Below are 72,089 nucleotides of genomic sequence, written 5' to 3'. Positions count from 1 at the left end.
GGAGGCAACCCACCGTTGGTTTGGTTTTTATTTTTATTTTTCTTGTTCTTTGTTTTACGTTTTTGTTTTGTATTTTCCTAAGTTTCGGTTGCTTTGCGGATACTATGATTCTGGAGGTTTTCATGTTTTCAGCGCTGCCGTCTCTACTATGCACAGACAGCGAATTCCCCTCTTCACCACCTCGCACGATGCTTCAGTTTCTCAAAGCCGATAATCAGGGACGTTTTCTCAACTCTTCTTATTTCTTTTGTGCCCTGAGGACATGGCATGCTTTAAGTGTGGGGGGGGTGTTTTGTTGTGCTTATATTTTCAATTGGGCGAGATTAGTCTTTCTATGCTTAGTTTTTTGTCTCGAATCTTGCTAATTTGTATGAATTTGTGGAAGAGAATAAGGTTTTCGATGAGAATTTCGGATTTGTGAATGAATGGTGGTTATTCTTGTTTTACTTTTAATATTTGTTTCTTGATTGTGCAAAGAATTAAGAGTTTTCTTGCAATAGTTTTGTAAGTAAGTAAAACGTGATTTGTCCGGTAGATGCTAGAAGGAGTGTTGTCATTGTGATTGCCTACGATCGTATCTTATCTGTGAAAATGTTGGACGAATTGCCAACTTCAAAATTGCCAGCTCTGAAACATCTGGCCTATCCTGAAATGTGATAGCTCTGAGTCTCTGCTCCTCTAGTCTAACTATGAGCATGGGAAACCACGTGAAAAGACTTTGGATTACATTCAAATGGTTTTTATTTCACGAATTATGGCTCAACTGTCGAAAATCTCAAGCACACAAAGTGTGAAAAATTGGTGATATTGATTATAAAGGCGATCACATTAGGGAATTCACTTCTAGCGGAGAATTGGGTCTGATCGAATTACTTGCATTACTCTTTTGTTGCTTCTTAAACTTTGAGTTACTTGCATGATCGAGAGATGTGTGTTGATTGTAAAATTTTGAATTGACTTTGAGAATGTTTGGATGGAAATTAGCATTGTTGAAATCAATCTCTTCCTAGGATTCATATGGATTTTGCTTGAGGACAAGCAAAAGGCTAAGTGTGGGGGGGTTGATTTATGCTTAATTGTTCTAATTTTAGGGGTTTGTATGAGCTTTATTTTAAGATAATCTTCTAGAAATTGGTGCGTTTTATGGTCTATTTTATGCTTTGCAGGAGATTTAGGATTTCGAGATGAAGAGCGCAAATTTTGGAGAGTTTGGGCTAAGAAGTACACTTTTGTGCATACTCTGGCATGTCAGAGAAGCGAAGCCCCACATGCCAGAGCAGCGAAATGGGAAGCCAGAGAAATGCTCCAGAGCCAGAGCAGCGGAACCAAGCCAGGCCAGAGAAGTCAATCTCCAGTACAGCGAAGTCAATTTCCAGTGCAGCGAAGTCAATCTCCAGACCAGAGAAACCAATCGCCAGAGGAATCATAAGCGCCAGAGGAATCCTATTCGCCAGAGAAACCAATAGTCAGAGGAACCGAATGTCAGAGCAGAGAAATCAAATCCCAGAGCAGAGAAATCAAAGGTCAGACCAGAGAAATGAAAGTCTCGCCAGAGAAATCAACATATCAGAGCAGAGGAATCACTAGTCAGAGCGGAAGGCCATTTCTCTGGCGGAAGGCCATTTCTCTGACGGAATCCGTTCCGCTGGCGAGAGTTGCGAATTCGGCCAGAATGGAGATTACTTGCTGAGCGCGTCACAGCTGGAGAGTTGCCTTATCTTGCACGATTCTATTGCCTTTAGAGTTCTACTTTGCAAGGCAACTTCCATAGTGATCAAGAGGGATTTGAAGTCTATAAATAGGGCCATACTTTTTATTGTAAAACACATTCCCCTTGCCCTAATCTTTAGTTTCCGCTAGGCAGCCAAAGTTTAGGTTTATTGCTTTCATAGTTCTAGTTTCGATTTCTGTTCTAGTTAGTTTAGTTTATAGTTCTTTAAATTCATGTTTTAGATTAGTTCCCGTTTAGAGTTGTAATTACGTGACAGATTACTTCTCGAGACGATTTACGGTATTTCTTTAATTAAGTTTATTTATTTGTTTTTAGTTGCTTTCTTTAAATTCTGCAATTTAAATTATGCACTTTAAATTATGCAATTTAGTTTTATGCTCATTAGATTAGAAGCTTTTAAATTACAAGTATTTAAATTCCTAGTTAGTATTTAATTTCCAAGTTCTTTTACTTTTATGCGTTTAATTCTTGCCTAGGGTTTAATAGTTTCATGCCTAGATAATTTTAAGATTAAGTTTTTAGTTAAGTTTAAATTACAAGCATTAGTTAATAATTCCTTTTTGCCTAGTTAAGTTTAATTCGCGTTAATTTACTTTCCATGTTTTAGTTTAATCATCCTTAGTTTACTGTTTTCGCGTGACATAATTAATTGCCCTTTAAGATCTTCCTTGAGAGATGACACTGGGTCAACTTATCACTGCTAGGATGTCCTTGTTCTATTGCAAGTCAACTTAGAGGTGTTTCTAGTTGAGTCAAATTTTGGCGCCGTTGCCGGGGAAGGTTTTAGGCTTTTTAGTTGTGTCATTTTTCTTTCCGTTTTTACTTGCTTTATTTTTCTTTTTCTTGTTCTTGGTTACTGTCTCCCTCCGGTGCGTTTAATCCGTGTATTAAGTGTTGTGTATGCAGGGACACCGTAGTCTGAAAAGAAAACTAACTTCCCCGCTGGATAACACTCGCACACATACCAGAGCAGACGTATTATACTCTCACTCTGACTCTGAAGCGCACTTTGAAGCCAGCTCTGACCGAGTAGAGCAGGACACAAACAAAGAAGAGATGGCTCAGAACATGGAGTACATGGGAGATTTCACCCGGCCCGTCATCGGAGACACCAGCACTTCGGCTATTGTGCTTCCCACCGCCGTCAGAAATTACAATCTAAAGCCGAATGATTCGAGTCTTTTACCTCTGTTCCACGGGATGCCAAGCGAGGATGCTCTACAATTCATCCGAGATTTTTGCACACAAGTGCAAACGATTCCTCTGCTTACTCTCACGGAGGACCAACTTAAGCTCAAGTGCTTCCCTTATGCACTTAAAGACCGGGCAAGGACGTGGATGCTTTCTCTGCCGCCCAACTCTATCACTACATGGGGAGATGCTTGTGAAAAATTCATACTGAAATACTACCCAAGTCACAAGACACAGGAGCTCAGAGCGCAGATCGTAGATTTCATCCAAGGACCAGACGAGCCTTTACACGAAGCTTGGGAAAGATTTCAAAAACTACTCCGTCAATGCCCGCAACATCAACTGACGAACGTGATGTTAATGCAATACTTTTATGATAGGTTAGTGCAAACTGCCCAATTCATGGTGGACAGCACTGCAGGAGGTAACATAGCTCGGAAGACTGCAGCAGAGCTGAAAGAGATTTTTAAAACATTAGCAGAGAGCTCTCAGCAAAAGTCGCTCCGTGGAAAGAGAGTTGAGGCCAGCGCTGTGACGAACCAGTTTGAGATGCAGAAACAATTGGCCTCAATCATGCGCGAAGTACAGCAGCTCAAGATGAGCCATACGGAAGCTGCACCTGTCCCTGCGCAGAGCATAAATTATAATCAAAGCAATGGTGGATGGAGAGGTCAGCACCACGGGAATTTTCAGCGCAATCAATTCCAGAGTGCACAGCAAATGCCAACGCAAAAACAATCTCTGGAGGATACGTTGCAAGCATTTATGGAGGTTAGCAAGCAGAGCATGGAGTCTCAGGCTGCCACTATTAAACGCCTTGAGACCACCGTAGGGCAACTGTCGGGCGCGCTGGACCAGCTACAGCAGCAGCAGAGCCAAACTCATCAAGCGCTAGCTCTGGCGAGGGTGCCAGAGCAGACTAGGCTGCCAGCTCTGACTCGGCAGCTAGAGCAGAGGAAAAGGACGCCAGAGCAGAGGAGAATACCAGAGTTGATCAGGCCAGAGCAGAAACTTCATAAATCCAATACGCCTTATCAACCACCGAAGCCCAGCCCACCTCTGCCACCATCAAATTTTGATCCAACCCAACCTTTACCGAAGCAAGAAGATCCAGGGAATTTCATTATTGGTATTGGTTTGGGTCGAGCTGGAGAATTCACGGGCATGTTAGACTTGGGTGCGGCAGTCAATTTGATGCCGTATGATATTTTTCAGAAATTGGACAGGAAGGAAGAAGAGCTTAAAAGCATGAGAACAAGACTTCAACTAGCTGATGGGGCAAATTGTAGCACTCGTGGTATTTTAAAAGATGTTGAAGTCATGGTGAGAGGAATCACGGTGCTAGCCGATTTCGTGGTGCTCGAGGCAGGGCATGGCATTATAGGAAAGAATGGGCAACTTGTTCTACTTGGTCGGCCTTTTATGGCTACTACCCAGACACGCATTGATGTGGGTTCTGGAACTTTGAGCATGGCCGGGTCTGGTAGATCGGTAACATTCTCCGTTTTTAATAAAAAGCCTGTTATTTCTAGTTCTTCAATGCATATCTGTTCTCTTGTGGAAATTGCTGACCATGAGGAAGAAGTAGAAATTTTCAGAGCTAACTCTCTTTCACCAGCTCTGCCAAGCGCTCCAGCCCTGACTCTTCCGCCAGCTCTGAAGTTTGACGCCAAAATTCTCCCGCCAGCTCTGAAGTTGGACGCTAGAGTAGAAATTCCTCCGCCAGTGCTGACTACTCAGCTATGCCCATTCCGCCAGCGCTGACTACTCCAGCTCTGTGGCTGGAGGACAGAGCAGAAATTTTACCGCCAGCGCTGACGTGCTCAACTCTGAATAACACATACCAGAATTATGCTAAGGAGAAGCTGATGTGCACCAGCCCGGAAGAGGACAAAATTATACAAAATTTTCTTGATAATTTGCAGGATGAGGAGGCCATTGAAGATCAATTTTTGGCCAAGCTTCCACTCGACGTTAATGCCGCTCATGAGGTACCAACTACCGTGAAAGAGGATGCAACCGTTGAGGAAGAACATGCTGATGTGCTGCCGTGCAAGGATGATACCGTGCTAAGAGTGCAGAGTGCACCACTTTTGGACGAGAAGAAAGAGGAGAGATCTCGACATAGCTCTTGGTTCGAGAGAATGATGAATGCGATGAGCTCTGCTTGCTCATTAATAGGACCCGCAGCTGAACTGGAGGATGATATGCTTTCACGAGGACTAATTCAGCTGACGTTTCATAGAGATTTTGGTTAAGGGATCCTCTACGTCGGGCTGACGACTCTAACTCTAGCGCTTGGTGGGAGGCAACCCACCGTTGGTTTGGTTTTTATTTTTGTTTTTCTTGTTCTTTGTTTTACGTTTTTGTTTTGTATTTTCCTAAGTTTCGGTTGCTTTGCGGATACTATGATTCTGGAGGTTTTCATGTTTTCAGCGCTGCCGTCTCTACTCTGCACAGACAGCGAATTCCCCTCTTCACCACCTCGCACGATGCTTCAGTTTCTCAAAGCCGATAATCAGGGACGTTTTCTCAACTCTTCTTATTTCTTTTGTGCCCTGAGGACATGGCATGCTTTAAGTGTGGGGGGGTGTTTTGTTGTGCTTATATTTTCAATTGGGCGAGATTAGTCTTTCTATGCTTAGTTTTTTGTCTCGAATCTTGCTAATTTGTATGAATTTGTGGAAGAGAATAAGGTTTTCGATGAGAATTTCGGATTTGTGAATGAATGGTGGTTATTCTTGTTTTACTTTTAATATTTGTTTCTTGATTGTGCAAAGAATTAAGAGTTTTGTTGCAACAGTTTTGTAAGTAAGTAAAACGTGATTTGTCCGGTAGATGCTAGAAGGAGTGTTGTCATTGTGATTGCCTACGATCGTATCTTATCTGTGAAAATGTTGGACGAATTGCCAACTTCAAAATTGCCAGCTCTGAAACATCTGGCCTGTCCTGAAATGTGATAGCTCTGAGTCTCTGCTCCTCTAGTCTAACTATGAGCATGGGAAACCACGTGAAAAGACTTTGGATTACATTCAAATGGTTTTTATTTCACGAATTATGGCCCAACTGTCGAAATTCTCAAGCACACAAAGTGTGAAAAATTGGTGATATTGATTATAAAGGCGATCACATTAGGGAATTCACTTCTAGCGGAGAATTGGGTCTGATCGAATTACTTGCATTACTCTTTTGTTGCTTCTTAAACTTTGAGTTACTTGCATGATCGAGAGATGTGTGTTGATTGTAAAATTTTGAATTGACTTTGAGAATGTTTGGATGGAAATTAGCATTGTTGAAATCAATCTCTTCCTAGGATTCATATGGATTTTGCTTGAGGACAAGCAAAAGGCTAAGTGTGGGGGGGTTGATTTATGCTTAATTGTTCTAATTTTAGGGGTTTGTATGAGCTTTATTTTAAGATAATCTTCTAGAAATTGGTGCGTTTTATGGTGTATTTTATGCTTTGCAGGAGATTTAGGATTTCGAGATGAAGAGCGCAAATTTTAGAGAGTATGGGCTAAGAAGTACGCTTTTGTGCATACTCTGGCATGTCAGAGAAGCGAAGCCCCGCATGCCAGAGCAGCGAAATGGGAAGCCAGAGAAATGCTCCAGAGCCAGAGCAGCGGAACCAAGCCAGGCCAGAGAAGTCAATCTCCAGTACAGCGAAGTCAATTTCCAGTGCAGCGAAGTCAATCTCCAGACCAGAGAAACCAATCGCCAGAGGAATCATAAGCGCCAGAGGAATCCTATTCGCCAGAGAAACCAATAGTCAGAGGAACCGAATGTCAGAGCAGAGAAATCAAATCCCAGAGCAGAGAAATGAAAGTCTCGCCAGAGAAATCAACATATCAGAGCAGAGGAATCACTAGTCAGAGCGGAAGGCCATTTCTCTGACGGAACCCGTTCCGCTGGCGAGAGTTGCGAATTCGGCCAGAATGGAGATTACTTGCTGAGCGCGTCACAGCTGGAGAGTTGCCTTATCTTGCACGATTCTATTGCCTTTAGAGTTCTACTTTGCAAGGCAACTTCCATAGTGATCAAGAGGGATTTGAAGTCTATAAATAGGGCCATACTTTTTTATTGTAAAACACATTCCCCTTGCCCTAATCTTTAGTTTCTGCTAGGCAGCGAAAGTTTAGGTTTATTGCTTTCATAGTTCTAGTTTCGATTTCTGTTCTAGTTAGTTTAGTTTATAGTTCTTTAAATTCATGTTTTAGATTAGTTCCCGTTTAGAGTTGTAATTACGTGACAGATTACTTCTCGAGACGATTTACGGTATTTCTTTAATTAAGTTTATTTATTTGTTTTTAGTTGCTTTCTTTAAATTCTGCAATTTAAATTATGCACTTTAAATTATGCAATTTAGTTTTATGCTCATTAGATTAGAAGCTTTTAAATTACAAGTATTTAAATTCCTAGTTAGTATTTAATTTCCAAGTTCTTTTACTTTTATGCGTTTAATTCTTGCCTAGGGTTTAATAGTTTCATGCCTAGATAATTTTAAGATTAAGTTTTTAGTTAAGTTTAAATTACAAGCATTAGTTAATAATTCCTTTTTGCCTAGTTAAGTTTAATTCGCGTTAATTTACTTTCCATGTTTTAGTTTAATCATCCTTAGTTTACTGTTTTCGCGTGACATAATTAATTGCCCTTTAAGATCTTCCTTGAGAGATGACACTGGGTCAACTTATCACTGCTAGGATGTCCTTGTTCTATTGCAAGTCAACTTAGAGGTGTTTCTAGTTGAGTCCCGCCACATTTACACAACGAGTGGTTCAGATTTGGTACTACATAGTACCTAAAATCACGGTACTTGATGAACTTAGAATCGAGTATATTATATATAGGGTGGAGAATTTTCCATTATCTACCTGTGTTCCCATGGTTAAGCAAGAATATCAGAAAACTAAAGAAAATTCGGTAGTGGAAAATAGAGAGAGTGTGTTTTATTTCAAGGATGCCCTTATTTATAGAGGTTACAAGAAGGGTAAAATAGTAATTCTATGCTAACACACGCGCTATGCGCACTAACTAACTAGATATAGGCAAAATATCCGGGAAAAAAGGGGTGTCAGCCTCCTTTTCAGGATATTCTCTTTAATCATCATCTCTGGCGTTGCCTCTCTACTCTGCCATAGAGTTACCTCTGGTAATTATTCCTCTAGTCTGTCGCCGGGCTCCTTCTCTGACTCCGTCTTACTCTGGTCTGGTGCACTCTGATTTGACTCAACTTATTCTTAACCCGATTCAGGCCTGATCTGGAGCTGAGCGTTCTTCAACACCACGGCTCTCTTCTAACATATGTTCAGTTAAGGTAAGCCACATGGCATGATCTTAAAGGGATACGTATTTCACCCCTCATAAGCTACTCACCCCCTGGTATGGTCAAACGATCCTTTCCAGAGTTTGACCATATGTCAGAACTGCTTTAAAAGCTAATAGCTACTCTCCGCCTGGTATGGTCAAACGATCATTTTCAGAGTTTGACCATATGTCAGAACTGCTTTAAAAGCTAATAGCTACTCTTCCACTGGTATGGTCAAACGATCCTTTCCAGAGTTTGACCATATGTCAAAACTGCTTTAAAAGCTAATAGCTACTCTCCCCCTGGTATAGTCAAACAATCATTTCCAGGGTTTGACCATATATCAAAACTGTTATTCATTTTGACCGCCTTTTCGTAGTCGGACACGCCGATTTTACTGACAAAGTGGCAGCTTTTTCCAGGTAATCATTTTACCCTCGTTTTAATAAAACCTCTTTGGTTCCGATAAAAAGGGGAATTCGAAACGTCTAACCTTCCCTCCATTTATCAGGTAATTTAAACCACTTGTTCTTCATTTATTCTCTTTCTTCGAATTTCTGGAAATGTTCGGCTTGTTCTAACGATTTCTTTTTTCTCTTATTCGGCTTGTCATTAAAGCTATTACCGCTATTTCGTCGTTGTCCATCTGCAATCCCTACTAGGTGCTCATCCTTGTTCGTGTTTATTCCCTGAATCTTTGATTTTAGGTACTGCCCTAAACCTTTGATTTTTTCCCTTTGTGTTTTCCGATCTTGGTGTGATTACTTTAGACTTTTAGAACTTGTACGATCATGTCATCCGAAACAATCCCCAACTCTGTCATGACTCGTGACCAACTGGACAAATTGAAAAGGAGGCTGAGGAATCCCTTCAATCTTCATTTTGAAATTCTTGGTACCCCGATAGAGTTCTTCAATGACCTATCAAAAACTAAAATTATCCTCTGGCAGGGGCAAGTAGACGCGGGGCTTCGTTTTCCTCCCCAAGTTTTATAAAAGACGTTTGTAATTATTTTGGTATTCCTCTTCATCAAATCGCTCCCTCCGCCTTGCGTAGGGCTTTTGCCTTCCATATATTGCTTAGTCACCATAGTGTTCGAGACACTGCCAATCTCTTTTTTCAAACTCAAATTCCAAAGAAAACTAATACTCACTACAGCTTTTCGAGCCACAAGAATTATCCCATTCGATTTTTGTCTAGTCTGAATTCCAATGATAAAGGGTTTTTACCCAAATACTGTTGGGTGTCCACTGTGGAGGGTGATTGGAGCACCTACTATCAATTGGGTGATATTATATAGCACCCCGTTAGGCGTTCTAACGTTCCTCAGCCTCCAGAGAAACCCTCCTCTTATGATCTTGGTATTATAGATAAGTTGAATTTTAGTAAAGAGAATAGGGTCTTTCCTTGCAAGAAACTTACAGACAATGATTCGGCCCTGGCCGCCACAGGGCTGTTCAAATTGTTCCCAGTTGGGAATATAGGTAATCTCTTTTATTATTGTAGTGTTCATGGGTGTACTCTGGTTGTATGCTGTTTTAATGCTTCTATTTCTGGGGTATCCTTTGCAGATATGTCGTGGCGAACTGACTGCAGGTTGGTTCTGAAAACCCTGCAGAAAGCCCGGGATGGGACAGAGGCCTCTGCTTCCTCTGATCAAGATACGTCCCGAACTGTCTCTGATCACGTAGAGACAGGGATTCCCACCTCTGGTGTTGACTCGGGTGTTCTTAAAATTCCCTCATCTTTCAGTCTTGGTCCTCGAAGACCGCCTCTGAACCCATCTACTTCAACATCAACTGTGCCTCCTTCTGACACGACCTCTCAATTTGCTCGTGATCCCATATCCTTCCTTCTCTCATCTCAGCAACCGAGCTCGAAAATTGAGATAGTGGAGCTACATGCTCCATCCTCCTTGACTGCCGGGCCTGCTCGCCCTTCTAGCGAGGAAACTGACATTAATCGCAAGAGGCGTAGGGAGAGCAAAGAGAAATTGGCTGAGCTGGTCGAGAAGCGAGGTCGGGAGGCTCTGAAAAAAACTGTCATCCGAGACTTTTTCCTGCGGGATGAGGATGAGGAGGTTGTTCCAGAGCCCACGCCGGAAACTCTGGCTCTTTCTGCCACTGATGCTTCTAAACCCGCTCTTCGCATGAAATGGTGGGAATCTCTTGAGGCTCTCAGAGCTCGTATCCATCCAGATGATCGTGCGGCTGCACGAAAATTGAGAGGGAAGAGCCTAGCGGAAGGTTTGGGCCGAATTGGGATAATGGTACAATCTCTCTTTCTCCCTGGTTAGCAATTATCATTTTAGTGATCGTTGGCCTATTCTGACTCATTTCTTTCTTTTCTTATATATATATATATATATATTTTAGGGTGAGGCACGTCTGGATAAGGCACTTCAGAGGGTGGAAGATTATGATGGTTTGGAGCATGATTTGAAAGAAGCTCGGGAGACTCTGGAGCATGTTGGATTTGTATACTGAAAGCAAGAACGTTTTATGCTTGTATACAATGTTTCCTAAGTTCACTATCTAATCTCCTATCTGATTGTGTTCATGATTGCATATGTATGTTCTTTATCTCTATATAAGTAGATTATATGGTGTGTTGTAGATCACAGAAGACCATATAATTGGATTAACCTTAAGAGATATAATATTATCACAGCCGAAATAACTCTAGGACAAGTTATTGGTTTAGGCTGCGGTATAGATGGAAGTAGTTTGTCTTGACTACTTATCTATACTGGTACGTCATACGTATTGATAGGACCACAGTGAGATATATTCTTCTATCTGACTTAAGTGAAGAATTAAAGATCTCGCTGACTTATAAGATCTTAATACTAATAAGATGTCAGATATATATGTTGATTCGTTTATCACTTTGACTTACTATGAGCGAGAGTTATATAGTAACTTGAGTACTCTGTATCTTGGGTGATAGCGGTTAATATATGATATCTGATTATCTGTATTGGTACTCGTATCCGTATAGGATAATGACATCCCCTTAAGGAGCTCAATAATGTTTATTGCGCTAAACCCTGCAGGTTGATTAAGTTCAGGCGCAATAATAAGGTTTGAGTGGTACTGCTTAAGGATTATAAAGAGATTAATTAATTAAGGCTGTCAGAGCTATAATTAATTAATGGATGTCGGATATTTTAAATACGATGATTTAATAAGTCTAAATACAAGCCCCGACTCATCACCGGCAATAAAGGGGTAAGTCAATATTGGTTCTCTAGTGGAATGAACTGATATTTATAAATTAATTATGGTCTGGGCTGACCATAGATAAATTAATTTATTTGAGGCCCATCTTTATTCCTTGTATCTGGTCCCTGGACTGGCCCAAAGTCTCCTAGCCCTAGAAGGAGAGAAAGACGCTTCCTACACTAATTCTGTGCCTACACGTATTTATTTTATTATAAATACAACTGTCATCTCTCAGGAAAAGATACTGATAAAATATTAGGGTTTTGGAGAGCTGTGTGGGGCGCAGGAAATCGTGTGGAGCATTCTCTCTTGGGACTTTCATAGAACGTTGTCCATCCAACGGTGAAAGCTGAGCGGGATACAGTTCAGAAGATCTGAGCTGGAGTCAGATTTTCGCAGGAAATCAAGTTCTGGCAGTCTCCGAAGAACAGCCATAACTTCCTCTACAGAAGTCCGATTGAGGTGAAACAGGCGGCCACGGAAAGCACTTTCGAAGACGAAGAAGTCGTATTTCTGCACAAAATACGATTGGAGGTCGTTTGAAGGGTCGAACAGAGCGTTGAAGTTGGCTGACCTGTTCAGCGACGGATTGACGAATTCTTAGGAATTCTTCAGGTATTTTCTAACTCCAACGTGCAGTTGTTAAATTCATAGGAGCATGTTAGGGATTAATCATTGTATGATAAATTAATAATATTCCAAGAAACGATCTTCGGGGCAAATCGAGTATTAATTCAGTTTAATATTCCTTCAATTGGTATCAGAGCCCAGGATTAATTTCTTGGCTCTATTATTAATTTATGTATGATTAATAATATGCGTTGTTTTTACTGCTGCTGTTCTTCGTGGTCTGTTGTTTCGTGGGATACGTCGTTTTGACGTTGTAATCGTTTTTCCACCACGAGAAAATCCGTGGTTAGATTAGAATTTCAATTGTTTTTGTTTTTCGGTTGTAATCTGTTATTATGGAAAACGAGACGAAGACGACGACGATCAGACCGGAATAATGAAGGACGGATTGGAGTTAAGATTGACGGAGGTAAGTTTGCGCCGGGAGGCGGCGTGCGTCGTAGGCACGCTGGGCGGCGCTGCTCGCGTGCCCGTGCGCTGCTGCGCGCGCGCCTACGGCTGCCGTAACTCACCAGATGCCGTGTGTTAGGCAAGGCGAGGCGAGGGAGGACAGGCGGTTAGCAGGGGCTGCGCGCGTCGAGGGCTGCGCGTGCGCGCGTTGCGCGCTGCGCGCCCGATCTGCCACCGCACTGCCGCTGCTGCCGAGCTGTTGTTTGTGCGCCGAGACCGCCGAGATCGCCGAGACCAGAGGTTGCTGCTGCGCCCAGGAGAATGCTACTGCCGCGCCAGGTCGCTGCTGCTCGCACTGGTGCTGCCGAGGCTGCGTGTCTGCTGGAGTCGGGCTGGGGCGTGAGGACCGGGCGTGCTGGGGCGACGTGCGCGCGCATGCCTGCGCGCTGCGTGCTGCGTGCCCAGCGCTGCACTGCGCGGTCGTTCGCCCGCTGCCGACGTGCTGTGCGCGCCGAGGCTGTTACTGCTGCTGCTGCCAGAGCCGAGCAGGAGGAGGATGCTGCTCACGCTGGGAAGGTTGCTGCCGCGCCAGGCTGCAGCTGTAGTCGTGGCAAGGGGAGGCGGCTGCTAGGGTTTCCAAACCCTAGCTGGCGTGCATTACTCAAACCCTAGGGGGCCCAAACCCTATTTTCCTAACGGGCTTGATGGAGATGTTCGGGCCGTTTTTACTTTTGTTTACAAATTGTAATAGTTTAGTGTTGGGATTCCACGAATGGGTCACGAAGAACTTTTTTCTTTTAATTCTGTTCTTTGCATGTCGTGGTGTTAATCCTTTTTGCTCTTCACCTGCTGTTTTTGTCTTTGCTTGTTAATATGTGTTTATTAACTGCGCTTAGACAAGCATGCTAGTAGGTTTATCGTTTTCTTAAGCATGTTTTAGAATTCTGCGAGCATGTTTTACATGCTGCGTTCTAGATGAGCATGTTTAGGATTATGTGCTTGAGCATGTACAAACCTTTTGAAAGAAAAAGACTAAGCTGTATTAATAATTTTATAGATGATTAAAAATTATTTAGATTTCTACAAACGGTCTCTAGACAAAGTGATTGGCAATGTGAGTAAACGTCCACCCACGTGGCTTACTTCATGTTTGCTCTTTCATAATTTGTCAGATGAGGTTTCTATCAAAATATTTAAATCCATTAGAGTAGTGGGAGTTATGCAGTAAACGTCCACACGCGTGGCTTACTTGTATAATTTTTCACGAGTACTTTAGAGGATGGAATTAAATAAGATAACTAAGAAATTAAATTGAATGCGGCATGGTCCTAGTGAGTATGTCAAATTCGAGAATTTAATTTCAAAGTTAGTTTGTGGTTATTACCTAATAATTTTTATTCTTAAAATTATGTAGACCTCCACAAGCGGTCTCTAGACAAAGTGATTGGCGATGTGAGTAAACGTCCACCCGCGTGGCTTACTTCATGTTTGTTCTTTCATAAGTTTGTCAGATGAGGTTTCTATAAAAATATTTAAATCCATTAAAGTAGTGGGAGTTATGCAGTAAACGTCCACCCGCGTGGCTTGCTTGTATGATTCTCACGAGTACTTTGGAGAATGGAATTAAATAAGATAACCAAGGTAATTAAATTGAAAGCGGCATGGTCCGAGTGAGTATGTCAATTTTAAGAATTTAATTATCAAGGTTAAATTGTGGTCATTGCTTAGATGTCATATCAAGTACAATGTACAACTCCCCGCGGAGTCCCTTCTTGATAATGATATGGTCTAGTTTAGGTCCAACTATTAATTTCCTTTGTCAAAAGGTTAAGTTGACATGGATGGAAATTAAACGACTAGGTAAATAGTCTGGTTGAGGAGTTCGTGTGTAAGCGTCCACCCGCGTGGCTTGCACATGGGATTCTTTGAGCGGTTGGAGGTTTCATTAATATTGTTTTATCAAAAGGTTACAATATTATTGTTACGAATTATGTGCTTTATGTTCGTTACTTTCAGATATGTCTATGTCTCTTATTGTTTATTTATTCTTGCACAAAGACTTTTAACCGGTCCACATATATAAAATAGAAACGCAGTTTTGGATTTTTATCTTTATCACAAACTAAACACATATTTTGTGTTGCTTACTACTCGACGTTCTATTTGTTCGAACAATGAGACAACTGATGGGAAAAAGGAATTGCATAAAAGGTGGCATGTGACGAATAATGTGGCTATATGCTTTATTATGAGTATAATGTCACAAACCTTGTAGCTCCAACATCAGGGCATGGATGATGCTATTAGCATCATGCTGAATCTCAAGAAAGTGTTCGGAGAGTCGGACTGAGTTGCTCATTTAAATTTGATGAGAGTAATCTTGTTATTTTTATGAGTGAGCACAGCTCAGTGCACGAGCATGTCATGCAAATTTTGACGGACTTGACTTGCTCAGTGGGAGTATCGACGGTGAGGCACTTGTTATTGCCAAAGGGGAGCCATCTTCTTCGTCGAATGACGGGAAGAAGAAGGGTCCAAGGGGCAAGAAAGACAAGGGAAATAGTGGGAGTAGTGGTGTGATAAGATTGAGTATTGGAGATTTTTTCTTTCAATACTCAAGGCAAAGGGTTAAGGTACTTCACTTGCTATAGTAACTGAGACATATCAGCTCATTTTCTACTCAGTTGTGAGTAGTGGATAACGAGATAAACTGATAACGATTGTTACACCTTGCATGGCTTTTTATAAGCTGACAAGGAAGCTGAGAAGTGATGAGATGATTGTCTCCGTAGGCAACGTGACTAGAGTCGCAGTTGTTGCAATTGGAGACTTGTCTTTAAGTCCTAAAGACATAGTTTAGTTTTTTTAGAGTTCCTTATCATGTTCCAAAATTTTGAATAGATGGATCTTATGTCATTTTTGATAGTGGTGTTTCTATCATAAGAAATGACAAAGTTGTCTATTCTGGTATTTTGAACATCTCTCTTCATACTATAACTTGTCTACAAAATACCTTTATATTGCATTTACATCATCGAACAAAAGAAAGAGAAAAGTTAAGGCTAATCTCTCATGAGGATCTTACACATACATTGATACCCTAGATTAGGTCACATCTATCTTAACAGGATCCAAAGGTTCGTGTCTAAATAGTACATTGGATTCTATCCAGGTTGTACCTTTTGGAACCTGCGAATCCTGTATAGAGGAAAAGATGGAGACCGGGTCATTCATGGCAAAGGGGATAAAGGGCCAATAATGTGTTAGGAATGATCTTTTCTGATTCATTGTCAGTGTTTGGGATTCCAACCCAGTTTACTACACGGTGTAATCCTTACATAAAATGGTGTGGTGGAGAGAAGAAATAGGTCACTCTTGAAAAAATATGTTCGATGATGAGTTATGCATCTTTGCAATTAGTCATAAAGAATCAGAAGGTGGTTATTAGCAATGACACACGATTCTTAGAAGTGGGCTATGGGAATAATCACTAATCCAAGTCAGATAGTGTGCTTCAAGAAATTGAAGACATTAGACAGGCGATTCCATCACCCAAGCCAAGTGTGCAAGAGTTTTGTACCACAAGACACTGCACGCACTGTTGACACACATGTGCCACCACAGATCCATTGTAGTGGGAGGGTTGTGGGACAACCCGATCGATTTATATTCCTGGGAGAATCTTTGGATTCAGTCTCTGGTAGTGAATATAAGAGAATCGACCCAGATATCTACTTGGAATTAGTGGAAGACGAGAATGTAGATTCCTGGCACGCCTCAATGGAGCAATCCATTAAGAATATGGTTGTATACTAAGAAACTCTTGCTACCAGAATGCCGTAAAGCCATAGGTTGCAAGTGAGTATACAAGAGAATGATAAGTCCGAATGAGCAAGGTCGTAACTTTTAAAGCTAGACTGGTGGCGAAAGGTTATGCCCAGTGTGAGGGTATAGGTTATGATGATATTTTCGCCAGTGCCATGCTCAGAACATTCGGACCATTTTTCTCAAAGCAGCTCACTTAAACCATCGAGGTCTGGCAAATGGATGTCATATATATTACCTTGAAAAATGTAAGGACAACCATGTGCAACAACCTGAAGGTTACGTGAGGGAGGGAGAGAAGCATCTCGTGTCATCGGTGATGTGGTTTATCTTGTATTTTATGTAGATAATATCCTCCTAATTGGCGACAATATGGAGCTATTGTCAAGACATAAAGTAATGGTTATCCGAACAGTCTCAGATGAAAGACTAAGGAGGTACAGTATACGTCTCTGTGATCAAGGTTATAAGGGATCACTAGAAAATGATGTTGAGCTTATCTCGAGTGTCTTACATTGATACTGAGAATCCTCGTTGTAGTATGAATACCGCCAAGAAAGGATTGCTACCTTTTAGATATGGCGTTCCTTTATCTAAAGACTATGTCTTAAGATGTCTATTAAGGTTGAGGAAATGAAGATAATATTCTACGTTTCCGCAGTAGATAGCTTCATGTATGGTTTACTATGTACGAGATCTTATACTTGCTATGCAGTTAGCATGGTTGTAAGATATCAGTATAGTCCTAGTTAAGGACACTAAACTGTGGTAAATTATATTCTCAAGTCCATGACTAGAGAATAAGGATAGTTTACCAATTAGACAGTTTAGTTCCTATTTGAATTATATGATTTCGGATTTACAAGCTGACCGGAACAAAGAATAATTACCTCGAGCTATGTGTTTTCCTTGGGAGGTAAGACCTTTTGGTTTGACCACTACCTCCAGGATCTAAGGGTGATTCCTAGTTTACGTGAGAGCATCACCTTCGTGATACCTCAAGTGCAGTTGCAAACTCTAAGGAATCCAAGAACCACAAGGGGTCAAACACATGGAGCAGTACCAAGTTATACGATTATTCGTGAATCGAGGTTTTTGTGCTCATAGAATAAATTCTCGCATATTGGAGAAACCTACTAATCTTTTCACAAAAGGCTTATCGCAAATGGTCATTGAAAGATGGGAATGTGATTGATGCCACCCACTTAGGAAACTTTAAGTATAAGTGGGAGAAGTGTTAGGTGATTGGTAAATAGACGCATTGTATACTAAAAGTTTGCTTTAGTATAAGTGGGAGATTGTTGGATTTGTATACTGAAAGCAAGAATGTTTTATGCTTGTATACAATGTTTCCTAAGTTCACTATCTAATCTCCTATCTGATTGTGTTCACGATTGCATATGTATGTTCTTTATCTCTATATAAGTAGATTATATGGTGTGTTGTAGATCACAGAAGACCATATAATTGGATTAACCTTAAGAGATATAATATTATCACAGCCGAAATAACTCTAGGACAAGTTATTGGTTTAGGCTGCGGTATAGATGGAAGTAGTTTGTCTTGACTACTTATCTATACTGGTACGTCATACGTATTGATAGGACCACAGTGAGATATATTCTTCTATCTGACTTAAGTGAAGAATTAAAGATCTCGGTGACTTATAAGATCTTAATACTAATAAGATGTCAGATATATATGTTGATTCGTTTATCACTTTGACTTACTATGAGCGAGAGTTATATAGTAACTTGAATACTCTGTATCTTGGGTGATAGCAGTTAATATATGATATCTGATTATCTGTATTGGTACTCGTATCCGTATAGGATAATGACATCCCCTTAAGGAGCTCAATAATGTTTATTGCGCTAAACCCTGCAGGTTGATTAAGTTCAGGCGCAATAATAAGGTTTGAGTGGTACTGCTTAAGGATTATAAAGAGATTAATTAATTAAGGCTGTCAGAGCTATAATTAATTAATGGATGTCGGATATTTTAAATACGAGGATTTAATAAGTCTAAATACAAGCCCCGACTCATCACCGACAATAAAGGGGTAAGTCAATATTGGTTCTCTAGTGGAATGAACTGATATTTATAAATTAATTATGGTCTGGGCTGACCATAGATAAATTAATTTATTTGAGGCCCATCTTTATTCCTTGTATCTGGTCCCTGGACTGGCCCAAAGTCTCCTAGCCCTAGAAGGAGAGAAAGACGCTTCCTACACTAATTCTGTGCCTACACGTATTTATTTTATTATAAATACAGCTGTCAGCTCTCAGGAAAAGATACTGATAAAATATTAGGGTTTTGGAGAGCTGTGTGGGGCGCAGGAAATCGTGTGGAGCATTCTCTCTTGGGACTTTCATAGAACGTTGTCCATCCAACGGTGAAAGCTGAGCGGGATACAGTTCAGAAGATCTGAGCTGGAGTCAGATTTTCGCAGGAAATCAAGTTCTGGCAGTCTCCGAAGAACAGCCATAACTTTCTCTACAGAAGTCCGATTGAGGTGAAACAGGCGGCCACGGAAAGCTCTTTCGAAGACGAAGAAGTCGTATTTCTGCACAAAATACGATTGGAGGTCGTTTGAAGGGTCGAACAGAGCGTTGAAGTTGGCTGACCTGTTCAGCGACGGATTGACGAATTCTTAGGAATTCTTCAGGTATTTTCTAACTCCAACGTGCAGTTGTTAAATTCATAGGAGCATGTTAGGGATTAATCGTTGTATGATAAATTAATAATATTCCAAGAAACGATCTTCGGGGCAAATCGAGTATTAATTCAGTTTAATATTCCTTCAGAGCAGAGGGAGAAAGAGCTCACCACTGTCACCGAGAAGTATAGTACTATGGACACAGAGCTGTCCAAGTTGAAATCTCGGTTGGCTGAGTTAGAGGTGGAGAATGCCTCTTTGGAATCTGAATTGTCAAGGGTGAAAATGGAGGGACACGAGCAAGTGGTCCGCTTCAAGAACATTTACTCTGCCCAGTATCGGGAGGCCCGACGGCGGTGGCAAACAGCAAGGGACTCTGCCTACAGAGAGGGATTCCTCTTCGGGGCCAGAGATCAGAGGCTAGAGTTCCTCTTATCCCCGCATGGTCATCAATTTCTTAAAATTCTGTTCGATGAAACATTGCAGCCTTCCGCTTTACTCCAGAGTTCTTGTGCTGCTTTTCTCCTCTCTTTGCTCACATTATCTCTGTGATCAACCAAAAAGTCGTGGAGATGATTGGGGCCAGTCCAGAGCAAGTTGAAGGCCTGGATCTGGAGGCTCTGATGGGTGCTATTGATGATGAAGAGGTTTTTGCCATTATGGGCATCGAGGCCTCTGCTTCTTCCTCTCCAGCCTGGTGGTATCCTGTGCTGGACAAAGCAGCTGAGCAGTTTGCTTTTGGAGTCTGCTATGATTATCTCCCTACTGAGCCTATATACCAATCTCCTTTTCTACAGACTCTTCAAGAGTTTGTGGACAAATTGAAGGGGCCCAGCGCAGATCCAAACGCTGGTCCTCGTCGATTTGAGGAGTATGGTCTGAGCCCTTCTCGTCTTGCTACCACCGATGTCTCCAGGGCGGCTGTTTCTAGGGAAGCTCTGCTCCAACAATTTATGGCCTTCTATCAAGATGAGACCGCAGTCTCACAACAAATCGTTCGGAGTATGAAACCTACTCCTGCCACTTATTCCATAAGCGAGGATCAGGATGAGCTGATTGCCCTCTGCACTGACCCTGCTCCTACTCCACCTGGTCCCGACGTAGCTGGCTCCATTGCTCCTCCCAATCCTCCTTGCTGATCTCATGCCTTTAATTTGTATATTTATTTGAATTTGTAATTATCACTTCTTGGAACTTGATCTGGTGGTTTTGATGATCTTTGTAAATCTTGACTTTTTATTCTAATTGACTGTGTTTACATCTTTGCTTTTTGTTATTCTAACTCAAACGTGTGCTCTGAATGTATCTCTCGTTCTTTGCTATGGTTGCTTATAACTTTCTGCTTTTGTACCTGGCTTATGTATGGACTCCTTAATCTCAATTGATAAGTCATGAGAAATAGGGAGGGGTATCCACCCCTAGTCCCCCCCCCTCCAGTGTCGTGCGCGTACTTTAGAAGTCAAGCACGATTGGTGTGATGTGGTTCAAGATAAACCTTGCTTTTGTAACTTTGTTATTTCTTAATGTTGTTTAATTTTTACCTCTGCCTCTTTGGCTTTGATTATCCAGTTGTTGTCTATTTGAGTAGTGTTGTAATGTTTGTGCTTGCTCTGATGCTTTGACAACCAGAGTCGTCTGCTTTAGCTATTTGCTCTGTAGCGTGTGCTCTTGCTCTGATGCTCTGACAACCAGAGTTGTCTGCTTTAGCTATTTGCTCTGTAGCGTGTGCTCTTGCTCTGGATGTGAAGAATGAATCCATTCTTCCTCTGCTCTGTCAATCTGCTCCTCACTCTCTAGTCGAGGTTCACCATAGGAGAAACGCCTCTTTCTAGAAACGGTCACCTTACTCTTGTCTTTCTTACTTATTCCTGCAGCAATATCATTTTGATGTTCTTTGCATTTTATCATCGTTTCTAGATCCTGAATGTGTTTCTGCATGCGGTGGACTTTCTCTTTCAGGAGCTCTGGATCCTCCAAAGACGTTTCTGTAGTCTGGCGGCCAACTCGATGAGAAGTATCACTAGAAATATCTTTCGCGTCTTCCATGTTATCCATGTCACCCGAAAACAAAGGTCTCGTCTATTTGAAACACCTCGGGTCATCAGTGTTGTTCAGATTATTCTTTTCTCCTGTGGGCTGTAACATAACTCCCGGGCTTCCCATGCGCTGTGGTTGCAGACCTGGTATCTGTGCAAACTTTAGATTAGTCGGGTCATATGGGATTCCTAGCATTTGTTTCAGACAAGTGTAGTTCAGTGGTGATAGCAGCTGCTCTGGCATAGTAACATTAATTAGGCTCTGCCCCGGCTGGAGCGATCCCACCAGTGATAATCCTGAGTTAACCTGCAAAGGAGTAGAATGTGTTGTCCTTAGTGGTGTCGACTCAACAGCATGAGCCCCTTTCTTGATTCCCGTCAGACTAGGTCGGTGTTATCAGCCACTTTCCCAAAGTCCTCGTTAAGATTTTTTGTGATGTCGTCACGCTCACTGTCCTGTAAAACCCGAGTCAATTCGCAAGGAAAATCTTTCTAGAAGAGCAGAGATATATCATTGTAAGCTAAGCTTAGTAGGCTATGATATATGCACTTTAGAAGAAAATAAGGCAACTTATGAGCACATTTGAAAACATAACAAACATTGCGATCCGACTCTTCATTTTCTAGATTTAAACATGCTTATGTAGGTACATGGCGTTGTTGTAATTCCATACCTGGATCATCAAATGATTCTTTGGCACAAGGAAGGTTTTCCAGCCTATATACCATTTTATGAAAATCAAATATTTCCAGATCGGAGATCATTTTCCAGAAGACAAACAGTTATATGCTCATAATTATCACCACACGATCATATGTCCACCAATATTTCAGAAAAACATGCACAAGATGACCATTTTCGCAAGAAGATACGAATTTCGATTCGATTTCTTAGCAGAAAAAGCATTCAGACATTAAAACGATGAATCTACACTTCAAATTCTTTTTTATGCTTGTTTATCATCGCGTTTCACATGCATCGCACAAATTTTCCCTCTTATCTGCCTCTCAATCTAGAATACACCCTCGAAGATGAAAAACTTCGAGAGGTATTCCAGAAAGGCATAACAACATCGGATTTCCTCACGTCTCAGCTCTTTTTTTCCCACAGACGGCGCCAGTTGATGAACTTAGAACGAGCCTATCAGATCTAGGGTGGAGAATTTTCCATTATCTACCTGTGTTCCCATGGTTAAGCAAGAATATCATAAAACTAAAGAGAATTCGGTAGTGGAAAATAGAGAGAGTGTGTTTTATTTCAAGGATGCCCTTATTTATAGAGGTTACAAGAAGGGTAAAATAGTAATTCTATGCTAACACACGCGCTAGCTATGCGCACTAACTAACTAGATATAGGCAAAATATCCGGGAAAAATGGGTGTCAGCCTCCTTTTCGGGATATTCTCTTTAATCATCATCTCCGGCGTTGCCTCTCTACTCTGCCATAGAGCCTTTCCTCTGGTAATTATTCCTCTGGTCTGTCATCGGGCTCCTTCTCTGACTCTGTCTTACTCTGGTCGAATATACTCTGGTCTGGCGCACTCTGATTTGACTCAACCTATTCTTAACCCAATTCAGGCCTGATCTGGAGCTGAGTGCTCTTCAACACAACGACTCTCTTCAAACGTATGTTCAGTTAAGGTAAGCCACGTGACATGATCTTAACGGGATACGTATTTCACCCCTCATCAGTACTACGTACACAAATCCAACCTTATATATATATATAAGGAGATGTTCAAATAAAAACGAATATTTAAAATAAAAATAGAGAACCATTCTCAATCAATGTTAGATCATGAAGATATAAAGTGGATGCATCATTTTGATTGATGAATGCACCACCTAGGTTCGAATCTTGGAGGAATCTTTTTTTTTTTTTTTTTTGCAGTTAAGAATGTGAGTAGAGTTATATAGTTTGTAGTACTCTAAGTGGAAGTGACAAATTTTTCGTGGACGTAGGGAGTATAAATTATCTTTTTATAATTCTTATTTTGTACATGAACTAAATTTTTTGCCTACATATATAAATGCACGAACTTTAAATTATTCTAATTTTCACACCATTGACAATTTTCGGCAAATTAATGTCATCATGGCCAGCTGAAATGGTAAGCATAGATATTTAACTATGTTGTTTAATACATCAATCATTTAAGTTAAATAAACAATTCGCGCGTCCACTGCAACCTTAATTTAAAGGATCGACAACCATGTGAAAAATAATACAATTGAAAGCTCATGTATTTGAAGACATAATTAATAATTCATGTGTGAAACTAGAACTAGCATTTGCACTCGTGCAATGCACAAAAATATTTTTATATTTCTTTATATATATAAAATTGATACCAACTCAATTATCATATTTACGAAAATAATAAAAAAATATATACATAATTTTAGCTAAATATATTTCAGCTTAATATAAAAAATAGAAGAATCCAAAATAATAAAATTGATATTAAGAAAAGACCCAAAAAAAATTAAAAGCAAAAAAAATAAATAAATAAAAACAGAATTGAAAAACAAATTTATTCAAGAAAACATAAGAGATGAGATCTTTAGTAAGCATGTAATCTTTAAATAAGTAGAATGTTACATTTTAAATTTAATATTTACATAAAATATATCAAATTAAATTTCTTGTTGTGATATGTAATTTGATGTATATATCAAATATTTTATAATTGGCAAAATTTCATAATTTTGGAAAAGAAATAAAACAAAAAAATAGAAGATAAAGAAAAAAATATACTCCCTCCGTCCCAACGAAAGCGGTGTGCTTCTTTTCGGCACGAAATTTAAAGAGAATAAGATTGTAGTGTAAAATTGTGTAAAGGTGTGTGAGGTCACATTGCTTGTCGTGTAAAATTATTATCAAAAAGGAAAATGTACCACTTTCGTTGAGACGACTCAAAAATGAATACACACCTCTTTCATTGGTACAGAAGGAGTATAATTTATAAATAAATCTTCAATTTTGTTATAATCACAAAATTGTCACTTAATTTTAAAATTACTTAATTTGAAATTAATTTCGAATTGAGAATTACTTTTTAAATATATTATAGATTTGGTGAAAGGTTATGTATTTACATGTAATTTTACCTTAAAAAAATATGTGATTTGTTTTTTTTATTTTTTATTCTATATTTGTACATATATTTTTATATGCATTAGCTGACTTTAAGAAAGTATTTGGATGAGAGTACGTAGGATAGGATAATTTTTATTCACTTATACTGTTTTAAGTTTGGAAGTATATTAAATATTTTTTGTTTGTGTGTGGGAAAGAGAAAGAAGATTTATTGTGGGATAGAGGGAGTAACTTTACAATGACTTTAGTTGATGAAGTATATTGAAATATTAAACGTCACCTCAAACTTCACTCTTTAGTTGCCTAAAACTTTTCCACTTGTGATTTATTTGGCAAAATACGTTATTCTTTCAATTTCCCTCTTGATATGGATAAAACTGCAACCATCGTTATAAAAAAATGTAACGGAAACCGATAAATTAGAAAAAGGGTAACTAGTCCTATTCAAACAAAAGAACACATATGAAAAAAAGTGAAAAATAAAACAAATTATAGTAATGCATAAATATGCACGTAACAAGCATCAACACAATTCAGATTCTTTATTACTTTAATGAACATTTTATATTGCATTAGTAACATATAGTAATATTGAAAATTAAGATTTAATGTTTATATATACGAGGAAAATAACACTTAAGTCATTTTAAATTCGTTGAATGACCACATATTCTTCGTTTATCATTATTGTATACAATAAATAATTTCACACAAATTAAATTAATAATATATATGAACAATTAACATAAAAAACAAAAGTAGTAGCAAATGCAACATAAGATGCAAAAGTATCCCCAAGTAGTCAAGTGGGATAAATTTACACTCATCTCATCTCTCATAGATTTCTCCCACCAAAAACAACACTTGATGCATGGCTTCCCAAAATTTTGAGCCCATCCATTTCCCCGACTTGAGAGACAAGATCGACACCAAAAAAAACCCCCTCCTCGGCTCACTCTTCCTCTTCTTCGTCTTCTTCATCACCTTCCTCTTCGTCTACTTCATCTACGTCTGCGCCCGCCGCCGCCACGACGCCGCCGCCAGCCCAGACTCCAACGCGCCGCCGCCGGGCCTAGACCCGGCCACCATCAGCTCCCTCCCCGTCTCCTCCTACGGCAAGAAGCCGAGCCACGGAGCCGAGTGCGCCATTTGCCTGAGCTTGTTCCAAGAATGCGACAAGGTGAAGGTTTTGCCCCTCTGCCGCCACGGCTTCCACTCGGACTGTGTCGACGAGTGGCTCAGGACTCGGTCGAGTTGCCCCCTCTGCAGAGGCTGCGTTCACCGAGTTGACTCGCTGGGTCGCGAGTTCGAACCCGGGATGTGGATGGTGCCCTGATCATGTGTTTGCGCCAGCGCAGAATAGCACTATTTTTCGTTAAAGATGCATGATAGCAATAACACTGTGGTTTTCGGTGCATTTTAAAATTTTGGGGTTCTATTTATTTAGTCGCACGTAATTATCAATTATTGGAACTTTTGCATCCGAGTGAATTTTTAAGTGTGTGGTGTAAGTCGAGATCGAACACGTATTACTATAACTTATTTGGATGTTGATAATTAAATAGATCGAATCCTTCAATTCCAAAGTGTATTCATTGATTTCGGTTTTAAAATATTTTTAAGATCATTTGCACTAGCTTTATTTTTATTTTTTATTTTTGAAGGGATTTCAACATGTTTGGTAGTAAGTGGTCCATCGCTCGGTAATCCAATATTAGTAATTAGTATGTTATTTTTTTGGACTATAGAGTATAAATGTGACAAATAAAGTTGATACATAACATCGTATTAATGTTGAGTTGTTGACGACTCAAAAACAAAAACAAAAACAAAAAATTGCCTATCATTGAGCTTAGATGGATTTAATGAAGTCAAATGAAGGCTGGAATCGAGTAGGTTGACTATTGATTTATAACTACTTTGCTCATTGAACTTGAGTTTGAACTAAGTTTCAATAGTTATGAAATAAATTAATTTTTTAACTTGACTAATACATTTACTAAACCAAAATTAATCAAACTTTTAATAAAACAACTTCTGATCGAATAACTTGGCTTGAGTTTCTGCCACGAGTTCCTCATCATATAATTCAGAAAAAATATTACAATATTACCAGCAATCATAATATATGTATTTTGTTTTTATCATGTAGTATTTTTTACATACTTTCTTCTGAAAAACATGCCACACTTTTGATAGTACGAGTTTTAAAAAGTATTAGGTGAATCCGTGTGGATAAAAAATGAATCTGATTTTATTGTAAAATAGTGTTAAAAATAAAAAAATAAATGGTTTCGAGAGACGTTTCAAAATAATAAATTGCACATATTTTTCGGAAACAGATACCGAGGAATAATAGATTACAAATAAACATATAAATTCGCCTATATAGAGTGGGCTGGAGAATGGATTCAAAACAAGCCTAAGCATATAAATTTAGGGTGATTTTAAACACAGCCCCCAATTTTCTCACTATAGCCTCCTATTTAAAATAATAATAAAATTAATTATGATTGTACTATTATACCCTTATAATTTTTAATTTAAATATGTAATAAATTACTATAAGTTATAAAAATTAGTTTAAAAATATATCACATATAACCGAACTCAAAATTCATTTATATAGCCCCAGCTAAAAATTTAAGAACATCAAACATGAACAAGAACATAAATGTTTTTGTTCCAGAGCGCCAATCGAACTGTGTTCATTTCACATTTAGAAATTAATTTCTTCTTCTTCTTTCTTTAGCCCACAAATTCTTTTTTCTCTCTTTCTCTTTGTCTATCACATCTGGATTTCTTTTTCTTTTTCCTTTTAGTCTTGTTTTCTCATCATGTTATGAAGATCAAATTTCGACAATGTTGAAATTCTGAAAATCCCCAATTTTATTCATCCCTATTATTAATAACTATGGGAGTCGAGAAGCATTCGATTTTCCAGCACCAACAACTTCCCAAATGAGGTATCTGCTCTGTGTTTCTCGGTTCTTGCATAGGTTATCGCGCAGTTTTAGCTGTGGAAATAAATCACAAATCTCAGAAATTCCACTTCCCTTGTTTCTAGGGTTCAGCCTTCTCGCAAATCCTCCATTCACGAAAGCTATAATATTCATCCCTAGGGGAACCAGAAAAATACCGCAATTTTGTACGAATGTTTTGTTTACCAGTTCAAAGATGTTGATTTTATAAAATTGTAATCTTAGAAAATGGGGATTATGAGAGACAATAATCGCTCATCTTCTTCAGCAATTCACCTTCTGCCCATTTGAGAACTGCGTATCACAATTGCTTCAACCGATGGTATTCGGAGAAATTCCTGAAAGGGCAGTGGGATACAGAAGGGTGCATTTCTGAGTGGGAGAAATACAGACAATGTTTATCTCAACATTTGGATGACAAGCATTTAAGTAGGTTCTTGGAAGTTGATGTAGTGTTGGATTTGACTAATCGAGTTGAATTCAAGAGCAAAACTAGTGTTTTTCAATGATTTTATTTCCTATTGAGCTCAAGATCCCTGCCACGAAGATTTGTATGATGCTGGCTTTGTTTCATGTTCTTCATAATTTATAAACTCCGATGTTGTTGCATGGAAAGTATTTTTCATTTAAGTCACTTTTCCAATGGTTTTTTAATTTCTCTGTGTATGGTTTTATACCATCTTTAAAGAGGGGAGAGCTTCTTAGCTTCATGAGTCAAAGTGCGTCTTCCGCAAAATTATGTTCTTAAAATTTTGTTGGGGGTTATATTAATGGAGTTATTAGGGTTCAATATTTTTAATATTAGATCAGGATGAGGGCTATATAATTTATCTGTGAATTCACGTTATTAACGATGGAGTTATTAGGATTATTTATCAATATTTTTAATATTAGATCAGAATGGGGGCTATATAATTTATCTGTATTAGCTTATAATTTATTACAAATTTAAAATAAAAGTTATAAGGGTAAAATAGTACAATCATAATTAATTTTATTATTTTTTTAAATAGGGGGCTATAGTGAGAAAATTGGGGGCTGTGTTTAAAATTACCCATAAATTTATTTTCACAGGCCTAATAGCACACTTTTTTTTTTCGTGAGAAATAGGCCCAATTGAATATGCTGTATTCTCCAATGGTCCATTTTCTCTCTCTCTCACCTTTCGTTGTTAATTTGTAGCGTTTTTACGAAGGTAGTTCTATTTATCGCGCAAGCAAGTGCCCCTCCCAAAAACTCGATATCTTTTATCGCGCAAGCAATTTGTCGCCAAATTCTCTGCTGATTTCGCCGATGAAGAGTTTGAATCCAAGCCCGGAAAGCTGCAGGAGGAGTGGAGTAATCGGGCTGGGTTTGATCCCGGGCCACGGGCCCGCTGTTACCAGCATAAAGGTTTCTCATGGGCACAACCAATATGAAGTTTCCGTGCCGTCTAACTCCAGTTTTGGTACTAAATTTTGGATTTTACGCTTTGTGATCGATGGGTTTTGTTTTATTCTTACGCTGTATAGAACAATTTAGTTTCAATTCTTTTGTCCATTCATCAATTTACTTGTTTGTTCGTGTTTATTTGTTAGTATTCTGTTTGTGAATCCGTTTTTAATTACTTTATCGGTGGAGCTGTCTTTTCCGAAGTGTAGTTTGGATCGCTTTGTATTGCCAGTCAGATCAAACTTTAATGTAAAGGGTATTTGGATTTATCATGGAGATTGATTTACTTGATTGAACTGTTGAATTTGTTAAGTTTAGTATTTTTCTCGAGAATTGGCCTTTAGGGTGGTAATGGTTCTAAGCTGCAATATTTCGGGAATCATTTGTTTGATGGAATAAAGGTGATTTTGCTATATGTAGGTTTGGTGAAATAACGTATATGTCACATATATCATATGTTTCGTTTATTTGTACTTAGTAGGATTAGAAGATTTTGTTACTGATAATCACAATTGTTGGTTTACTAATTTTGAGGATAGTCTCATGTTACAAATATATGTTGGATCAAGTGGGATTAGTTTAGAAATTCCAGCCTTACCTATGAAAGTAAAAATGAACCTTGTGATCTTAGTCAAGGTTGTTAAAAACAGAGGCGTACCTGAGGCGTTTTGTCTCTAAAAGGTAAGGCATAAGTCTCAAGGCGGACTTAAATCGAACTTGTCTCGGTATTTGTCATTATTGAATGTGATTATTCATTTAACATTCATTGTTGAGGATCTTACATTTTTTTGTTTAGTTGATTGTGATGTGTTCTAAAAATCGAACTTGATGAAACTTCCCCTGATCTTGGTTTCATCATGTTTACAGGAAGAAATAATGCGATGTTTGCTAGTATCTGCATGTCGTGAAATTAGAAATGGCGTGGGATGTTGAATCATCTGATTTTGTGGAGATGATTCTTCTGTTTTTTCTTAAATTCGATGTACATTCTGTAGGTTGTTTTGGTTGAATATTTTTTCTTTTTTATTGCGGTATTCAGGTTATCTCAAATGTGTTATTTGTCAAAACCTTGGTTTGAAACCCGAGACAAGCAAACTCTTTTTCGAAGGTATAGAAAAACAAGACGGAGAAAGTCTTCAACAAGCTGGTTTGAAGGACAATTCTGAGTTGTTACTTGTGGAATCGGTATGTGAACAGCCAGTCCCCGAAGAAGTTCAAGAAACCTCTGCAACTTCGAAAGGGGAGGATGCTGTTGCCGAAGCCAGGAAAGAGATCAACAATCTTGAGCAGCAGGTTGATTTGATCTACTTCTGTATTTCATATTTCTGCTTTGTTCTTTTTATTCATCACAGGCTATCTCTGGTCTGTCCGCCGTATGAAGTGGCCTTTCACTGTCTGATTCTAGGTTTCTGCATTGCAAGCTGTTATCGACAGTGGAAAGAAGGTTGATGATAAGGAGATTATGTATTTGACTGAGATGCTTATGAGGCAGTTGCTTAAGTTGGATGGAATCGATGCTGAAGGAGAAGGAAAAGTTCAGAGGAAGACCGAGGTCAGTCTCCCCGTTTGGTTTTACTTCTAAAAAATAAGAAAGGTTTATAAATGATCCTAACCTTCAATCACAACCATTTTAAAGGATGAAAATGCACAAATCACCACTTACTTGGTTTGGCTACTCTTATTATTCTGCATATGCATATCTATTTGGTATCACTTTCTGTGGAGAACTGATGGAACCTTATGAGCTCAATGATTGTTTCTTGATCTTCCTCCTTATTTCCTAGTAGTACTAATATACTGATAAAACTGTATACTTTTAAGTTTTATCTTCCCTTTTCTGCAATATTGTTCCTTTTACTCCTTCAGTTCTAAGAAAGAGTACAGCTTTCGCGAAATTTCAACTATTCATCTGTTGGCATTAGGCTTTGTTGTTTTGTTGACTTTAACACGATAATCTTCAGGTACGTCGGGTTCAGAACATTGTAGAGACACTGGATGCCCTGAAATCAAGAAACTCGAATTCCTCTAACCATACTCAAAAAAATGTGTCTGCATCTACTGAGTGGAGGGCCTTTGATGCTTCACCATCTTCAGCTCCACCTGTTGTGCCATCAACTTCCTCTTCCCCCACCCCTTCTTCATCTTCGGCCCCACCCATCGTACCATCATCTTCCCCCACCCCCACTCCATCTTCTGCCCTTCCCGTTATGCAACCATTTTCCCCTTCCCCTATGCCAATTCCTTCAATTTACCCCGTGCCATATCTTACGCCTTCCAACATGCAGGCTCCTACCTTTGCTGGGGCCCCACATTTAACGCCTTCTACTCTGCCATCCTCCAACTTTCCGACCATGCCTTACACCGTCCCTACTCCAATGCAATATTTTACACCTTCCACCATGCCATCTGCTACCCCTTATCCTTTCCAATATTATGACCCTTCCCAATATTATGACCCTTCCCAAATGACATATTTACCCCCTTCTGCCGTCCCACCGCCGGCTGCCACTTCTCCATATCACGCCCCGCCCTATCCGCCTCCTTCTAATCCTTTCTCCATGCCATCTTCTACCAAGGTAACAGAGAACTGGGAACACTTCGGCTAAGTCAGGTTTGGATTGTGAATCATGGATTTTAATTACGTCACGTGCATTCATCACATCATTTGGTGTAACGATATTTGAGCTGCACACTTGAATTAATCCCACAGGGTTATCCTTGTACCAAAATTCTTGTTCTAGCTTTCTCAATGCTATTTACAACAATAAACAAACAGAAAAACAATGTAGGCACAAATATTATGTGTGAGCCTATAATTGTTATCTATGAATATGACTTCTACCCATATTTGTTTCTTTTTTTTGAAATGTGAACAATGTCACCAAGGGTAGCATCCAAAAAGCCACGAGGCTGTAACATGATTAATAACAGAGGATCTCGCATGCAGTAGTGGGATATAGATACGAACAAGAAATGTATCTACATTACACAACTCTACTGTGTACAAAACAAATCATATCTACGAGTGGAAAAAGTAACACCTACAAGAAGAATGAAAATGACTCATAAATCTATAGTGACTCCCCTGGCTCCATTGAAGTGGCCGATTTGGCCCAACTCCTCTGGGTGAGACGGGTTGTGCCAGCCGTGTCTTGCAGAGTCGTATTTCTCACCATCGCCCCACAAGGCATAGGCCTCCTCGCCGTGGACAGCGTCGTCTCCGATCATGAGATGCTCCTCCGGCATCCGCAGCGGAATCACTAGTCTGATCAGTAGAAGAATAACTGTGGTGGCTATGAAGTTCCAGCCAATGATAAACAGTGCTGCAACCAATTGCTTGCCGAACAAAGCTCCGCCGCCGTAGAAAGCGCCCTTGGTGCCCTTCACCGGCAGAATCATGCTGCAGAGTGTGGGGTGCGCTAGCAGCCCCGTTAGGAGGCCGCCAAGGATTCCGGCCACGGCGTGGGTGTAGAACACGGCTAGTGTATCATCCACCTGTTTGAGATGCAATTTATTAGAATTGAAATTTCGAAATAATAATTATTTGATGTAATTTGTAAACCCAACTGCAGTAAACGCAATAACCAGATACCAAACAAAATTAACTAACAACGTTGAAATTTGAGGAATTAAATCGAACCTTTTGTAGCAAAGTAGACTTTTTATGCAGAATCATCATCGAGTACCAGGGTATGCTACCAGAAAGAATTCCATAAACAATAGCCGCCCACGATTGCACCACTCCTGTGCGAATTCCGTACACAATTCATCTTACTTTTCAACGTTACACCAAAATTTTCCTATTATTTAATATAAATTCTACTATCTCGTGTTACATAACATTTTACCACGCTTACATAAAATAAAGTAATAAAGGGTTAATCACTTATTCATATTTTATGCCTATCAATTTTACTATTTTTGAGAAAATGTTCTTAATTCTTAATATTTTAATATTTTTTAAAAATATCTCGCTATAATCAACTCTCCGGATCCTTAGATGAAATCTGTTTTTTTTTTCAATCTCATCCAATAAAATGACGTCGCTTCAATCCATCTAAGAATTTGGCAACATGACTCATCACTCTGTCATCGAATTTTATATAATTAATTTTTTTTTTAATTGTTAACAATTAAAAGTTTTTAATAGAAAATAAAAGTTTGAGACATTTTCTAAACTTTGTTGAAAGTCAAGACATTAAATTTCCCCAAAACTATAGTATAAGTATATTCTGTCATATCTAGCATTAGCATAAATTCCAATGATTCTGAAACATTATTATAAGATGTTTAGATCTGAATTTTGTGAAAGATAAGTCGTGGGAGAAAATACCTGCACCGGGTGTAATGCAGGCGAGGCCGGTGATCATTCCCTGCACAGCTCCGATGACGGAAGGTTTCCCAAAATAGAAAACATCAAGCGATGTCCAAACGAGGAGGCTTGTCGCCGCCGATATATTCGTGTTCAAAATCGCCACCGACGACACCATATTGGCCGCGTACGGCGCCCCGCCGTTGAACCCCGACCACCCCATCCACAGCAACCCAGCTCCGGCGAGCATCAGCAGTATGTTATTGGGCACGTACCTCTCCCGGTCGGCCTTCAACCGAGGCCCCACCTGTAAATAATAAGAGTGTAAAGCTCAGCTCAAACTTACGACAAAGTCTAGAAGAAATTTGTTTAATTAATATCATACCCAATAAGCAGCGGTGAAACCGGAGATGCCGGAGGCGAGGTGGATGACGTAGCCGCCGGAGTAGTCGATGACGCCCCAGTGGAAGAGGAAGCCGCCGCCCCAGAGGCTGTAGGTGCCGACGGTGTAGCAGAAGATGAGCCAGAGCGGAACGAACGCCATCCACGCCTTGATGTTCATCCGCCCCAACACGGAGCCGGCCAGCAAGATCGTCGTGATCGCCGCGAAAGTGAACTGAAAATAGACGAGCGTCGCCATCGGGAAAAAGGGTTGATTCATCTTCGTCTCCACACTGCCGTCTGCGTAGTAGTGCTCGCTCTCACGCACGGCGGCGCGTCCGGTTAGGTACCTGAGTAGATATAAAATAAAATCAAAATTTGAGGTGTGAATTAATTGTGATATACTGTATAATGGTCGGTGGGATAATACTGTTGGTCGAGGGCGGGGCCGCCTCTGCCCCAGAAGGGGAGGAGCTCGCGGCCGAAGGCGAGGCGGAAGGCGACGAGGACCCAGCAGATTAAGACGGCGGCGAAGGCGTAGAGCGCCATGAAGGCGGAGTTGACGGCCCACTTCTTCTTCACGATGCTGGCGTAGAGAATCACCAGCCCCGGCATGGACTGGAGGCCCACCAGCGTCGCCGCCGTCATCTGCCACGCGTTGTCGCCTTTGTTCAGCCAGTCCGGCACCGCCGGGCCGCGGGACAAATACGCGTCGGCCATACCTGCTGCCTGCTGTCGGAGGATTCCTTAATTTGGGTGTCGGATTGATTTGGTATCACTTTCCGAAAATGTTTGTGAAGAATTGCGGTTTTATATGTTGAGATCCGTTTTGGTTTCCATTATTTAATGGCGGGCGGGGCGTGTGCGCGCGTGGACAGGGAAAGAAGGTCGTAATTTTCAATTAAGTATAAAAAATAGAGCAAGTGTGTGTGATGAATAGGAATATAGGATGGTGGGGCTTGAATAATAATGATGTATATGTGGTTTTTAGAAGTTCAACACAACACTCAACACATATGGTGAAAATTCTTGTTTAGCATCTAATAGTTATTTTAATGGTTTTGGATATTGATGATTAATGTCTTAAAATACTCCTTAAGTCCTATATAACTGAGTGTAGTCATGGGTAGGCCATGTCTTCAATTTCAGTCTCTAGTTCTTTAGTTTAATTTTATCATTTTTAATTAGAATAATTTAAAATTTATTAGGTGATAATTTTGGGGGAAATCTTTTTAAATAGCATATAATAATAAGGTAGAAGTTTTTTACACCCACTAATAAAAGTATAAGTTTTTTTTAATGGGATATTTGCCGTAAAATACACGAGCTTTCAATAAATTCTGGTTTTTCCCGTAACCTTTAAAATTTGAAAAAAAAATACGCAACCTTTCGATTTCTTCTGATTTTTCCCATGTTGTATAAAATACTCTAAAATAGAAGTCGATTTTAGGGCTTTTGGTTTAGATTTTTTGATACCTAAGAATGAGGGATAATAAAGATGTCATAATAAAGTCGATTTACATGTTTAGGTATCAAAAAATCTAAATCAAAAGCCCTAAACTCAGCTTCTATTTGAGAGTATTTCATACTCGTGGGAAAAATTAGAAGAAATCAAAAGATTGTGTATTTTTTTTCAAATTTTAAAGGTTATGGAAAAAACCAGAATTTGTTGAAAGTTCGTGTATTTTACGGCAAATATCCCTTTTTTCATACAAAAATATGTTAAATTATTATATTACTCTTACTATATATTACTAATAAGTTAAAGAAATAAAAGAGTATAAGTTACGACTTGTACACGATAGTTACACGACCGTGTCTTGAGCTAAAAAGATATACTCCCTTTTGTGGATGAGTGTAAAAGACTTTTATGTTTTATGCTTTGGTATAAAAAGATACATTCTCATATTTATAATTGATTAATTCATAATTATACTTTTTAAAAATTAATAAATTATAAATTACAATTTGTTATATAATGATAACCACACTGTGAAACAGAGAATCCAAATCGAAAAAAAAAACCATGAAGTTATTAATTGGATAAACGAGAATTGAATTGGTTTTGGAGATGATGTCAGTGAATTTTGTGAAGCAAAAATATGGAACTTCAATTAGCTCAAAAGTAACTCGAAGTGACACATATATACAAGTTAGTGGTCGCCTAGAATATGTTTGGTAGCGAAGTAAAAGTAAAAGTCAAAAGTCTTTTTGTAATGTGGCGAATTGGAGCGAAGCTTCTGCGTGTGGAAACTCAAGTATATAAGGCTGCTTTGAGATTACTCGTGTCCCTTTGGTTTGTATTAAATTCATGTATTATCTTGACCAAAAATTCTTAGTATACTAAAAAACAAAAGATAATATATAAAAACAAAAGAAATAATACAGTATGTACGTAACTGAAAACAACTACTCTTTAATGTTAGAATTTTTGTTCGTACTGTGATGTGAATATGTGGTTTGTATACAATAGATAAGAAAAGGCAAGATAATGTATGAAAGGTTCGAAGAAAGAAGATAAATGTGGCTGTATTTGTTCTAATAACCTTTTTTTTTTTTTTGTTCATTAAACCTTATCAAATTTCTAACATATTCTTCAAAAATCAAATATGATCTAAAACACCAAAAGACTCTCCTTTGTGAGAGGTCCTAGATTCAATTTCGCCTGCGTGCGAGTAGTTTTCTCATTTTTGTGTGGGTAGTGTTCCGCCTGTGTGCGGTTGTTTTCCCTCGTGTGGTGTAGAGGTCCCGCGTGCGTGCGGATTGCTGATTTATTTATATATTAGAAGTCTTTTGTAATTCTAAAAAAAAAAACATCATTGTATTATATCGAAGAGTTCAAATTGAACCCATAACTTCTTTTTTTGTTTTTTAATAAATTACATAAGCAAATTGATTTCAACAAACGCTAGGCCTTACGCACACACCATAACTTTTTTTTTTTTTAATTGAGTTTATCTAGAACTATTTATTAAAGGGGTTATATTGGTGATGGCACGGCCACGAACTTCTGGTGCGATGACTGGCTGGGTTACAGAATCTCTGAGAAATGCAAGGTTCCTCATTATGTCCAAGATTTGTTAAGACATTCTGTTGCTGACTACTTCTATGATGGGGTGTGGCATTTCACCCAGGATTTTATTAATGCTTTCCCTGAGATTGTTGGTGATATTTTGGTGCTTCCTATTGGAGAGGATTCTGACACTCGTTACTGGAAGCCTTCTATTCATGGCACGGTCACTGCTGCCCTTGCGTTTTCTAACCAATGTCATCGTTTTCCTCGTGTTAGCTGGGGTTCTTGGATCTGGAAGAATTATATTCCAGTTAGACGTTCTTTAGTCTGCTGGCGGATTCTCCATGATCGTCTTCCTACTTATGATCGCCTGATTAGATATGGTATGATCATGCCCAATCACTGTGTTTTTTGTTTTTTCTCGGGTGAAACTATGGATCATGTTTTATGGTCTTGCGGATGCGTTAGACCTATTTGGATCGAGTTCTTGAGTTGGTTTCATTTATCTGAGGCTGTTGATGCTGCTGATTTGCACAGTTTCTTGGTTAGGGCCTGGGGGTACAAGTTGAGCTCTCAGCTGGACAGTTTCTGGCGTGCTGGCATTATCACTATTCTTTGGGCGATTTGGACTCAGAGGAACTCTTGCATCTTTGATTGAAGGAATATTAAATTGAATTAACGTTCCGTTTGCCCGATGATCGTTTCTTGGTTATTATTAATTTATCATACAACGATTAATCCTAACATGCTCCTATGAATTTAACAGCTGCACATATGTGTTAGGAATTACTTACTTGTGAATCGGATGCACAGGTTGTTGATGATTGTGTCGAAAGATTCCAGTTCTGATCTTCTCGACTGTATCCCGCTCAAGTCTCACCGTTGGATGGACAACGAACTGTGAGAAATCCCAAGCTAGAAATCCCCAACGTGTTTCTGCGCCCCTTCTCAGTTCTCAAACTCTAATAATTATCAGTGTGTTTTTCCTGAGAGCTGACAGCTGTATTATATAATACAGAAAAGGGAGAGGCGCTAGTTTTAGGGTGTGGGGCATTTTCTGGCTCTATCTGGGCTGGGAGACTTTGGGCCAGTCCAGGGACCAGATACAAGGAATAAAGATGGGCCTCAAATAAATTAATTTATCTATGGTCAGCCCAGACCATAATTAATTTATAAATATCAGTTCATTCCACTAGAGAACCAATATTGACTTACCCCTTTATTACCGGTGATGAGTCGGGGCTTGTATTTAGACTTATTAAATCCTCGTATTTAAAATATCTGACATCCATTAATTAATTAGAGCTCTGACAGCCTAAATTAATTAATCTCTTTGTAATCCTTAAGCAGTACCACTCAAACTTTATTATTGCGCCTGAACTTAATCAACCTGCAGGGTTTAGTGCAATAAACATTATTGAGCTCCTTAAGGGGATGTCATTATCCTATACGGATACGAGTACCAATACAGATAATCAGATATCATATATTAACCGCTATCACCCAAGATACAGAGTACTCAAGTTACTATATAACTCTCGCTCATAGTAAGTCAAAGTGATAGACGAATCAACATATATATCTAACATCTTATTAGTATTAAGATCTTATAAGTCACCGAGATCTCTAATTCTTCACTTAAGTCAGATAGAAGAATATATCTCACTGTGGTCCTATCAATACGTATTACGTACCAGTATAGATAAGTAGTCAAGACAAACTACTTCCATCTATACCGCAACCTAAACCAATAACTTGTCCTAGAGTTATTTCGGTTGTGATCATATTATATCTCTTAAGGTTAATCCAATTATATGGTCTTCTGTGATCTACAACACACCATATAATCTACTTATATAGAGATAAAGAACATACATATGCAATCATGAACCCAATCAGATAGGAGATTAAATAGTGAAAACAGGAATCATTGTATACAAGCATAAAACGTTCTTGCTTTCAGTATACAAATCCAACATTGATAACAAACGGTTTGATCAAAGGCGGATCATACATGTTGTCAAAGTCGCTTTTAAGGAGATGGGGAATAATTTTAGTCTTGGTCATATGAATAATTCTTGGAAAGATTATACTATTCTCAGATCGATTGGTGTTGCTACACATGCTGCTCCTCCTCCGGATTTCACCGACGTGCACTGGTGGCCTCCAGCGTCCCCTTGGATTAAAGTTAACATGGACGGCTCTGCGATGGGTGCTCCGGGAAATATTGCGGCTGGTGGAGTCTTTCGTGATAACTTTAATTGGGTCCGTGGCTGTTTTCATTATAAGGGTGGCGTTGGTTTCGCCTTTGAAGCGGAGCTTCTTGCGGTCATCAAAGCCATTCTCATTGCTCATGATCGGGGATGGCTTCATTTATGGGTTGAGTCTGATTCTATGTACATTGTTCATCTGCTTGGGGAGCGTTCTACTGCGGTGCCTTGGCGTTTCATTGTGTTATGGCGTAAGGTTCTTTATCTCCTTCCTGAGTTTAATCTTCAGATTTCTCACATTTATCGCGAAGGAAACAAAGTTGCTGATATTATGGCTAACTATAGTAGAGATGAAGGCTGGTGGCCTTATGCTATTGAGGAGATTAAGGAAGTTGTGCGGCTTGATATGGCAACTCACAGTCATACTCGTATGCGCTGATGGCTTGCGTTGGTGGTTGGTTGTGGGAATGTTTCATATGGTCTTTTTCAGTTTTCTGGTGCGCTAGATACTGGGCCATATGGAGTCGGATTCCGTTGGTTGAGTCGTGTTTTAGACAGCGACAGGAGTTTTCTGGCAAGATCTTTGGTTTGGTCTTTGCTTCTGCCGTTTCCTTCGTTGATGATGGTGGAGCTGCCTTTTGGTTTGTTTGCTGCTGTTTTCTTTTTGTTGAGTCTGTTCGTCTTCGTTTTTCGGTTCTTGTTTTTTCTTCTCTTTTTCGAGATGGTCTTTTCTTATTTGCCCTCTGTGGCTCTGGTCTGCGTTTTTTGGTTTGGGAAGCAAGTCGGGGCTGCTTCAGGACAATGGTTAGGCCGGAGTTCTGGAAGCGGTTCCGCTTCCGCTTGTTTCCCTCTTGTTGGTTTCGTTTTAGACGAGTACTCTTTTTCCTCTCTAAGGTTGTTCCCATTGGGTTTTCTTTAGAGAGGTTTTAATGAGGCTCGGCCCTTAGTCTGCTCTCTTGTGCTTTCAAGGGTTCTTAGATTTTTTGCTTTCTTTCTTTAATAAAATCGCAATTTAATTAATTACTATTCAAAATTAATAATATACATAATTGAGTTGTATCATCAAGATTTTTTTTAATTCTACCCCGTTTTAATTGAATACGAAACAAGCATGTTAGTTTAACTTATAGAAATTATCAAGGGCCTTAAAATATTTCAAAGTTTGAACCTATTTTAATAAATAATGAATTAGTTTATATTAATTTTATATATATATTAGACTAATCATCAATAGTAAAACACCCACTTATGGTATTAATTTTGTAAGTTCAGCATTTCTTCTGAATCAAAACATCACGTCATTATGAATTGTTCATTAAATTGGATAGAAAAATTATTGTAGTTAAAACAAGAAACAATAGGGCCGGATGACTCTATTGAACTTATAAACTCAAATTTTGGCCACAAAATGAAAAATCTCAATATTCGGCCATCTTTTATGCGGCATTCCTAATCTATCCTTTTAACCCGACAGATCCAGCCCAGCTTTCCGTCGGACCCAGACCCAATCTCTCTCGCTACTCTCTCTCTCTCTCTCTCCCTGTGACATGCTCTCTCTCTCTCTCTCTCTCTCTCTCTCTCTCTCGCTTCCCGTCGAATCCAGACCCAGAGCCAATTCCAATTCCGGCGACGTGCTCTCTCTCTCTCTTTTGGTAGAAATCGACCGTGATTCCAATTCCGGCGGCGTGCTTCCCTCCTCTCGCTCTCTCTCTCTCTCTCTCTCTTTCCCGCGTCGATGAATTGTAGAAATCGGTCTTGATTTCAATTCCGCAGTCGTTCTTCCCTCCCCTCTCTCTCTCGCCGCTTTCGACGAATTTGTAGTGATCCGACGAGTTTTGTTGCGAGATTTTGTTTGTTTGCTTGTTTCATCTTCTTCACATCGTGATTTCTTAATTCTATTGTTGTTGTTTCTGTATTTGTGCTGCGCGTATGACACTATTAGTGCCATAAGTGCCAAAGGGACCATTTTTTAAACACTTCCCCGTAGGGTTTGGATGTTCCATTTAAGGTTTAGATGATCTATTTAGGGTTTTTTGTTTGTTTGTTTGTTTATGTGCTTCATCTTCTTCACATCATGATTTATTAATTCTATTGCTGTTGTTTCTGTATTTGTTCAGCACGTTGGGCACTTACCAAAGAGACCATTTTTTAAACATTTCCCCGTAGGGTTTAGATGTTCCATTTATGGTTTAGATTATTCATTTAGGGTTTAGATGATCTATTTAGGGTTTTTTGTTTGTTTGTTTCATGTGCTTCATCTTCTTCACATCACTATAATAGTGCCATAAATGCTACGAGGACCATTTTACTTGATTTTATTTTGGATTTCTTACTTGGTTTTATTTTGGATTTTCGTTAGCACTTATGACACTAATAGTGTCATAAGTGCCAATGAAAATCCAAAATAAAACCAAGTGAAATCTTGACACTTATGGCACTAATAGTGCCATATGTGTCTAACCCGACCCGGCACGCAATCCGCGTGCCTGATCCTACCCGGTCCGCCTCATTAAAGGTAAAAACGTCTGAAATCAATAAAAATGGTCAAATTTTATGTCTTTTCAATGAGTGACCATAAATTGTATTTTATGTTTCATTTTGACTACTTCAATATTTTAAGCTTAAAACGATCTCAATAAACAACAAAGGCTTCGAAATAAAATTTTGGAAATGGGGAAATCATTATTTCGAAGAATATGATATAACGATGTCGGATATTACCATAAAATGGGCTCTTTTGGTTACAGTCAATACTTGAATTAGGCCTAATACAAATTTATCGGCCCATAAATAATCAAACTCAGCTAAAATATGCATTGAATGCACAAAACGCCCAAATTCTAGTATGTTGGAATCTTCGTGATATTTCGAGTTGTTTCATCAAATTTGGATACTTTAGAATCAATATATGATTGTGTGCAGTTATATATATGAAATTAGTTGTCACTACATCCATAATATATATGAAGAGGTTCTAATAAAAACTTCTTTTAAAATGAGAACTAAGAACCTAATCTTAGCCTTTAAAATTGAAGATCTAGCAGTTAATAATTAATTAGATAATGAGCCGTTTTTTCTTCATTTTGTATAATAAAGGATAGCAATGTAATTTTATTTATTTTCAAATATAGTTGGCGAGAATTGTGGGGTTTGATTTCAAAAAAATATTTTAGACTTTTAGTGCATCCAAAAAAAATAATTTCTTTGGATTTGTAGACTTTTACCCCACGATATATTACCCTTTAATATACTACTAGGACGATCATCCGTGCGATGCACGACGAAATTGAAATTAAATGATATGTTTAAATAAATAAATATAAATATTAAATAGAAAAAAATATAATAAATGCAAAATATGGTCTAAAAATAAAATACTAATTACTCAATAAAATTTTGAATTCAAAAAATGTAATTTTCAATTATGTATAAAGTGTAATGATAATTATAGTTATTAATTATTTTAAATTATTTACTAATAAAAATTAATATTACACATTATTATTATTATAGAGTATTTCACATAATAATAATAATAAATAAATATTTTCATACACAAACATAAATAAAAAGTTGTAAAATTTTAACAAATAGAAAGAAAATAAAATATTTTAAAATTTTAATAACCTATTCGTTTTAAATTCATTTTTGCTAATTTTTATACCATATCAAAGATCTTTTGATGACGAACTTAAACTTAAGATGCACATTGAACATTTTTTTTATAAATTAAATTTGACAATGTTTAGAAAATAATTAAAATAATTAAAAAGAAACATAAAAAAAGAAAAAAAAATGATGGAAGAAGAGAGAAAAAAGGGAAGGAAAAAATGGAGGGAGAAAACACCTCTTTTATATATTATATAGACTAGTATACCCATCTGTGACGGTGAAATTGAAATTAAATGATACTCCATTTTAAATAAACATAAATATAGCTATTAAACAAAATCAAAATATAAATAAATGCAAAATATGGTTTAAAAATATAATACTCCATACGTCCCTGAAATGGCTTCCTCTTTGGGGACGGCACGTGTTTTAATAAAAAGTTGTAAAGTGTATTGATAGTGGAGAAAAAATTATATAATTATTATTGGAAGTTGTGAAAAGTGTTATAATTAGTATTGGGAGTGGTGAAAAGTGAAAAGTAAGAATAAATAAAGTATTATTAGTGGTGGGGTAGGTTTCCAAAAATGGAAAGAAAGAAAGAGGAAGTTATTTGGGGGACGTCCCAAAATGGAAAAAGAGCAAGTTATTTTAGGGACGGAGGGAGTATCAATTACTCAAGAAAAATCCCAAATTTAAAAACGTAATTTTCAACTATATATAAAATATAATCATAATTATAGTTATTAAATAATTTTAAATTGTTTGATAATGAAAATTAATATTATTATTATTATTATTATTATTATTATTATTATTATTATAGAGTATTACACTTAATAATAAATAAACATTTTCATACGCAGACATAAATAAAAAAGTTATAAAATTTTAACAAAGAGAAAGAAACTAAAATATTTTAAAATTTCAATAACCTATTAGTTTTAAATTCATTTTTGATGATTTCTATATCATATTAAAGATCTTGTTATGAACTTAAACTTAAGATGCATATTGAATATTTCTTCATAAATCAAATTTGACTATATTTAGAAAAGAATTAAACTTAAGAGAGATAAAAAAAATTGTAAAAAAATTGATGGAAGAAGAGAGAGAAAAAATGGGGGTGAAAGCTCCTCTTTTGTATATTACTCCCTCCGTCCCGCGAAACTTGAGCAATTTCTTTTTGGCACGGGTTTTAAGGAAATAGTATTTTGTGTGTTAAGTGTGGTAGGTGAAAAAGTAAAAAGGTGAATAAAGGGGAAAAATAAATTGTCATATAAGGAAACTGCTCAAGCTTTGCGGGACAACCCAAAAGAGAATATTGCTCAAACTTCACATGACGGAAGAAGTATATAGATTCTATCATATGATGGATCCATTTCTTTCTTTACAGTACAATTAATTGATCATTATTAACACTATTTTTAAGATGAAATATATTTTCTTCACTCACAATACACTTAATTTTTAAGTACAAATGAAGAATATGTTAAATTTTCTTTAAATTATTTTTTAAGTACAAATGAAGAATATGTTAAAATTTAAATCATTTTCAACCTGGCTAATGAAACTGTCAGAAGGGATCATGTTTTGCCAAAGAATCCATTTATATTGAATATTTTGGTAGTGACTGATTTCCACGCTAGAGATCACTCGTTGATGTCCCAAATTATGTATTGCATTAACTTTTCTTTTTGGACAAAATGTAATTCAATGTTTTTATAACCTCGTACTTATTCATCTTACAAGATCTTTTTTGCTATGTTCTTGTATGAGATTTTCATATTATGCAGTTTTAATAAGACGACTCGAGCGTATATTGATATAACAAAACACGCAATACAAATTAACCCCATCTTGATGGGCTTGTTTTTTGACCTATATCTTAGTGGATCAAATTCAGATGTCTCTCTCCGATTCCAAACGCCGTATACATTTGGTTAACATGTGGTGTTGTATTTGTGGTCATATTTCACAACAAACGATTAATTAATCTTCAATTCTTCGCTTTCAGCCTTTCTCTTCATTACTAATTTACTATTGTACCCACGCACATAAATATAAATGGACAAATTTCATTTTCTATGTCATCGTTTTAATGAATTTTAAAAAATGCCCAAATGTGAATTTTCTAAAACAACGCTCAACTTATCAAAAAATTATTTTTTATATTCTATTAAAATTTCCAAAATTTTCAAAATTGACGTAGATTACCGAAAATTTAACATGACTTGCCAACGTTGATGTTAAAAAATAGAGTTAAATGCATGTAGTATCACGAACTTTGTTCGAAATTCATTTTTCCCACGATCTTTAAGAAATCTATTTTTTATCACAAACTTTGACATTTGTTCAATTTTCCCACGATTTTTATTTTCCCTCAAATCGAAATCGATGTGGCACTGATGTGGCTCGGCCGTACGCGCCATACATGTTGCCTTATGGTGAATTAAACGCAGCGTTTCATTATTATGATTAAATATGTAGAATTAAACATTAAAACCGTAAATTCTCGTCCTTCTTCCTCCTATAAATTTAACGTAGCTTCAATCTCACCCCAAACCGTTTTCTTCTTTCTCCTTTCCACCCTCCTTGCGTTCTACGCCATTTTCCCCCTTCTTCCTTCTCATTTCTTGGCCTGTGTTCCCTTGCACAAGATGTCTTTTTTTTCCTTTTCTTTTGGTTCAAATCCTGATTTCATTGTTTGTAGGTGTAAAAAGGCACCAAAGGTTGAAACTTCAAAAACAGCAAAGAATCCGAGGCATGCTATCTACTGTTGTCGTTTTATGAGTTGTATGCATATATATATATATATATATATATATATATATATATTTGTATTTCTATTGCTGAATTGTTGAGCTCATGATGTGATTTTCGATTTTTTCTATATCAGTGTGATTTTTTTCGATTAACCCGCCCAAATTTTCCCTTTTGACTCGAACCAGCAATCCACCCGCCTCCTGTTGCAGTGACAGCGGAGCGCTGCCCATCGACACCAGCATTCGGCGGAGCACCCCCAACGTCGAGAGATTCGTGTGGTAGAAGAGGAATTGGGGAAGGAAGTTTATTGATTGAGATTCAACAAATTACAGCTGAGAATTGAAATGACATACGAAATGATTAGGAAGAAGATGATTTTTTTAAAACACGATGGAAGAAGATGAATTAGATCGTTAGTGTAAATTTTAGATGATTATTTAGGGATTTTTTATGATTATACGTGTAATTTTAAATTCATATATAATCCACATCAGTGTTACGTATAAAATTAAATTCACATCACTGCCATGTCAATTTTATGATCACCGAAAATTAAAAATTGTGGGAAAGTTGAACAAATGTCAAAGTTTGTGATAAAAAATAGCAAAATGAATTTTGGGGAAAAGTTCATGATATTATATGCATTTAACCTTACAAAATAAATAAAAACGAATATACATGTAATACTAAATATTGTCGTTTCATTTATCTTTTTCATCATCGTTGACCTTGAGTAAAATGGTGAGGACGACTGCGCCAGAATGAGGGCAGAGGCTTGTAAGGAGCTTCGACTATGGGCATCAAACACCGACGTCAGCCTTCATGCCTAAGGCTTTCACCATGTGACCTACGATCTTCATTGCCGGATTCTTTAGTTTTGTTCCATAGGCATCTATGGCATCTCTTCACCACCCAAACAACAAAAATAAAAATAAAAATTGTTGAACAAATAGAGCTAGAAGAGTGTTAATTTTTGTAGAATTTACTGAATGAAGCAGAAAGTTTGGGAATCTAATTGTGGACGACGGTTGGTGGCTGAGAGAGCTGGCGTCGGACGGCTGTAGCGGTGTTGGTGTGGTGGGTCTGAGGAGGTAGAGTAAAGAGCGCAGACAGTTGACTTGCACAGGGGCGTGTGCGACAGAAGGCAGCCGCTAGGGATGGCAATGGATCCTGGACCCGGTATAGATTCGCGGATCCAAATCCTTTGGAAGATCTGGGCCTTGTAAAAAATGGACCCGATGGATCTGGGCCGGATCTGGATTACTCATAAGATTTGCAGATCTGGATCTGGAGCAAAAGTTTTAAGACCCAGATTCGGCCCGCGGATCCTGTGATATATAAAAAATATATAATTTTATTTTATTGTTGTTGAACTCTACCCTAAAATCTATTACTAATCTATACATCTCTTTTCATAAATAATACTCTCTCCATCCCACTAGAATTGCCACTTTTGTGTTGGACACGAAGATTAAGAATAAAAGGTTAAGAGTGTAAAGTAGCTAGGGTCCATTTATTTTATGTGTGTAGAGAATGTAAGGACCACATACCATTTTAGGAAAGTGTCAATTCTAGTGGGACAGAGGGAGTATATTATTCAATTAAAGATAATAATAATAATAATAATAATAATAATAATAATAATAATAATAATAATAATAATAATTTTATTATTATTATTATTATTATTATTATTATTATTATTATTATTATTATTATTATTATTATTATTATTATTATTTTCAATGTCAAAATAGAAGACACATTGTTCCACTATTACTAAATATTGTGCTGAAGATAGAGATGGAATTGATTTTAATGATGTTATAATTAATTTTCACCATTTTTTACATATACAGTTACAATTAGGGATGCCAATCCAGCTCGAAACCCGTGGGCCGAATAACCCGACAAAATTAAAGGGTTAATGTTGAAAAATTGCAACACGATTATAAATCGAGCTAATCAGGCTAGCCCGTTTGGGCTGGCGCTAGCCCGTTAGGCTAGTGATTTTTTAAAAAAATTGAATTTTAAAATACATTAGAGTTTAGGCTTTTAGGGTTTGAGATTTTTTTGAGATGCTTTTTTTCTTTAATTTCAAACTATTGTTGAATATTTTTTTTTATTTTTTTTTAACAAAGTTGAACATTTTATTGTTATTAAATTATTTTATATAGTATAAAAAAACTTATTTTATATGTTATGTAATCTTGAATATACTTATATTTTTGCATTTCATGCTTTGCTATATAATTTATATATCTATGTATATTTTATACATTATACATTAGATCATTAAGAATATTAAAATACAAATGATAATTTTATTTTGGGTTAATAGCCAAAAAATACACCAAGTATCACCGAATTTGCAAATTGCACATGACCTTCAAAATTAGTCCCAGAATACATCACCTTTTAATTTAGTTGCAATTTGCACACGCGTTGACTATCACCTTAAGCGTAGTTGACGTGGCAGCCGAAAATTGCAGACGTGGACTAACCGCCGGGCATGTAAATCGATATCGTTTTGAACGTGTTTTTTTAATAATTTTTTTTTTAAAAAGGGAACAACCTTGTTCTCTCTCAATCTCAATTCCAAATTTTCGCTCAATCTCAATCCCAACTTCCGCTCAATCTCAATCCTGGTCGCTGCAGCCGGCGGAGAGGTCGTCGTCCTGCCTTCCGGCGCCGCTCTTCCCTCTCTTTGCGTGGTGTGTGTGGGTCGGAGAAGGTCAAAGGTGGCAGTGGGGTAAAAAGGGGGAAATCCCCAGATCTGACGCCGGCGGCGGCGAGGATGAAGAGGAGCTGGGGTTTGGTGTTTGTTGTTGCGTGGTGTGTGTGGGTCGGAGAAGGTTAGAGGGGGTTTGGTATTGGCGGTGGAGAGACTCACGAGGGCCGCGATTTGGCGATCTAGGAGGCTCAGGGCCGCGATTTGGGGATCTGCAGCCATGGCGCTCCTGGCGGTGGAGGAGGATGAAGGCGGCGGCGTTGTTGGAGAGGATGGATTTGAGGGAGGCGGACAGAGAGGCGACTTGGCGAAGGAAGACGGAGTATGTGAGGCGGGGGGAGGTGGCGCCGTCGGTGAGGAATGGGTAGTGGAGGTGGCGGTTGAGTGGAGGTGGAAGAGGGGAGGCAGCGGTTGAATGGCGCTGCTCCCATCGCGAAAATGGCCAAGAGAGACATGAGTTCGACGGCGCTACTGTCACAACGCCGCTGCTCCCGTGTTGATGTCGGAGAGGCGTTCCTCGCCGGAGAAGCAGGGGGTTGCTGCCATGTTGATCTGGAAGGTGTCGGAGAGACATTTGCAATATTTATTTTAGTAAATTCTTCAAAATATCAAAACGACGTCGTTTTGCCCACGTGGCTTGCCAGCGTGTAAAAAACGCCACACAGTATGCCATGTAATGTCCACGTAATCACCGGTCAAACTTATTCCTCGCCGAAAATTTCGCCGTGTGCAAATTACAATAAAATTAAAAGGTGATGTATTATGAGGCTAATTTTAAAGGTCATGTGCAATTTGCAAATTTGGTGATAGTTCATGTATTTTTTGGCTATTAACCCTTTTATTTTACGCATTTAACTTGATTAGCCCGATGAGCTAGCCCGAAACCCGAACGTTTAGGGTTAGGGTTCAAGATTTAGAACCCGAAAAAATCTCCAGCCCTATTAGCCCGCACCCGATTAACCCGAAACCCGATAGGGCTAGCCCGAAAATTCGATGGGCTGGCCGATTGACATCCCTAGTTACAATAAGTGTACATCTCATTATAATACTAATATACTCCCTCCGTCCCCCAAATAAGTTCCTTTAATTTTTTTCCTTTTTGGGACGTCCCCCAAATAAGTTTCTCTTTCTTTCTTTCCATTTTTGGACAACTACCCCACTACTAATAATACTTTATTTATTCTTACTTTTCACTTTTTCACCACTCCCAATACTAATTATAACACTTTTTCACCTTTTCACCACTCCCAATACTAATTATAACATATTTTTCTTCACTATCAATACACTTTACCATTTTTCCTTAAAACCCGTGCCGTCCCCAAGGAGGAACTTATTTCGGGGACGGAGGGAGTATTATTTAGTACTTGATTATTATATTCTTACTTATTATGAATTTGTTAATTTTTTTATATAGATTATGATTTAGTTATTTATGTTTTAATAATTGTTGAAAGTCTAGATCAATTCAATTTTAATTTGAGTTTATTTAAAATTTATAAATGTTTTAAAAAGAAAAAAAAATATGGATCTGGGTCTGGACCCGAGACCCTGTGGATTTTATGGATGTGGACCTGGATCTTATTTTTTTAGATACACCGGATCTAGACATAAGTAAGAAAATGTGGATCTGAATCTGGACCAAGTAGGATCCGGTTCAGATCCGGCCCATTACCATCCCTAGCGGCCGCGGTAGGTCCATCGGTTGGGCGCGGTTTGCACGCAGTGGTGAGTGCCGGAGGTCTTAACCTGAGAGGAGGTAGGCAGTGCGGTTTGCGGTGGTGGTTTATGTTTGAGGATGTGGTCGACACACTAGCTAAAAAAGGCGGTGGTTGGTGTGGTGAGGTGACAATTGAGAGAGAAAAAAGACGTTTTTTTGCTTTTTCTTATTTTTGTTCTTTTCTTTCTTTCTTATCGAAAAATAAAGATCTAAATAATTCCATGTAAATTAATAAATTAAAGTTGGCAAGTTATGTTGGATATCCGACAATCCACATCAATTTTTGAGAGCAGGAAAAATTTAATCGGATATAAATAATACTCCCTCCATCCACGAAAGAACTTCTTAGAAGGGAGTGACACGGGTTAAAAAAGAGTGGTTTAGTGTATTGAAAGTGGAGAAAAAGTTGTTGATTGTATTGGGAACGCTGGAAAATTGTTTTAATTAGTATTGTGAGTGATGGGGCATAGTCCAAAAATAGATAGGAAGTTCTTTTGTGGACGTCCCAAAAAGAAAAAATAAGAAGTTCTTTCATGGACGAAGGAAGTATTTTTTTTTGGATAAATTATGTACTCCCTCCGTCCCACGAATCTTGACACGTTTCCATTTTGGGTAATAATTATTACCTTCTCTCTCCTACTTTATCACTTTTATATTTTATTAACTACACACTTAAAACACTAATCTACAACTCCTTAATTCCTGTACCGAATCCAAACGTGTCAAGATTCGTGGGACGGAGGGAGTATCATTTTATTGGTACACAAAATCTCATGTACACCCGGGTCGTACCTGACCCGGATCTAATCCAACTGGACTATCCTACCCGAATGTCAAGTGTTAGTGTCGTTTTGATATAGTGTTAGTGTCATTTACATGTAATGTTAATGTCATTTCAATATAGTGTTAGTGTCATTTTACAAGTAGTGTTAGTGTCATTTCAATATAGTCTTAGTGTCATTTATAAAATAAAATAGTGTTAGTGTTATTTTCGAAATAGTGTCATTTGTAAAACAAAATAGTGTTAGTGTCATTCCAAGATCGTGTTAGTGTTAGTGTCATTTCGTGTTATTGTTTGTGTCGTTTCAAGAAAAAATGGATCAGGATAGTCCAACTGGGTCATAATCTGGGTTGGCTACAACCCGGGTGTACGCAGGGCCGGCCCTTATGTTAAATTGGTGGGGCAATGGCTAAACTGGGGGCCCCAAAATTTGGGCCCACTTGTATTATAACCCTACCATAAAAATAAAATAAAATTATTTACCTAATTTTAAGTGAACAGCGGACAGAACGCAACAACAATTAAAAAAAAAAATCAAAACGTACACAACGACTCTCTCTCTCGGTCTCTCCCCTCTGCTCTCTCACGCTCTTCTCTGCTCTCCCAGTCTCTCTAACTCTCTCTCTTTTTTCCATCTCTCAACTCTCTCCTCCATCTCTCAACTCTATTTTGGTTCTGCACTTCTGCTCCTGTCGGCTATCTGGCTTCCAGCCTTCAGTGGTCGCCGGACGACGCTGGTGCTCCGGCCTGCTGTTGCGTCACCGGTTCTGCAGCAGAAATAAGTCAATAACCCGGTGTGTTGTTCCAATTTTAAATTTAATTTCTTTGAGGTTTATGGTATTTTTGGTGGATTTGTGTTTGATTGTGAAATTGTGATTAGAATTTATTTTATAGTGGATATTGCTAATTGTTATTGTCTTATTGAGGTTGAAATTTTTTGTGGTTATAATGTTGCCTAGAAAATATGCATCAGGTAGTCAAAAAAGAAATAAAAGAAAATGAATTGATTAAAACTAAAAAAGGAGCCATTCATAAGTTTCTTATACCTAGTTCTAGTTCTTCGGTGAAAGAAGTTGATATGATTGAAAATGAAGAGGTTGATGCTACTATTGAGAATGAAAATGATGCTTTCAACGAAGAAATTGATGTAGATGAGAATGATAATGATAATGGGAATGATAATGATAATGATAATAATAATGATAATGATAATGATAATGATAATGAGAATGGGAAATTGCATATAGAAATTGATGATGTTGCTTTGAATATATTTGATACAAGAACTTGGGATAATATTGATAATAAAACTAGAGATATCTTGATAGAGAAAGGTCACCTAAGAGAGTATAATCTCACATTCCCCGTAGATGAACTTGGTAGACATTTTGCATATTCTCATTACACTAGAAAATTACCAAATGGTGAGAATCAAGATAGAAAATGGTTAGTGTATTCACAAGATGTGAACAAAGTATATTGCTTTTGTTGCAAATTATCAAAACCATGTCAAAGTAAAAGTTTGTTAGCAAATGAAGGATTGAACGATTGAAAACATATACATGATAGACTCAAAACACATGAGAATGGTGTCGAGCATATTAATAATATGAGAACTTGGATTGATTTGCATATTAGATTGAAACGCAATCAAACAACTGATAAAGATTTACAAGTACACATTAAGAAAGAGAAAGAACATTGGAAACAAGTTTTAGTTAGAATTATTACTGTTGTGAAATGTCTTGCTACACGTAATTTGGCTTTTCGTGGGGATAATGAGAAAATTTACCAAAATAATAATAGTAATTTTTTGGGTTTACTTGAATTAATTGCAGAATTTGATTTGGTAATGCAAGAGCATTTAAGACGTGTCCAAAATAAGGAAATTCACTATCGTTACCTTAGTCATAAGATTCAAAATGAGTTGATTTCAACATTAGCCTCTAAAGTTAAGAATGATATAGTCAAAAAAATAAAAAAGACTAAGTATTATTCAGTGATACTTGATTGCACTTCAGATATAAGTCATAATGAGCAAATGACTTTAGTAATTCGATGTGTTGATATGACTAGTTCTAGCATAATGATAAAGGAATATTTCATAGAATTTATAAGTGTGGATGATACATCGGGATTAGCTCTTTTCAATGAAATACAAGCTGCTTTAGAATCACTTGGGCTTGATATTGATAATGTGAGGGGACAAGGTTATGACAATGGTTCAAATATGAAAGACAAACATCAAGGTGTGCAAAAGAGATTTCTTGAAATTAATCCTAGAGCATTTTATATGCCATGTGCTTGTCATTCTCTTAATTTAGCAATATGTGATATGGCTAGTTCTTGTGTTAAAGCGGTTTCTTTTTTTGGATACTTTATTTGCAAGTTCTACAAAAAGATGAATTTTTTTACAGGATCACCTTCATCAATTTACTTTGAAGTCCTTATCAACAACAAGATAAGAAAGTCGTATTAATAGTGTTACTGCTATAATGACTCAACCTAATGAGATAAAAGATGCTCTATTTGAACTAGCAAGAGTTAGTGGTGATGCTAAAACTAGGAGTGAAGCCGAGTCTTTGGCGACTAATGAACTTGAGAATTTTGAGTTTTTGTTGGGTATGACTATATGACATAATATATTGAACAAAACAAATTTGATTAGCAAAAAACTACAATCTAAAGATATGCAAATTGATGTTGCAATAATTATCTTGAAATGTTTGACTTCTTATTTTGAAAAATATAGAGAGGATGGTTTTCAATCAGCCTTGACATTAGCTAAGGAGCTTGCATCTAAGATGGAAATTGATCCTATTTTTCCACCAAAACGTATGATTCGTAAGAAGAAACAATTTGATGAAAGTTGTCAAGAAGAGATTCCATTATCTGACGAGGAGTCTTTTAGGATCAATTATTTTCTTGTTATAGTGAATATTGTTATTTTATCTTTAAAGACTAGATTTGAAAAATTGATAATTTTTGGCTTTTTGTTTCCTCATAAGATGTTATCTTTATGGGATAGTGATAAATTGCATAAGTGTTGTGTTGAGCTTAAAGATGCTCTGAAACATAATGATAAATTTGACATTGATGCTGAAGATTTATATTCTGAATTGCAAGTGCTACAAATGTGTTTACCATCTGAAACAAAGTCGTTTGGTGAGCTTCTTGAATTTATTAAAGTTTCAGATTGCTTTCCTAATGTTTCTATTGCATATAGAATATTGTTGACTATATCAATTACTGTAGCTTCAGCTGAAAGAAGTTTTTCAAAATTAAAATTGATAAAATCATATTTACGTTTTAATATGTCTCAAGAAAGGTTGAATGGATTAGCGGTTTTGAGCATTGAACATGAGGTATTAGAAAAGCTTGATCTTGAAGAAATTATTGATGATTTTGCTTCTCAAAATGCTAGAAGATCTAAGTATTTTTGTAATTATTTCATCATTGTTTTCTAGTTTATTGCAAGTTAATATTATAGGGGCCCCTTTTTTCCTTTTCGCCTAGGGCCCCCGGAATGTCAGGGCCGGCCCTGGGTGTACAGTACACCCGGGTGTACATAAGACCACCTTTTATTGGGAATACGTTTAAGTTGAGATGTTTTTGAAAATTCATTGAGACGATAGGACATAAAAGTAAAATTTACTATCTAATATAAAATCATATATAGACAAACAGTATTGTACGTATGCGCTGCAACTTGTTGTATATCACTAAAATGTCCCATAACCTATGTGTGAGAGACAGAGAGAAAGAGAGAGAGAGAGAGAGTGAGGAGGCGCATACCTCTCCTCGGAAAATTCTGTGTCATTAAAGTGCTGAAAGCGCCATTCTAGTATGAGTTTGTCTTCGTCACCGTCGCTGTCGCCGGAAATATCATTGTTATCGGCGAAGGAAAGCAGCGACTTTGCTGTGGGTGGAAAAGTTACCATGCTTGTGCTAATCACGCTTTTGGGTGCCTTTCTCGTCGTCGCCCTCTTCTTTCAGTGCATACGGCGTCGTTTCTGCTCGCGCAAGCCGCCGGAGAAGTAAAGCGTAGCGTATGTCCGTTAAGTTTTGTTGCTAGTATTATTTCACAATTCTTCTCATTCACGAGTATCTAATTTGTTTTACGAGTAGAAATATCTGCACTAGCTCTAATGGTTCCAGATTATTTCGGATTTTTTATTTACTCTAGTTTTTCTGTTTCGAAATAATATCCAAATTCTCTTAAAAAAAAAAAAATCCAAATTAGCTAGAAATCTGGAATCCGGGTAGGGAAAGCGATGGAAGTAAAAGAAAAGTAGATAGAAACTAAGCAGGTCCGTTTATTGCTGCATTTTGGGTAAGAATTAGATAATGAAGAGATCAATATTTACAAGAATATTATTAGCTTATGCTAATTAGATATTTTACCAAGTTAGGCATTAACTATCTCTGTCACCACCCCCCCTCCCCCTCTCTCTGTCTGGTCATTTTTATCATATTCGTACTATTTGGGAGTATGTTATACACAAACAGAAAGAAAAAAAGATGGAATATATATTGGATCTACCTAGCTACGCAATGAAATTGATGTTTTCAAGATTCCAGAACAGTTAATATTTTGGTAATACTACTATTTATTTTCGAGGAGTATTATGTATTTACGAATACTTAGCTAGACATGACATTTTTTTGAAGAACTATAACATGACATTTAGTAATTAATGTAACTTCAAATTTAGATCTCGCAGCAAATATGTCATTTTTTTTTTATTATTATAAACAAATAAATATTCCCCCGCAGCTTAAAATTTTAAGCTGAATTTTGTTAATAGACAGCTGTTTTAAAATTTCATAGTTATGTCGGTTCCAACTCTTTGTTTTTTTTTCTTTTTCTTTTTCTTTTCCAACTTGCTCGGGCTAATCTTCAATTTCCAGAATAACTCCTTTTTCCTTTTTCCCTTAACATATCATATTTACTATAGTTACTAAATAGCACTATATGTAAGCTGAATTGTGGTTCCATTCATAACTACGAATTCAAGCCATTATAATTCGTTAATTTTGTATCATCACAAGGAGAAGTAGAAAGAGGAAAACATTTGGAATTGAGTTAAGTCGACAATTTTTTTTTTGATAATTTAACAATAAATAAAGAAATTTAAAGGCTGCGCCACAGGGGACTCGAACCCAAGACCTTTGGCCTTTAGGCATTAAAGACCTTTTGATCTTTAACAACTTAGGTTGCATTATTTTTGATGAAAAAGGTTGGAAATATATATTTTCATGTTTTCTTCACTTTTTACATATTCTATAGCGTGAGGTTGGAAATATATATTTTCAACTTAAATATTTTTTTTTTCAGATATATAAGATGGAAAAAGAATTTGAGCAATCCTTTTGCCTTCTTTTTTTCACTTCAGTTCATAATAATATTATCATGAGATGTTGATATGATAATATTTTCCCATCTAAAATATGTGGGATAAACTTTTTTGTCACCCTAAAGAATATGGGATAAAAAGGGTGAGGATTACTAATTAAAACGTGATAATATTATAAATTTATTCTTTTTATTCTTCATAAATTTACAACAAAGAGAACGCACCTTAGAGAATTAATTTTTGTAATTACGAGCTCGTCGAGACTATACCAATTAGATAGACGAATTAATATTAATTTCAATAGATTCATACATAGCATACAAACTAATTAAATTGTAAAATATATACACAGAAAGGAACAGAGGAAGGGGATCGAAGGTAGGGCCTTAGGGCTATCTATGCATGCATGTTGTTTTCCAAAATCTAGAAATTATACAAATAGCAAACCTAGTGCTTTTTGTCGGTGTCACACCAAAAAAGTATCATATACAACTATTGAAATTAATGAATCATAAGATCAAAATACGATCAAGAGTATAATTAAGTTAACGACATATATATCTATATCTTTCACCAATATTCATTTCAACATCAAGGCACGAATTCTAGTACAAAGGCCATCCAAATAAATGAAACATATTTGCCTTATCTTCATGGTACATGACAACAATGAAAATGACAAAATACATTGTGAATTAATACATAGAAATGAGTACCTCAAAATCTCACTTAGAATTGCCTAAATTCAATTCATAGAGTCAGATCAAGTGTACTCGATCCTCTTGCATTACCAAAATCTTGTTTCAGCTTCTTATAAATCAACACCGAATTAGGAGATGAAATACTACTTTGGCGAACATCGTTTCTTGATTCTTTCCCGAGGGATAGATTCAAATCGAGCTCCTTCCTTTTCATCCCACTCTCTCGCCGCTCCAAACATGTCATTTGCTCATGATCAACTCTATGTTGTGCAAGGTTTGAAGAGGTGAAATAAATATGATCATCTAGCTTATGCAATAACCCAAATTCCTCTTTCATATCTTCTTCTTTTCGCCTAGGGCCAAAATCTAGATTAATCTGTGACCTGTAGTTATGGCTGCATCCCAAGTAGAGAAGAGGGATTAATTTATACTTTAAAGATTCAAAAACTATATATGAGGCAGCGCATAAATGTGGCATAAAAATGAACCTTCAAATAAAAATTGAAGATTTAACTTTGAAATATTTTCAACTTAATTAATATACTCCTATATATAGCAATATATAGTACCTAAAGATAGAAAGACGCCTTTGATGAAAACTAGGAAGAAGTGGGAGCTGTCTTAGATTGAACATATTCTGGTGTTCTACTGCTCCTAAAAAGAACCCATTATCAGACATCCCTGAAAAAAAATGGGGAAAATAGTTACTTCGAAAAAAAAAATTGATCACCATATATGGAAACCTATACAATTAGAGTGAAATGGTGACAAGTATAAATATATGGGATGATTAGAGTTAGAGCTATATATACCTCGACCTTGATAACTGTGCTCATCAATCTGCTTGCTTCTGTACATCTGTAAAACCACCAGAAACAAAACTCCAATTTATTAACGATTAAATTAACACACACACACACTCACACACACACATATATATATTATATTGAGTTATTGATCTTCTTTCTAACCTGTAAATGGCTCTTGACATGAGCAATATTTAGCTCTCTCATATTCATGAATTGAAGCACTAATTTTGGTGTAGCTCCTGTAAACATAACGTTTTATTAAAAAAAAAGGCAGAAATGATTTCTGAAAAAAATTAAAATAAACTCCATATAATTCTTGCAAGAAAAATTTCTGAATCTCACTGTCCAATCCACCAAGTGTTTCCACAGCTTGCAGAAAGCGGCGATGAAGATCGGGCGTCCACCGCAGCCGCGGCGTTTTCGATCGGACGTAAGGCCTAATCGTTGGCGGCTTCTTCTCTCTGCTATAGCTTGACTTGTTGCTTGCTTCCTCCTCCTCATCGTTTTCCTCGCAAAGGCTTGTTCTAGAACATTCTGTCTCATCACTTCCTTCCATGGTCTTACCTGAAGGGAAAAGGGATGATCATCAATTTTTACAAACCCTAGAAGCTCAAGAGTGAAAAGGATCTACGTTTGCTAAAACAATAGATCTCTTAGTTTTGAAGTATTGTAGTATGATGACTTCACGTTTGAGATTTTTTTTTTCTATAATTCTACATAGAATGAATCAAGAATGAAACCCTAAGACATAGTGAGAGGAAGAGATGAAGTACTCTCTCTCTCATTATAATATTTTAATGGGAATCATTATGCCTCTTAATATTATATAACTATATGTTGCATGTATAGTATATCATGTATTAATCAAGTTTTATTATAAATTTGTAATTGTGACTAGCACTCATGTGAATCCAGATCACGATGTCCCACTTGCCAAAAGGTCAAATTTTTTCCAAGTATATGTTGAATTATAGTTGTTCTCGAAAGGTACGAACTCTACCGTAATGTTTTGTGAAGGAAGAGGAATCATAAAATATTTAGGTGGATAAAAATTTCATAGTTTGTAGGTATGTTGTGCATACGATATAGTATAAAATTAAATACAACCATTTTCATTTTACAACAAAATTCGTACCCATGCAGCATGTGGCCCCTAACAAGACAATGGCTTGGTTGTTCTTTTATTAAATAAATGTGGGAAATTAATTTTCAGTTATCACAGACTCCAAAATGTATTCAGAAAATGTTTTGTTTCAATTCTGACAAGGGCAAATTAAGCCCAGAAATCGAAGTTCAAATGCGTTTAAAGTTAAACTTTTGAAATTTATATGTTGTTGTCTCTTTGTTACTCGAACAAGACCATTTTTACTTTTGGACCATTCAATTTTCAATAAATCTATGCAGCCACATTGTGGCCACCCACACACTAATATAATAATGATAATCTTGATTTATTTAATTTATTTTTTAAAATAAAAATAGGATTTAGTTATTTTATTATATTCTCTTCATTGTACTTATTTTTTTAAAAATTTTTTTGCATTTTTTATTTTTTATTTATTTTTTAATAAAAATAAAAAGTTACCAAAAAATTGCAAAAAAATAACTATAATGTAGAGAATATGATAAAATAACTAAATCTTATTTTTATTTTAAAAAATAAATTAAATAAATTAAATTATTTTTTACTTAAGTAAATTGTGGGTAGCCACAATGTGGCTGTTTAGCATTACTCTTCAATTTTTGTATAGTTTCAGAAATGGGAATCTCATCAATACCAAGAGATTCAGCAACTATACATATTCAGAAATACTCCCTCCGTCCCGCTATTTATGGCTCGTTACTTTTCGGCACGGAAATTAAGGAGAAGGAAATTAAGTGAAAAGGGGTGTGGTTCACATGTGTTTAGTAATGGTTAATAATTCAAACTGATTAAACAAATTAGATGCACATTCATTCAACAAAACCAAAACCAATCGAACTAATCTTGGCTTAAAAAAAAAGAAGCAATCGAACCAGTCAATCAAAATTTCAGGAACAAAGAATGAAACCAATCAACAATTTCAGGAACAGAGTATGAAAATTTCAGGAACATAAAATTTTCGAAACCAATCAAATTTTTCAAAAACCAATCGAACTCAAACAAATCAAACAAAATTGGAGAAATCTCGAGAACATAGAATGAAATTGGGAGAAATCAAAATTTTCAAAACGAAAACTAATCAAACACATCAAACAAATCAAGCAATTGGAGAAATCTCAATAACAAATCAATCGAAAATTTCAATCAAACTTGGAGAAATCTTCAGAACAGATCTGGATCATCTTCTCTCTCAAGCCACCGCCGCTCGCACTCCGCCGCGCCGCGCCGTGCCGCTGCTAGGGTTTTACCCAGAGGGGTGGACGGTAGATAGACGCAGCAAAACCAGAGGGGTGGACGGTAGATAGACGCAGTCGGAGTAGGCTTTCTGCGCGAATCGCGACAGATCACCTCGAGCCTCTGTATCGTCTTCTCGCTCAAGCCACCGTCGCTCGGACTCAGCCGCGCCCCGCCGCTGCTAGGGTTTCACTTAGATAGGGTGGCTGGAGTGGGCTTTCGGCACGAATCGAGGCGGATCGCCACCGTCCTCGCGCCGTCGTTTGTGATGCCCGCGCCACCGGTACATGAGGTCGTCAAGGGCTTCAATCCGGACGACGAGGTGGACACCTTCTACAAGGACGGCTGGTGGAGGGGCGTCGTGAACCAGGCGCAGAGCCGACGGGGACAGATGCGTCGTGTACCAAGCGGCGCTAGGGTTTATGAGGTGGTGGAGGCGGTGGCGATGGGAAGACTCAGGCAGAGAGAGAAGATTGATTTTATGTTTTTTGGTGAAATGTGTGTATTTGCCTAATTAGTAATTAGAGTGTTCATTAGGGAGATAATTAGTGATTTAATTAAGCTTAATTGTTCCCTTATTATTTTCTAAAATAGAAACGAGCCATTTATGTTGGGACAGCCCAAAATGGAATACGAGCCATTAATAGCGGGACGGAGGGAGTATATATATAGCAACAGATAAAACTAGAGCCCACGACATGATTTCATTTCGTGTTTATATATGTCTAATTCATGTTTATTCTTATTTCGGTCGCACTTGATAAATAATTATACTTCATCCGATCGACTAAAATATATTCAATTCTTTTGAGCATAAAAATTAAAAAACTTATTTTCAAGAGGAAAAAATGATAAAAAAAAAAATAGTATGGTCCACACTAATTAAGCATTATAAGTATAATTTTTCACTCAAAATCGAAAACGAGCCTATTCTAGTGGATCCTAAAATAGAAAACGAGCATATTCTAGTGGAATGAAGGGAGTATATTGTTACAATTTATATGCTCAGCTAAATACCTATTATATCGTACACATGTCAAATTCGAATTTGAAATCTTAGAATGCTAAGAATTTGTAGGGAATTGGATCAAACATTAATTTTTGAATCTACAAGATATATGATATATATATATATATATATATATATATGATTTTAAATAATTATTTGGTGATAATAATTATTTTATTAAATATTCATTATTTAACTCAAATAATTATTGGATGTTACACCGTGAGTACATGAATGTGGTATAGTCGAAATCTCAAAAAATCGATTTCCGTGAGTGAGACATGCCAAAGATTGGATGTGGATGTAGGGGAGTAACATTTTAAGTTGAAAATGCTATTGGTCCCACATTGGAAAAAGAGAGAAGTCCTCTCTAGTGTATAAGTAGTTGAGTACATGCACTTAATAACTTATAGGATTGGAAAAGGGGCTTGCCCTTGCGCACACACACATGTGCGGGCAGGCGGGTTGGTTATGGGTCGCGACCAAGGACTTGGATCTTGGTGCTTTGGGTGGTGTTTGGGTTCAAACTATATACTTTTTGGACCAAAAACATAAGGTTGTTTGGGCATTGTTTCTAGAACAAGTTACTTGATAGCCCAACCGTTACATTCCATGAATGTGTGATGATTGATTGAGCACAATTTTGGACATATTTTTGCTCAAATATTTTTGAAATTCTGTAACATCCAAAACAACCATATGACTGATTTGGTGAAGCAAGAAATAACACCCTCAATAAAATGATAAACGACGCTAAGATTTACGTGGTTCGATCATGAAGATCTACATCCACGGGTGGATTTTTGGGGGGTTTTTCACTATACTTTGTGTGTTTACATTTTACATGGTGAAGAAATGAAGAAGAGTCCCTAATCTAATAACTAAACTTCTATTTATATGCATTAAAGTAAACCTAAGGACTTTGGGCCCATTAATTCAAGTAGATGGGCCTAAGCCCCTACTACATTAGTCAGCGCTAAATAGTCAACGATGGGAACCAAGGTTGGACTATCCGAGTTAAAGTAGCGCCGAATTGTCGAGGCTGGGAGCCAAGGCTAGGTTGTGAAGGCGAGAACCGGTTAAGTCGCTAACATAATTCTCGACAAATAAAGTCAACCATGTCAAGTCAACGCTGTGCAAAATATTCAAGATAATAGTAACAATAACATTAAATAATAATAATAATAATTAAGAGAAATATTCCAGCACTGTTAAGCATAGCGCTGGTGCACAATTTAGTCCTCATCAGCTACTCTCCCTGGTCTGATTGAACCGTGTCTTCTTCGTGTTCAACCAATGAAGTATTGTTAGAGCCAGCGCTGTACTGTTCTCCCAAATCGGCTAAACATACACAATTTTCAGCTCTGCAACTTGTTAGATACAAAAAATGTTAACTTTGCAAAACAGTAAAGACAAAATACGCTAGCCCTACAAGTTATCAACACATAAGAATTTTCAGCGCTGCTAATAAACAAAGATAAGAATTTTTCCTTTATTTTGGAGTCGTGGTCGCAGATTTGCTTCCTCCTTTGATTCTTGCATGTTGTCAAATATGATCGACTTTCATTTCTTTGAGTGCAATTAAGAAGGCCAACACTTGAGAATATCCCATATTAAATATCTTACAGAGATGAGCAATATAAATACTTCGTGTAGGGTGAACAAGAAGACCATCGCAAGAAGATACTGAAATACTATGTAATCTTGTCAAGGCTGAGAAACATAATACTTTGGTTACATGAGAAGGCCCATCATAAATATTTGTCGAGTTTGAATGATATGCTTTGTTATTGGGCGCGTGCGAAGGCTCTTCTCTCTCCTAACAGCCATTTCCTCTGAGGTGAGCAGTTTGAATGGTGCTTTTTGGGTGTTGTTATCTCCCTTCTATTAAGTGGTTGTCCAGGCTTCAGGTTTCCTGAGGTTTGTAGGTGTTTGAGCTGTTCTAGAATGAACTTTCATATTCCTTGCTAAAGCTTCAAGGATATGTAACTGGTTTTCCCCAAATCAATGGCCTATGAGAGGGTAGAGGGGTTGAACATACTGTTGAAGGATTGTAATTCCTCACTCAATCCACTTATGAAACTTGCAACAAAATACTCTTCAGAATACTCACCTCTATTATTGAGCACCATACAAGCTTTAAGCTCTTCAAACCTTTCCACATACTCATTGTAATTGTTGCCCAACCTCAGCTTGTTAAATTCTGCTATAATTCGTGCTTCCTTCAATTCCTCAAACCTAGCTGAGATCAATCCCACAAATTGCTCCCATTCTAGCTCATTCTGTTTAATCACAAAGTTTTGATACAACTACGTTGCCTTACCCTCAAAGTGCATTGCAGCCAAAGTGACCTTTTGGGAATCTAAAATATGGGGGATGAGTTTGAAATATCCCTAACATTTCAAGATCCAAGATCTAGGGCTTGACCTATCAAACTTTAGGGAAAGGGGCTAATAGGATTAGCATGTGTATAATTAGGTTGTAGCCTATATTTGTGGGAAAATGGAGTTTTAAAGCCACTGCCCAGAATAGATTCCTCTTCACTCGGCTTATCACTCTCTAAATTCATCAGTTACAATTGGATAGATGCTAAAGTAGTGGATAAGTGGTCGAACTTACCCTGAACACCATCTAATTGTCCTTTCATCTCTTTTGCAATGTCTGCGATATGCTCTTGAAGCTTAACTTCAGTAGCTTACCTTTTTAATATCTCATTGTAAATAATCTGATCGAATCGTTTATGTGCTTCTTGTAGGTCCTTAAATCTGGTTATCTCAGCCATCCACCCAGAAAGCTAGCTCTAGATACGAATTGTTGTGTTATATATGTAATCTCAGTCGAACAAGCATATAGCTTTGGGGGATACATGCTTGATGAAAGAAGATCTACGAGGGCGCCACATAATCCTGAAGCCCAAATTTTGCTCAAAAATTATACTTTAGCCGAAGCAAGGGATCAAGAAAATAAATGGAAAGATATATTCCAAGAGTACCCTATAAGTACCATTGAAGTCGAGTTTACTGATTGCTCCAAATCATCTCAATATACTGATGCCGATGATTTTGATGATGTTTTGGACTTCGATATGTACACCAATCTTTAGTTCGAATTTCATCATTTTAGAAAAGAAACAAAAAGATGAAAGAAAACAAAAAGAACAAATGTTGTTTGCAAATAAACCTTCAATTTTATTATAATCATAAAATTGTCATTTAATTTTTTTTAAAAAAGAGAACAGAGCCATCTTTTTCATCCTTCAAGTTTAAATTCGTAGAGAATTTTCAAGCAGCAGCTGCACTACTTTGAACAAAGTGGTTCCTCACTCCCTGTGGGATTCGACCCTATACTTGCTACTAAGACTTATTTCTAGTTACGAGAAGTAGGAGCAAGTACTGTCCGTCTAGGGCGTACAAAAGCATTTTGATCGTACCGCACGACGGGTGCGTGTCACAGCGGCCGAGGGCAGCGGTCCTTGCGGCCTGCTTCTCATTTGGCCAAAGAAGGGACGACGGGGTCCTCGGCGGCAGCAGCCTACGGGCAATTCATCGGAATTTCTTGGGGAAGAAGAGAGAGAAATCGAGAGGCGAGGGCACGGCGGAGCTTCTGCGGCTATGATAGTGGCGACTTAGGGCGGCGATTCGCCGAATTTGAGATGGAGAAGGATTTAAGGATTCTTGAGTTTGGGGATTTTTCTTAGTTCTATGAAATCGAAAGATGTGAGTGGAGATTGGAGAGATTTTGGGATTTTTCCCTGTGCTTGGCGGTGGCTGGAGCCGAGCTTGGCGATGACAGCGTCTTCCACGGGCTTGGTAGGACTGGCTTTAAAAAAAGGTATGCTCTTAGTTTCAGTTTAGATGTCACCAACTCTCGTTGCTTAAAGCAGATAACTACCTATAAGCAAATAGGTGCATGTTTTTACAATGTAAAGCATGATATTTCATCCTTAAAGTTTGGGTATTTTATTAACATCTACACACTATTACTCAATGGGGGCGTGTTATTGTACTTATCGTTCATGGAGAAAGGGTAGAAAATGTCGGGGATATTCGTAATAGTTTTATTTTACACCTTTCAGATTAATTCCCTTTTCTAGTTTTCTCATTTGTAATGAGCTTTGTACAAATATTTGGGTATTGAATTGAGGGGTTTTGGTAGGGTTTAAGTTTTTTTCCCTACCTGCATTCTCGATCCCAAATCACTGAATCATTTTTATTTAGAGTAACAATAAATTTTCTCAAGTTCTATAAATTATCGTCCAGTTTGATCCTGAATCCAATATCAGTTGTTCAGATTGCTGTCAAGATGTGTGCTTTTGTGATTTTAGATTATTTATTGGTTCTTTGATTTCTTGTTTCATGCAGAAAGTCGTTAGATTTGTGAAGTACCAATGTTCTTGACGAGGGTGTTTGGGAGGGCCCTCTTTGGTGCTGCAACCAAATCCGAGGCCTCGGTTGCTGTAGCTGCCGCTTATTGTTTCTACTGTTTCACATAGTTGTTTTTTGGAATTTGGTATATTTTTGGTTTGATCAAAACTTCTTCTTTTGTTTAAATTTCAAAAGTTATGATTTGATGTTGTTTACCAGCACATTTTATGTTGAGAGCTGGTGGAGACCTGCTGTTACAAGTGGTATTTTCATTGTGACAGCCTTTATACAGATTGGCTCGATGGATACCGTGCTCGAAAGATGGATTTGGGAACTCCATTTGGTGCATTTTTGGATCCAGTGGCAGATAAGCTTATTCCGGGGTTTTGTTGCTACATATTTCGGCATGGCTTGCCTTACGGTCATTGGTCGTGTATTTTTTATTTTGGCCAAGAGTCGCTGCATATGCTTTACATGCATTTGTTGCTCTGTTTAGCAGCTTGGTGGCTGATTTAGGCTTAGTGATTTGTTAGAAGTGCGAGAATGCTTGTTAAAGAGATAGGACAAGATCCAATTTGTTATTAAATGTACTATATAAGTGGTATGATTGTTGACTTTATTAGATCTATCAATTTTATTTTTGAATTCACAAGCAGATCTTTAAATTCACAATTTAATATTATTAACTAGATCTATGAATTCACCATTAAAACTAGAATTAACAACTAGTCGTGAATTTAAGTTTTAAAACTTGAATTCATGATTAACAATATTTCTAGTTGTGAATTCATTTAAAACTTGAATTCACAACTAATGTTATTTATAGTTGTGAATTCGTGTGAATTCACGACCAACAACAATTCTAGTTGTGAATTCACTCGAATTCACGACTAACACTATTTGTAGTTGTGAATTTATTATAAACTTGAATTCACAACTTAATGTTCTTGAATTCACGACCACATCTATTGCGTGTCCATTGATGCTTAGTTTCTAAATCACCTTATTAGTCGTCTTTACTTATTTGATTTTATTTGTCTTTGAACTTATTAGGTAATCAATCAGATAATCAAACCAATCACCTTATTATTTAGTCTAATTAGCCCTAATACAATGAATTAGGATAATCACTAGAATTAACTACTAATCCTTGTGGAATACGACCTCGCTTCCCTATATTGCAACCACACCGTACACTTGCGCCGTAATGAAAATAAATAGCGAACAGAATTCACAACCAATTTGATGAATTCACAACTGAATTGTTAGTGTTAGTTGTGAAGTTCTTGAATTCACGACCAGATCTATGAATTCATGTAACACCCCAATTTTCATAAACTTTACTAATTAAAAAAAATAGAGAACAAAAGATAGTAAAATAAAAATTTCTTAATTTATAAAGAAAATTTAAACTAATTTCAAAGTCAACTTGCCAAAACTAAAGTAGTATCATAAAATAAAAATAAAAATAAAAATAAAAATAAAAATAAAACAATAAACTAAAACTTAACAAGTTCAACTAAAATGTTCAATGTAAAAGAAATCCTTATCCCTAATCATTCTCCACTTTCATGGCCACTTCGACTCTGAAACTGCAAAACTGAAACGATAAGGGGTGAGCATATTGAAAATATACTCAGTGAGGAACATAACAAATATCCATATACATCACATATATGATTAAATCACGTTATCATACTTGCAAACATACGCCAAGAGACTAGAGCCCCTTGACAAACATAATCATAGTTTGAGTCGATGGCTTAAGTCCCATGACCAAACACATACATAGATCAATGGCTTAGGTCCCATGATCAACTTATTAACATAGATCAATGGCTTAGGTCTCATGATCGCACATAACATCATAGATCAATGGCTTAGGTCCCATGATCGCACATAACATCATAGATCAATGGCTTAGGTCCCATGATCGCACATAACATCATAGATCAATGACTTAGGTTCCATGATCACACATAACAACATAGTCATAAGATACAAGTAATCAAGCGCGATAATAAAAATATATATAACCATATGAATAAGCGTAAAATCCCTCACCTTAATGTCGAAGCTTATAAATCAAATTCAGAATGAGGATTTTAATCGCACCGCACCTAATTAAATAGATAAAACATTTCAATATGAATCCTAATTATAACTTAAACTAGAATCTTAAAAAAAATCTTTATAATCGTGTATCTATATATATATATATATAAGCATGTGAAAAAATACAAAAATTGAAGTTAAATAAACGCGATCTGGACATTTTTAAAGAATTAAACTATCTTTTATAAAATAAAATAAAATAAAATAAACAGCTTATAGAGTTTAACATATTACTAAGGAAAAACAAAACTTAGTTAACTAAATAAAAATCAGCCGCCATTATTGATGTGATTTGAAAAAGTAAATAAATAAAAACTAATGTTAGCTAATCATTTAGATTACGTCATTTATCACAATAAAACTTGAAGAATTTTTTAAACAAAAGTATTCTGTACTCATCATCATTAGCAATTGCGAAAAAAATAAAACTAGGCTTTGTGACTCTTCTTATTTCGTTTGTTTATAGTAAAAGGAAATAAAATACTACAAGTTGTTAAAAGAAATTAAGGCTTACCGGCTTCTAGGATAGAAACGTTCTCTGACGACGAAGAGGAAAAATATTTAGAGTTATGTATGCGTGTGCTCCTAGGGTAAATAATTATGCCTCTATTTATACTAGTCTTTAAAGAGTTCTAATTCTAATAGGAAACAAAATTAATAATAATAATAATAATAATAATAATAATAATAATAATAATAATAATAATCTTGATCAAATTAATGGTGCGTATATATATATATATATATATATATATATATATATCATGTAGTTATCTAAAAGAATAATAATAATAAGCTATACAAGAAAAAGAAATACTAATAATTAAGCTTATATAATAAATCTAAATATTTGGGATGTTACAATTCACAACTTGATATTCTTAAATTCACAAACCAGATTTATGAATTCACAACTAAATATTCTTGAATTCACAACCAGATATATGAATTCACAACTAACTTTATTGCTGGTTGTGAATTCAAATTTTAAAATTTGAATTCACAACTAGTTGTTTTGGTTGTGAATTCAAACTTTAAAATTCAAATTCACGACTACTTCAATTCACACCCAAAATAAATCCTGGTTGTGAATTCGAGTTTTAAAACTCGAATTCACAACTAGTTGTTTTGATTAACAACCAATTTAATGAATTCACGGCTGAATTGCTAGAGTTAGTTGTGAATTCGAGACTCGAATTCACAACTAACTCTATTGTTAATTGTGAATTCACAACTAATGTATTTAGTTGTGAATTCAAACTTTAAAACTCAAATTCAGAACTGCTTGAATTCACAACCAAAATAAATTCTGGTTGTGAATTCGACTGGTTGTGAATTCACAACAAAAAAATACTGGTTGTGAATTACACTAGGTTGTGAAATGCAGGAATTTTTTAAAAGGTGGTGAATTTTCGATGCTCAATCCAAATGTGTGTTGCTGTCATTTTCATGCAGGAGAGTTAGATACGACGATGGTAACTTGTGAGTGTTGAGATTCACTGCTTTAATGGGCTTCATTTAGTTGTAAAAATTTGAGCTTAAAAAGATTAAAGACTTGATTTTTATTCATTTGTTTTCCGTTTTGTGATATTCATGATTCATTGGGAGTGTGTGTAATTAAGGATAGCGAGTGACAGGTGGTGCTGATTTGAGGTTTTGGAGGAGATGATTATCCCTTGTAATTTTGTGCAAAATGTTGATGTGGGAAGATAGGTTCTGCAAAGGCAGAGTTGCAGAGTGTTTGGATGAAATGGATGGAGAGGATCAAGATGGTGAATCGAGTAACTCGGCGGGACTTTTAGCGGTACTGACGGAATTGTTCATCCATTCTGTACGGCGACAACGGCGGTGCCGGAGGGTTTTGCAGAGATGGGGATGGTGGTGGATAGTGGGTCCCACTCAGAAATAAAAAAAATCAAGAAAATGGAGTTTCTGGCGACTTTGGCAAAATTTAAAAAAAATAAAAAATTCTTAGCTGCTGTTAAACAACCGTTAGGGCGGAGGGCCCGATTGTTACAAATTAGGCACTTAGAGGGCCACTATGATAGAGGGCTTATTTGATACTTAATCATATATTATATGCCTAGTCTAAAGTGTTGCTTGGGTTTCAAACTTTCGAACATCCGATCCTAATAGGGAGAATTTTTTTATTTTAACGTCGTACTTGTTGTCTTTTAAATACGGTGTATTTTTTGATTAATGAAATGATGTCCGACTCTAAGGACACTGACTCAACCTAAACATCTCTAGATTGACTTGGAATAGAACAAGGACATCCTAGCAGTGATAAGCTAACCCAAAGTCGTCTCTCAAGGAAGATATTTAAGGGCAATTAATTATGTCACAAGAAAGCTGTAAACTTAAGATTATTAAACTAAAACATGGAAAGTAAATTAACGTGAATTAAACTTAACTAGGCGAAAAGGAATTATTAACTAATGCTTGTAATTTAAACTTAACTAAAAACTTAATCTTAAAATTATCTAGGCGTGAAACTATTAAACCCTAGGCAAGAATTAAATGAACTTAAAGTAAAGAATTGACTAGGCAAATTGAATTTAAATAACTTTAATTAAAACTTCTAATCTAATCTATCTAGGCAAAAACTAAATTGCATAATTTAAAATGCATAATTTAAATTGCATAAATTAAAGAAACGCAGGTAAAAGCAATTAAATAAACTTGATTAAAGAAATACCGTAAATCGTCTCGAGAAGTAATCTGTCACGTAATTACAACTCTAAACGGGAACTAATCTAAAACATGAAAAAGAATTATACTAAACTAACTAAGAACAATAATCGAAACTAACACTAGAAAAGCAATAAACCTAAGCTTTAGCTACTTTGGCGGAAACTAAAGATTAGGGCAAAGGGAATGGTCTAACTACACGCCTGGAGGCAGAAGGATTTATTTTTACAATGAATAACTAAGCCCTATTTATAGACTTTAAATCCTTCTTGATTACCATCAAAGTTGCCATGTAAAGTTGAACTCTAAAAGGAATAAAATAGTGTAAGAGTAGATAAGTCCAACTGGCGTGCTCTGCAAGTTTCTTCAGCTCTGGTGAAAATCGTGTGCTCTGAAAACTCGGCTCTGCAAAGGCGTGGCAGAGCTGAAAGTCAGCTCTGGTGACAAGTGCAGCTCTGTAAAGTGCAGAGCTGACTCTGTAAAGTTGACTCTGTCGATTAGCTCTGCTCTATCAATCTTTACTCTGACGCGTAAGTTATACTCTGTCGAGTTTAGCTCTGCTGATTTAGCTCTGCATAGGGAAGTTCAGCTCTGAAGATTTCGACTCTGCTCTGCTATAGAGCTATCCTCGCAGCTCTGCTCTGTCGAGCGTCTCTGCTCTGCTCTGCAGCGCGGGCCGTTCAGCTCTGCAGCGGGCTTTTCAGCTCTGCAGTCCAGAGTATGCCTAGAAACACAATTCTTAGCCCAAAATCTTCAAAATTGCACTATTCCATCTATAAAACCTAAATCTCCTGCAAAGCATAAAACAACACATAAAACGCATCAATTTCCAGAAGATTTAACTCAAAACATGCACATGCAAACCCCAAAATTTAGAACAATTAAACATAAATCAGACACATTACCTATTTAATTCAAGTAAAGTCTTGTAATCCCGTCATATAGCCCATTCCTTATTCTCCCGGGAAATCATGGTCGTTACAAGAACGAAGTTCAATATCATCTTCGACTTGTTTATCTTGTAGTCTGAAGATATTTTGCATTCTAAGATGCAAAATTTAAAAGCGTGCTTGGAACTGATCTTGGAAAATTGAAGGAGAGAATGGCAGCTCACCTAGAGTCTGGGAAATTGAGGCTTCTTGCTCTGCTGCCAATTCTTGTATCTCTCGTTCTAAGAGTCTTAATGCTTTGTAGAATTTTTTATTAATGGAGGAGTTGACGAACTTACAACCAGAGAAAATCCTGCTCAGGTGAATGAATTCTGTCCAGATTCCATTCCCTCGACACTGAGGTTGGTGATCCAGAGCAGCGAACTCTCATCACTTAAGAAATCCTACTACAATGATGATGAGTTAGACGAGCTCGACTCGTCTTTCACGTCTATTGTTCCCGATAGCTTCTAGAGCTCTGCTCTGGCAAAACTCATGTCGATGGCAACGGAGAAAGAAGGTAGAAGTGTTGTCAGGTATCAGCTGTTGCGGGAGATATGGAAAGATGAATAGGGTGTTCATAACCAGGGGCGGAGCCAGACCCTTAAAGATAGGGGGCAAAATATGAGATAACAAAAAATTAAATAACTTTAACAAAAATTATATAATAAAATATTTTTACAATAATTCCCTACGATTACTCATATTCTGAAAGCGACGTAATATCAGTTCATTGTCAACTGTCTCAAAAATTTCTTTCTCAATATAAGTAACTAAACAATCATTCATCCAACGATCACCCATTCGATTTCGAAGCCGACTTTTGACAATCTTCATGGCAGAAAAAGCTCTTTCCACTGTTGCAGTTGTCACAGGCAAAACTAGTGCAAGTTTAATAAGCCTATACACCAATGGATACACAATATCTCTTTTTGTCTTCACCATCTCCCTCGCAAGATTTCCCATCCCTTTCAAATTGACAAAGTCTTCACTAGAATGCACGTCGTTGAAATAATTCTCAAGTTGGTTATCTAGTGCCATCAATTCAATTGAAGAGAAATCAGTTGGATAAAAGTTCGCAAAATGCAACAACTTATCCTTATCAAAAGCAGAAAAAGTGTCATCTGGACTAAGACTTTCCATGGAGAGAAGTAACTGATCACTAATTTATTACCAACAAAATACTGCAACTAACACAGGCAATTGTAGCAAATAATAAGTAATCGAGTATCGTATCCACAGGGACTGACACAACGAAATAACTCTAGCTATCTCCTAAACAGACTATAACAGTAGACAAGCAACAGAAAGTAGAGATTGATTGACTTAAACTAAAACGCAAATAACAAGAAATAAAATTACGTAGGAAAAACCAAATAATAAAAGACTTTGACCCTAGGGATGTACTTTTACTAATTAACTATATGCATTTAATCTATTGATTCAATTACCAATTTAATCCAACCCTGATGAGAGATCACAGAACTATTCACAAGCTTCTCTAACGAACACCTATGAAAGTAGATTAATTTACCCCTCTTCACATTCAAGACTCCAAGGAATAAACTAACTCCCAAGCGTACACAAAGAATAGCTCCCTACAGTTTCACCTATCCCATTCAAGTGTCAAGGCTACTACTATAACATGCATTCCTGAATCGGCTGAACAATTATCGCATTCAAGACTCAAACTGAACAGCTAGACAT

At 37.1% G+C, this 72,089-nt stretch overlaps 4 protein-coding genes and 1 long non-coding RNA gene across 6 annotated transcripts; 3 read left to right on the top strand and 2 right to left on the bottom strand.

Annotated features, from left to right (window-relative positions):
* The first annotated feature begins 24,966 nt into the window (after nucleotides 1–24,966).
* On the top strand, nucleotides 24,967–25,431 carry LOC131018715 (RING-H2 finger protein ATL40-like). The gene has a single exon (XM_057947424.1). The coding sequence runs from the start codon at nucleotides 24,967–24,969 to the stop codon at nucleotides 25,429–25,431; it is 465 nt and encodes a 154-aa protein (XP_057803407.1).
* Nucleotides 25,432–28,229: 2,798 nt separating this feature from the next.
* Nucleotides 28,230–31,352, top strand: LOC131016484 (BAG family molecular chaperone regulator 4-like). Its single transcript, XM_057945188.1, has 4 exons — nucleotides 28,230–28,523; nucleotides 29,547–29,800; nucleotides 29,913–30,059; nucleotides 30,469–31,352. Exons 1-4 carry the CDS (start codon nucleotides 28,370–28,372, stop codon nucleotides 31,111–31,113), a joined length of 1,200 nt encoding a protein of 399 aa, XP_057801171.1. The 5' UTR covers nucleotides 28,230–28,369; the 3' UTR covers nucleotides 31,114–31,352.
* A 43-nt stretch (nucleotides 31,353–31,395) lies between these two features.
* On the bottom strand, nucleotides 31,396–34,267 carry LOC131016483 (ammonium transporter 2). Its single transcript, XM_057945187.1, has 5 exons — nucleotides 33,631–34,267; nucleotides 33,205–33,550; nucleotides 32,841–33,126; nucleotides 32,148–32,251; nucleotides 31,396–32,002 (listed from the first exon to the last, which is right to left on the bottom strand). The coding sequence occupies exons 1-5, from the start codon at nucleotides 33,918–33,920 to the stop codon at nucleotides 31,571–31,573; spliced, it is 1,458 nt and encodes a 485-aa protein (XP_057801170.1). The 5' UTR covers nucleotides 33,921–34,267; the 3' UTR covers nucleotides 31,396–31,570.
* Nucleotides 34,268–53,778: 19,511 nt separating this feature from the next.
* On the bottom strand, nucleotides 53,779–57,453 carry LOC131016480 (transcription repressor KAN1-like). 2 transcript variants are annotated; one of them, XM_057945185.1, is made up of 5 exons: nucleotides 57,240–57,453; nucleotides 57,060–57,136; nucleotides 56,901–56,946; nucleotides 56,658–56,769; nucleotides 53,779–56,483 (listed from the first exon to the last, which is right to left on the bottom strand). In XM_057945185.1, exons 1-5 carry the CDS (start codon nucleotides 57,451–57,453, stop codon nucleotides 56,138–56,140), a joined length of 795 nt encoding a protein of 264 aa, XP_057801168.1. In that variant the 3' UTR covers nucleotides 53,779–56,137. The 2 variants fall into 2 exon arrangements, with proteins under 2 accessions (XP_057801168.1, XP_057801169.1); XM_057945186.1 differs by having other exon boundaries at nucleotides 56,658–56,742.
* On the top strand, nucleotides 53,939–57,720 carry LOC131016482 (uncharacterized). Its single transcript, XR_009099018.1, has 2 exons — nucleotides 53,939–54,079; nucleotides 57,267–57,720. It is a non-coding gene; the product is annotated as an uncharacterized LOC131016482 (long non-coding RNA).
* The last annotated feature ends 14,369 nt before the right edge of the window (nucleotides 57,721–72,089 follow it).

This window comes from Salvia miltiorrhiza, chromosome 3 (assembly GCF_028751815.1).
Source record: "Salvia miltiorrhiza cultivar Shanhuang (shh) chromosome 3, IMPLAD_Smil_shh, whole genome shotgun sequence".
NCBI lineage: Eukaryota > Viridiplantae > Streptophyta > Magnoliopsida > Lamiales > Lamiaceae > Salvia > Salvia miltiorrhiza.
Note: the sequence above shows the minus strand (reverse complement) of the source record. Positions and strands in the feature narration are given on the sequence as shown.

Excerpts from the sequence above, each read along its gene's own strand:
- LOC131018715 (XM_057947424.1), top strand. The coding sequence starts at position 24,967 with ATGGCTTCCCAAAATTTTGAGCCCATCCATTTCCCCGACTTGAGAGAC.
- LOC131016484 (XM_057945188.1), top strand. The coding sequence starts at position 28,370 with ATGAAGAGTTTGAATCCAAGCCCGGAAAGCTGCAGGAGGAGTGGAGTA. Across the intron at positions 29,801-29,912 it reads TCAACAATCTTGAGCAGCAG|GTTTCTGCATTGCAAGCTGT; the intron begins GTTGATTTGATC and ends GTCTGATTCTAG. Across the intron at positions 30,060-30,468 it reads AAGTTCAGAGGAAGACCGAG|GTACGTCGGGTTCAGAACAT; the intron begins GTCAGTCTCCCC and ends GATAATCTTCAG.
- LOC131016483 (XM_057945187.1), bottom strand. The coding sequence starts at position 33,920 with ATGGCCGACGCGTATTTGTCCCGCGGCCCGGCGGTGCCGGACTGGCTG. Across the intron at positions 33,127-33,204 it reads GTTTCACCGCTGCTTATTGG|GTGGGGCCTCGGTTGAAGGC; the intron begins GTATGATATTAA and ends TATTATTTACAG. Across the intron at positions 32,003-32,147 it reads AGTCTACTTTGCTACAAAAG|GTGGATGATACACTAGCCGT; the intron begins GTTCGATTTAAT and ends CATCTCAAACAG.
- LOC131016480 (XM_057945185.1), bottom strand. The coding sequence starts at position 57,453 with ATGGAAGGAAGTGATGAGACAGAATGTTCTAGAACAAGCCTTTGCGAG. Across the intron at positions 57,137-57,239 it reads AACACTTGGTGGATTGGACA|GAGCTACACCAAAATTAGTG; the intron begins GTGAGATTCAGA and ends TTATGTTTACAG. Across the intron at positions 56,947-57,059 it reads ATGTCAAGAGCCATTTACAG|ATGTACAGAAGCAAGCAGAT; the intron begins GTTAGAAAGAAG and ends GTGGTTTTACAG.